The 67,354-nt window shown below is 38.9% G+C and overlaps 5 protein-coding genes and 1 pseudogene across 6 annotated transcripts; all 6 read right to left on the bottom strand.

Moving 5' to 3' along the window:
• Positions 1–652: 652 nt before the first annotated feature.
• LOC131324235 (transmembrane emp24 domain-containing protein p24beta3) lies at positions 653–8,003 on the bottom strand. The gene is made up of 4 exons (XM_058356122.1): positions 7,593–8,003; positions 2,606–2,792; positions 2,266–2,373; positions 653–955 (listed from the first exon to the last, which is right to left on the bottom strand). The coding sequence occupies exons 1-4, from the start codon at positions 7,812–7,814 to the stop codon at positions 822–824; spliced, it is 651 nt and encodes a 216-aa protein (XP_058212105.1). The 5' UTR covers positions 7,815–8,003; the 3' UTR covers positions 653–821.
• Positions 8,004–17,498: 9,495 nt separating this feature from the next.
• LOC131324236 (dammarenediol II synthase-like) lies at positions 17,499–24,751 on the bottom strand. 2 transcript variants are annotated; one of them, XM_058356124.1, is made up of 19 exons: positions 24,677–24,751; positions 24,319–24,548; positions 23,007–23,195; positions 22,074–22,163; positions 21,653–21,850; positions 21,390–21,474; positions 21,037–21,203; positions 20,740–20,928; positions 19,809–19,922; positions 19,572–19,691; positions 19,346–19,468; positions 19,149–19,247; positions 18,974–19,033; positions 18,790–18,836; positions 18,548–18,691; positions 18,306–18,483; positions 18,094–18,174; positions 17,904–17,987; positions 17,499–17,779 (listed from the first exon to the last, which is right to left on the bottom strand). In XM_058356124.1, the coding sequence occupies exons 2-19, from the start codon at positions 24,529–24,531 to the stop codon at positions 17,657–17,659; spliced, it is 2,304 nt and encodes a 767-aa protein (XP_058212107.1). In that variant the 5' UTR covers positions 24,532–24,548; positions 24,677–24,751; the 3' UTR covers positions 17,499–17,656. The 2 variants fall into 2 exon arrangements, with proteins under 2 accessions (XP_058212107.1, XP_058212106.1); XM_058356123.1 differs by having other exon boundaries at positions 24,690–24,736.
• Positions 24,752–32,262: 7,511 nt separating this feature from the next.
• Positions 32,263–40,101, bottom strand: LOC131324000 (dammarenediol II synthase-like; annotated as a pseudogene).
• Positions 40,102–42,880: 2,779 nt separating this feature from the next.
• LOC131324001 (uncharacterized) lies at positions 42,881–44,172 on the bottom strand. The gene is made up of 4 exons (XM_058355832.1): positions 43,966–44,172; positions 43,768–43,857; positions 43,166–43,639; positions 42,881–43,054 (listed from the first exon to the last, which is right to left on the bottom strand). The coding sequence occupies exons 1-4, from the start codon at positions 44,170–44,172 to the stop codon at positions 42,881–42,883; spliced, it is 945 nt and encodes a 314-aa protein (XP_058211815.1).
• A 5,958-nt stretch (positions 44,173–50,130) lies between these two features.
• LOC131324237 (dammarenediol II synthase-like) lies at positions 50,131–58,062 on the bottom strand. The gene is made up of 18 exons (XM_058356125.1): positions 57,820–58,062; positions 55,048–55,236; positions 54,452–54,541; positions 54,103–54,300; positions 53,887–53,971; positions 53,608–53,778; positions 53,319–53,503; positions 52,391–52,504; positions 52,154–52,273; positions 51,945–52,067; positions 51,749–51,847; positions 51,574–51,633; positions 51,392–51,438; positions 51,150–51,293; positions 50,908–51,085; positions 50,701–50,781; positions 50,511–50,594; positions 50,131–50,387 (listed from the first exon to the last, which is right to left on the bottom strand). Exons 1-18 carry the CDS (start codon positions 58,030–58,032, stop codon positions 50,265–50,267), a joined length of 2,304 nt encoding a protein of 767 aa, XP_058212108.1. The 5' UTR covers positions 58,033–58,062; the 3' UTR covers positions 50,131–50,264.
• Positions 58,063–59,469: 1,407 nt separating this feature from the next.
• LOC131324002 (isomultiflorenol synthase-like) lies at positions 59,470–63,354 on the bottom strand. Its single transcript, XM_058355833.1, has 2 exons — positions 63,142–63,354; positions 59,470–59,622 (listed from the first exon to the last, which is right to left on the bottom strand). The coding sequence occupies exons 1-2, from the start codon at positions 63,352–63,354 to the stop codon at positions 59,470–59,472; spliced, it is 366 nt and encodes a 121-aa protein (XP_058211816.1).
• Positions 63,355–67,354: the final 4,000 nt, after the last annotated feature.

Genomic DNA, 67,354 nt, shown 5'->3' on the forward strand with positions numbered 1-67,354 from the left:
GAATCTGTAAGGCCACCAATGGCTGTAGAAGGACTCTCAACAATATTACCGTACTTTTTTTCCCTGACAGTAGGGGCATCTGGGCTAACGTGTACCTCGACTAAACTATTCCCCCTCCCCAATATTACGTTATTATTCCTAACTTATCACATGCTTGATTCATCCCATATTCACTTTGTGTGAGACGCACACCGGATCTATTTTAATGATCAGACCTGATTCATTTTTAGAGAGATTGATTTTTAAACAATCAGAGCCAAAAATTCGATGAATTGAACATCAAAAGGTGCTTGATCAATATAAGCCTCACACAAAGTGGATGAAGTATGAACACATGCTATGCCAGTAGTTCATGTCATGCAGTCAAATACAGCATAACAATGGTTGACAGTTTTTAACAAGACCAGTAAACCTATTGAATCATTCCCAAGTTTCTGTCAAAACAAGGGCAACCAAATTCTATTCCAGTGGACAAAAGTTTCTCAATCTTCCACAAAATCTGACCAATTGCAAATTAATCTGTCTGGATATCTCTAGAGATCATATATGCAGGTTTGCTTCAAAAAATTCCAACTTTTTTTCTTTTTACCAACACTGAAGGTGCATTGTTCACATCATTAGAACCAGCAAGTAAGGTCTATGAAACCCATCATCAGTAAACAGGTGTGTTGAAAATTGCAAGAAGAGAAAAACAGTCATCATTGTTTTTCGACACTCTCAGACTGGCAAAACTTTGGTTCAACAAATGACCAGAATTTTTCCATATTGTTCTCTGGACTATGAAATAAAAACAGCAAGAAACGTAATTTTGATGTCATGCCTCAGACCCTGTTGTATCCGACTGACTTGCTGAACAAGCGGCGTATATACACGACTTGAAGTGCACTTGCAATAGCTAGCAAAATGTACTCTCCCAGTGTGTAAAATATAACACGCTTCCGAGTGCTCTCATTTGCTGCAGCATAAAAAGACAAGGAAAATAAGGAACCGATACAAGACTATTTGTCCAACAACCATCACCACATCACAACATGAAAAAAGATGAGTATAACAGGCAATTTTGGACACATCAGCACTCCAATACATTGCCTACCTCGAAACAAACTAATAAATGAAGACCAAATCAACGAAGGAAGAAGAAAGTCAATGATGTAGAGCATTTGAATGAGGACATGGAAAAATCTAGATTTCACATGGGACACTCTCCAGGTACCGTTGTTATTTGCTCTTGATTGAGCTTTCTTTACTACCAAGTACCAAGGATTTCCCGTTCAGCTTCAAGGTTTTAGCTCTCTATTTGCCAGAGGTTAAATTGTCAAGACTTCTGCTAAAGGATACAATGTCTCACTGAAGGTGGGAAATGGCTGGTGGTATGAACGTAAAGTTGTTTAATTCAACAAGATTTAACATTGACAAAAAAAATAAAAATTCAACAAGATTAACTCTCTATAGATCCTTTCATACGTTGGCTTGCTGACACATATGGGCATATCAGTGAGACATTGTTGCTACAAAAAGTGGGGACATTTTTTTTGGAAGCATCGGTTAAAAGTATTTCCCGAAAGCCATGTACTGTAGCAAAAAAATTAGAAGTAATTTTCAGCACAATAGCAGAGCAAGCTTGTGCACACTGAACATATTCTTTGAACTCGGCTATGAAGGAGATGCACTTCAAAACATGTTTGAATAATGAAAAAGCTCCGGAAGAGTTCATGAGAAGTCAAACCCAAGCTGCTCATGTGCCAATTGAGTTGGTGCACAAAACTACCTCTGTGACTAAAATTACAGAGTTTAGGATCAATGCGAGTAATTTTTTCCCCCTATTTGTTAACATTAGGATGCAAGGGGGCGTTTTTCATTACATTTCATTCGTTCATGAGTTTATGGAGTCGACGGTATTTCAAAAAATCTACAAATTGCTGGACATATGATGCAGAGGTCTCTCAGGGGCTATGTGGGACAAATTACTGGTCAAGTATTTTAATTCACATCGCATGTCAAGTCTTTGTTAAGTCTAGAGTAGTTTAGTAGGTCAATGATTCCTAGTTGCTGAGGTTTCAATCAGTCCTGCTAAAGTTAGCAGAAGGGACAAGTAATAAAAATCTACATTCTTGGGAATTCAAATATTTGTAACATTGCTGCGGTTGACATTGCCTAATCATAAGGTAACACCGCAACAAAACAGCTTTACTGAGAGTAGTTAACCTCTGATATATTGTTATGCAATACACCACTTTTATTCTCAAATAAAAGAAAACAGCTTACTACGACGATGACGAGCATCACGAGCTTTCAAGTACTTCTGTTCCGCTGTAACAGATTCCAATGCCTCCCTCAGCTCAGCAATTTTAACATTAATGGGGTCCAAATGCTCTGTAACAAGCCACAATGTAAAGATCACAAAAGGAACTGCAAAAGTAATCTTCGTCTATATCGGCCTCAAGCATGTTTTCTTGAATAAAAAGGTTCAAATAGAACCAGACTTTCATAACCAAGGTGTATTACTATTTGTACAGCAATCAATCACTAGGCCCTGTGAAATAGACAAATACACAAGACATTACTACTGGAGTAACACTAACAATTAGATATGAATCGGACAAACCATCTTTGGCGAGGTCATGTTCATTGGGGATGTGGCCGATATGTATGTAGAAGGAGACAGTCTCTGGTGTTGAGTGAGGATTATGGAAACAAAATTTGTACATTCCGCTACTTGGGGCCCTAAACTCAAACTTGTCACCGGATGTCCCCTTCACCGAGTGCACCACGTTACCTGCAGGAGACGACACCTGCACAAAAACCAAAAATTAAAGATAATTACACAATTCAGCTGATATTACACATGAACCAAGAAATACTTGCTATGGCACTGCTGTTCCGCTAATATAAAGTTTGTTCATACTCCGCATTAGTCGCCAGTAAACAGGTTAACAAAGAATACCTCATGGGCTCAGTGACAAGAAATAAAATATGGGTACCTGAGGTTTAAGAAACCATGGTTCTAGTAAAAAAAGTGTAGGGAGTTGAAATAATGTTGTTCGCTTTGTTTCCTGTAAACAATCAAAGGTTATTCGCCGTCGTCGTCAAGTCGTCCACATTTATAGAAACTCTGTGAACTTGCCCAATTTGTACAACTCAATCACTAAATCCATGTCCCAACAATCTAATTTCACCACATGAACTTCTGTGAATTATATTTACCATTCTTCCCTATCCAAAACCACAGGCTCATCGAGTCCTCAATATCTCTAGGCACATAGTTTTTCAGTTCTACCACCCTAGGACACAGTGGTGGTATTTGAATATCAGTAATCAACTTGCTCACTCGGAGCTAGGTTTGAATCTCCTTGCGCGATCGTTCTAACCCGCTCGCTGCTCTAGTGCTCAGTGTCGGTCATGTATCCTGTGTGGGCTCAGAGTTCCCCCTCCTTTTTGGGGGGAGATGCAAGAAAAGAAGGATGTTGATCATTGAGCCTGTTGCGGATAAAAAGAAGATCATTGAGCCTGTTCTCACTGATGCCCAGGTGACGATTGACAAGATAAAGTACCTACACCTACACCTACAATTGTCAATAGTTATGGGTCAGGTTTCAACGACCAGGCAAGCTCATTGCCGAGTTAGAGCGGAAGATCCAGGATGACATCAAGCGGTGAAATAGCAGACTAAGCCACTGTGACTACCTGCTTGTACTGTTTGGGCTGAGATGATTGATAGGTTGGTCCATGTAGCATCTAACTTGAGGCAATCATGTACAACAACAACAAAACCCATGTAGTCCCCAATCATTGGGGGTATGGGCGGGGGAAGATTGGAGACAAATCTAACCTTTTGGCAATATGCCTTGGAATCATGTACCTGGGAATAAACCTTTCTTGGGGTAACCAATATGTTGGAACAGATACCGAAACACCACTATAGTAAGATTTGACTCGATGAAAGAGCGGTCAGAGAAGTGGAAGCAGGAGTCAAGGTAGCATCGGAGGCGAAGGCAGGAGAAGGAGTTATATATGATGAAGTTCAGGTTCGTCCAGTTCTGGATCCATCTGACTAAGTTCCAGCGGGTGCAGATTCACCAGCAGCATTTGAGTTAGCGCCCTGCCTATTAGTTTAGACTTTTTCCTTGGTTGAAAAAGCAGACATGCTCTTTCTGTGAGGTCCTTTTTGGTGAGGTCCCATTAATGTCAACGGCTATGGGCCCAGATAACTAAGGCGCTGGCTACTCACTCAGACAATGCTCTGAACAAGAACTTTCTTAAAGGGGATACGGAATTTAAAAAGCTCAAGCAAGAAAAATAGAAGGGAAAAAGAAAAAGAGACGACACAAGAAATATAGCAGTTTTTTATTCAAAATTCGCAAAAGTACGGTGTAGAAATCTTAATCAATCAACAATTTAGAAGAGAGGAATGAAACTAACCTTTGCACTTTGACTCTATTAAGTTTGAAAGACGAATCGCTAAATAAAGTTTAGAATCTGAGCTTTTTTTCCCAAAGGTATCGAACTGTCGAAGCCCCATTTGGCCCAATTTCCCATTGTCTCAAATGGTTTTTTCAAAAGTTATTTTTTGGGGGTGGGTGGGTAGTTGGGGTGTAAAGCCCACTTTTTGCTGAGAGATTTAAAGCCAAATCTATTGGGTCAAAAGCTAAAAGAGCCTAACTTACTCGGTCAAAACATAAATGACAGCCCAATTTAATAGTAAGTGGAGTTTGGGCCTAGTGAGGGTGCCAATATCACAAATACTTGATGCATTACGTAAATATCTACATTATATATGCACTGTTATTAGCCAAAACAGGGGGTGCCCGCCACAAACCGTTATGACCGCCCTTGCTTGGACATACCCTCAATACAAACCATATTACTCAATGTTAATAATACATCATTGTTTATTACAGCCTACAGGGACCAAAATTTTCAAATTGGATCCCTAATCCCAATAAATTCATAACATTTGACAATTCAAGGGAGCAGTTAATATCATCACAGCGGAGCATAAAAGCCAGAGCAAAAGATTGGATGAATATCCCAAGCTATTTTGTTCACATAAAGGAAATAAGTATCATTGAGTAGATCAAAACCAAAACCCTTTTTCTATCCTCCCACAGTAGCGGGAGCCTGCAAGAAGTTCAACTATATTAGACATAATCAATCATGCTTTCATCCTTCTAAACTGAATTATGAGCTCTCAAGGTCTTGTTGCATGCTAACTTCATCCCACAATTGCTTATTACCATAGCAAGCAAGTTCAAGATCCTGTGCACCGAAGCACCTAAATGCTTGATGAGTCTTCCTACTTGAATCTACAATATATTTGCTTGAACTACTGCCAAATCATTTTACGTATGTATTGGGATTCCTCAATGCCTTCGTAAAGCAATTCCACGCTTCTTTTTCATACTTCTCACTGGTAACTTTGAGCTTTGATTCGTTGACCACTTTGATCAAAACTCGAACATGACTTTTGTACACAAACTCGTACCAACCATGAATGTGGGACACATTATTGTGTTGTCCATATTGCACTCATGGTTGGGTACGAGAAAATGATAGCATGATCAGTAATCATTAATGCTAAGAAAGCAACAAATAGAACGATGTTACGTTTTTATTAGCGTCTATAGTGAAAGAAATCATAGGATACAACATGTTTTTTGAAATATTTTTGGTTCTATTGTTGCAGCCAAAAAAAAATGCTATAGTTGAGAGACGTGTAAATGTTACTTCTAGTACATTTCACATGGACATTTTAGCGAACACACCTGATTATTTGAAGCCACGGTCCTAAAACCTATCCCACTTTCACCACAAACAATCATAGGAGCACAATATACATGAACACAATTTAATCACAAGAATACATTAAGAGCATAATAGGAGTACGAATGAACAATGCCTATCACACTTCCTCTCAAACATTCCTGGAACTCACTACAAAGATGTGTTCGGATTGGGTTGAGAAAGAACACAATAGCAAGTTAAAAAAAACAAGTTCTATTGAGCACACAAGAGCGTTGGAAAATTACCATATGCAAAGGGAGTCAGATTATTCTGTCATTGTAATGGCCGTGACGCCAGCCTTTTGGCCAATATACACAAGTTACGTGTTATTGGTTGTTCTATTTCTGTCCTCAGTTTTTGTATTTTGTGGTAAGTTCAAATAAGCCATAGAACTTCAATTCCCAACTCATAGTGAAAAAAGATAACTAAAACTGAACCAATCTTCTTCAACTTCATCATTCTCGCTTGGAAATTTAGTCGAACGCCTTACCTATGCCTAGATTATTTGGAACCACAAAACTAACATCTATAAGAATACCATCCGAAACGTTCACTGAAGCGAGCCAAAGTAAGCAATGAAATAGTTAGAACTTTCATCTCAAAACTAAAGGTTGCCACAACTTCATCTCTAACTTTCACACCTAACGTTGATAGAGTAAAAGAAGGAACATGTTCAAGCTAATCAGGGAAACCTAAGAGTAAAATTCAGATTATTAAGAAGGGTCCTTCCTACCTATCCGATCTGCAGACGCGATATGCATATAGATGGTTGAGGATATTTGCATCTATATCGCTAATATCAAAGTGAGTTTAACTCAAATCATGAGAGACTCAAAGTGAATTTTACTCATATCATGAGAGACTCAAATCCTTAAATTTTAGAAGGCTATTTTGTGCCTCTGAAATTTACTTTTGCGCCATTAGTGAAACTTTTACACGAATTTATGCTTAAATATGGGTTTGTCCATAGGAGTGCTTCATGTCAAATGAAGCTTTTACTCAAATTTGAGTAAAAGAAGTAAAGGTTAGAGATGCTGTACCATGCGTACTTATGCTTAGTTTTAAGGAGTATTGTGCACTGAAAATAACTACAAAGATACCCATAGCTTTACCCAACAGCCAAATGTGCGACAAAGATACTCCAATAGAAGCATCCATGTTACACAGCTATACATAAGCTGTACGGATGGCAAAATGCATAAAAATTTGACACTATCAATCAAGTGGTGTTCGACAAAATCAGCAACCTAGAAAACCCAGAAAATCTACAACAAATTTCCAACTCCCCCGTACACTTAGTTTTGGGCCCCACATGAACGTCCGGTGAGAGAGAGACATGGGGCACCATGTGGCGGCACCCAGAGCACTGTATTATTTTCCCCAACCAATCCACCCACTTTGTATTTACCCCATATTTACCTTAAACACCCAGCAAATCTACAGCAGATTTCCATTCTCCACCAAATCAATTTCAAAAATACCATCAAATGAGTTTGACCCCAAAACTCTAGAAAAAATATGGGCGCAGAAAGTAACGAAACCCAAAACTCTAATGTATTTTTGTATTTTTTTGGTCATTACTCATACTAATATATAAAAATTCCTGAAGCGAGTAGAGTTAAAGCTAATTATTGAACACCCTAACCCTTTACAATCGAAAAACAAACAAATTCAATCAATCACAACGACAAAGTCGCCTTACGATCGAATCAATCACAGAACATAAAGCAAACAAATCATGGATACGCGTATACGCATATATCGAGAGAGAGAGAGAGAGAGAGAGAGAGAGAGAGAGAGAGAGAGATTACGATGAAGTCGATGCCGGGGTGGTCGGAGCTCCAGAAGATGTCGTGATCGACGACGACGAAGTTTCCGGAGACGGAGTCGCCCTCATAGAACACGAACTCGGAGACGCATTCGACGTCGTTTACGGTCACGGAGAGAGCCGAGACGTCGCCCGCGAAGAAGCTCAGCAGTAGAAGCCCTACCATTACCCAAGCGTGCGTCTTCTTTCTCCCTCCTCTCTCCATTCTTCGATTAAGACTTCAATTTCGATTACGATTCAGGTTTCCAAGCACTGGGTAAAGAGAGAGAGAGAGAGAGAGAGAGAGAAATCTGTTCTAGTATTTTTTTTCCGACTGCTGGGCTGCTGGCCGCTGGGAGTCTGAGATGACTTCCATACAAATCTACAGCATTTGTGAGGAGAAATCTATCGGTCAGCTTTCGCACAGGCTCCTGACATTGATAAATAAGTTAATTGACTTATTTTTTTTGTATAAATTAATTTTATATTAATTTTTTTTTATAAATTATTGTTTCGTTATAATAAAAGAAATCTAAAAAGTATATATTTTTATGATCGAAATCCAAATTATTTTGAATAAAAATGAAAAAAATAATTTATTGACTTTTTTTTAACAAAAAAATAAAATTTTAATTGTAATTTTTTACTTTTTAGATTTTTCTTGATAAAAAGAATCAATAATCCACATAAAGTTGATGAAAAATTAAAAAATGCAAAAAAAATTTGAATAAAAATAAAAAAATAAGTCATTTGACTTATTTAGCCGAATAAGTAATTTAACTTGCGCACAGCACAAAACTAATTTTTTATAAGAGCCCATGGGTGGCCTTTGGGGAGACTTGAACCTGGGGTTGCAAATCCCAAGCCACCTGAACCAAAACCAAACCCTTGCGTTTAGTTATTTTTTAAGTATTTTAACCTCCCAAGTAGAGGAGTCAAATAAGGTGAGCTAACAAGGGCACGACATGATACAAATATGGTTTTAGACGAATTGGGTGCGGGCACAGCGGTTCAGGCATGACACGAGAGGGGGCCGAAAACGGCACGACATGATCCTAGACATGCATGAAAGGGCACGGTGCATGACACAACGAATACCAAGTTGTTAGTTACACCAAATGTTTTTCCCAAAGGAACTCGGTTGTAGATAGACTGACACACACTACACGGCGTGACATGATTAAAAAAGGTAAGGCAAGACACAAAACATGATTGGTACGAAAGCTAAATGGATCGGGCCGACATCCCATGACCTGTTTGACATTTCTACTCAAGTCTCAACTTCTGAGAAATTATTTACCATCAGCTTAGTATCCTAGTAAATCTTTAGTGTGTTCCCCCCCCCCCCCCCCCGCGCGCGCGCGCGCATCCAAAAAAATGGGTACAGTAATTCTTTAGTACTTTTATATTTTAGTTGACTTGTTTATGTTGCTAATAGAATTTTTTTTAGTTCATCATCAAAATATGCCAAAAGAAAAAAAATTTGGACAGAACTTAAAAATATGTCAAAAAATTCTATCTGTATTGATTCTCTTTAGTGATTTTTATCATATATTTAATTTTATTCTTTGAGGCGAATCACAAATTAAAATTCTTGGCCGGAAAATTTGAAGAAATTGAGAAAGAGACCACATCAATTCGATTTTAATAGAAGACACCAAACAAGTGCTTTTAGACACACACACACAAACAAGTTCTTTCGATTCTCTTTACATGTGTTATCTTGATAAATAAACAACAAAAACTTTGACAAAATAATTCATGTTCGAGTGTGGATAATGAGTATTGTTTGTTATCACAAACCATTTTGTTTTTCAATTAGCTTGATACTAGCGTCAAACCCGTGCTATGCACACATAGAAAAGGTAAACTAAAAGTGAGAAACACTATAACAAAGGTTTCAAACATTAAAGATGTGTACCCCTGTCAATTTCACCTAAATCATTACAGAGCACCTGAAGGCATAGCAATAAGCAGAGAATACATTAGATCACCAAAACTCCAATGATACAAAAATGATAAAGTGGTGAATGTTAGTATAGATGAATTCCCTTCATTTTTTTTTATTTTTATTTTTTGGAAAAGATCACAAGATGTACAAAAGCTCATATCATATCTCTAACTAAAACGGTATCTAAATCGGGCGGAATACAACCCGTTTGAAATAAAACTTTCCTTTGCAAACAGCTCGAGCCAATCTAGTGAGCAGCTAAGTTGTTCTTCCTGTTAGACCAAACAAAACTCCACTGCTTTGAACATACATGCCCAACTTCTAATATCATCCACCAAAGCAGCAATCTCCCAACCCAACAGAGGAAAGCATTGAGAGTGCCTAGAAAGGAACACAAGAAGAATTGCATTAATCAGTAATCTCAATAGAAAAGAACAATTCATTGCTCCTGCGTGTAGCTTTGACAGTGGTTTGCAGGCTGCAGCTCCTTCTAAACTAACATCTCGTATACCTAAAACATAAAGTCAAAACATTATTATAAGTTTCATTTCTTGAATTAAACAGCGGCACTATTGGTATAAAAGTTGTTATAAATTCTCGACGCAACGATACCAAAATTCAGGGCCACTCAATTAAATTCCGAAAAATTGAGCCAACAAAATAGCATCAGATGCGCATATCATCATCGAGAGAAGATGTAGAATCCAACCAAATCTATTGATTTTTTTTCATACGTGAAGAAAGTTACACACATTGTTATAAAATGAAAATTTGCACCAAAAAATGAAAAAAAAAATGATGCATAGATGCGCGATTGGAAACATTAAAAAAGAAAATCATTATAAAATGTCGATGCCTACTTCTAAAATATTTGGAACCGCCCCAAATTAGCCCCTCAAGAGTTCAACTCTTGGTTCTGTCCTTGCACGTCAAGGAAAGAGTATGGAATTTATTTAGAGTGAAAAGACAAAATTACCCCCCTACAAAGCGAACACGCACATCACATATATGTTCTACGTTGAGAACTTTAACTGTAAAGAACCGAATAGACTATCATGCTCCCGGTAGTAGTAAAGTTATTCACCCTAAAAATTAACGTACTGATAAACCCTTTTCGAAAGTTTTACAAAATTTAACCTATATTTTTCATTTTCAAACATCTTCTTAATTTAGTTTCCTCCCATCAAAACAGGATCTCTCTTATTTAACATGTATTGAGTAGGGGTGCGCACGGTCTGAATTGGTCTGGTTTTCTAGAAAACCAGTAACCGGACCATTTCAAATGGTTCTGGAAAATTGAGAACCAAAACCTAATCAACGTATGCGTGGAACCTAACCAGAACCAAACCGCAAGATCAGTCCGGTTTTGATTCGGTTCCGGTTCTATCCAAATGAAATTTCCTAACAAGTGAATCCTTAATTGTTTGGGTTCCTAACATTAAAACCTTTCCTAACAAATGAAATTTTCATATCTAAATAAGTTGATTTTAACAAGAAAAAGAATAACCTACCAAATCCATAGTAACATACAGTATTTAATTACACAAACACACACACACACACACAGATATATATCAATATGTAAGAGTTCTAAATGGTTCGATTCGGTTCTAACCACGGTTCTTCAATTGAAAATCAGTAACCGAACCAAAATGAACGGTTCTTATTTTTTTGGAACTATAACATGACCGTAAAATCGGACCAAGTAGGACAGTTCGGTCTGGATTGGACCGGTTTCGTGGTTCAGGCGGTTTTCTTGAGCACTCCTAGTGCTGAGCATATCTTTTCTTTATGTGTGTGTGTATGTTGTAAAGAAAAATAAAATTTGGAGAGATACTCTTTCAAAACAAGTAGAAATAAAATATAGGACATCACCATCAAAATTCCAAATAGAGTGCTTTGGTTATGCATAAAACTTGTAAAGTTTGTTCACCAAACAACTAAAATGTTCTGTCAAATTGTGATAGTCTACGACATAATTCTGTGAGCTTTCAAACGAGGAAAATTGTTATTAGGCTCGTATAAATGCTTTATTTTTTTAACACAAAAGCCAACAAAAGAGGACATCACGTGAACAACTTCATCAAGACAAATTATAGTATGTTACAACATACACAAGCGGCCGGCCGATAAACAAGGGACTACAAACATGACATCGTTGGAGTTATAATATATACTCCCAAAAGCATCGTACTCAAGTAGCTAAGTTAATTACCTTGATTTTCGAAGGAGATCCCCTGTCCGACTCCCATCCGGACAGGGATCTGTTTGACTCTTCTCGGCCGTTGATCTCGCAAATCAACGGCTGAGATGAGCCGAACACTTTTTGTGCCAAAATGAGACTCAAGTAACTAAGTTAATTATCTTGATTTTCGAAGGAGATCCCCTATCTGACTCTTCTCGGCCGTTGATCTTGCAAATCAACGGCTGAGATGAGCCGAACGTGCCTCTGTCCGGATGAGAGTCAGACAGGGGATCCGATCTCCTTGATTTTGGCCTAACACGTTGTACTTCAACTTTGGAGATGGCATCCCACACCTTTGCTTGGAATGTCGAAGTATGACCATCACCGGCAGCAGCAGAAGTGTCTTTGGCATCAAAGGTTATATAGTACATATAGCCGGTTACTACCTCATAGTTTGCCTTCACGACCTTCACAAACTGCAGATTTAAAACTTACAGGGGTTACTTGGGAATACAGTTTATATATTTTTTGTCTAATTCAAAAAGATTAATTAAAGAAACCAAAGCAACACAAAGTGTGTGTATATCAATCAATACACTTGTAATAAAAGAACCTAGCATGGTAAGCCAGGGCATGGTGTGAAATTATATTATTGCCCTTCAAATTTTTTTCTTTTCATTTTGCCCTTTCAAGTGTTGGTGTTTGGGTAGTTTTGGTATGTGACATTATCAATCATTACACTTGTAATTAAAGAATGTAGGATGGCAAGCCATGCCACTAGGTGAAATGACCGATTTGCCTTTGTAGTTTGTTCGGAGAGTGGCTACACCAAGCATAGCCATAATGTGATTTGACATAAATGCCCTCCTTTATTTATGATGAAAGAGGTATTTTTGTAGTTTGGTATTTTGTTGGAAGGCAAAATAGGGAATTGTGTTTGGTATAGCCACATCATGAAAAGATGAATTTGCCCTTGTAGTTTTTAAGGGATTGTATTGGACTTTTGAGGGTATTTTGGACTTATCCTGTTGAAGAAAATTGAGTGGCTATCCTTATTTTGTGTTTTTTTCCCTTAATTTATGGCTTACTTTTGACTTTTGAAATACTTTTTTCACTTTTTCCCCCCTTAATTTATGACAAATGTTGCTTTGTCAAGAAGAAAATGAGGTACATTGTGAAAAAGATGAATTTACCCTTTTGATGAATTTACCCTTTTAATTTGGCAATGATGGATTTAAGAGGTTGAGGTATTTTATGTAACTTGATATTGAGTTTAAAGGCAAAAGGGAGAAGAGTGGCAAGCATAGCCATTTCATGAATATATGAAATTACTCTTGTAGTTTGGCAATAGTAGATTTAATAGGTGGGGTATTTTAGGTTTTTTTTTTTCCTTTGCTTAGTCAAGAAGAAAATGCTTTTCGGGGGTATTTTAGGTATTTTAAGTCCTCCTTTTCTCAGTCAAGAAGAAAAGGTTTTTCAGGGATATTTTAGGTATTTTAAGTCCTCATTTTCTTAGTCAAGAAGAAAAGACTTTTCGGGGGTATTTTAGGTATTTTAAGTCATTTTCTTAATCAAGAAGAAAAGGCTTTTTCGTAATTTAAGGGTATTGAATCTATATAAAAACCTCTCTCCTTCTCTCTCTCTCTCTCTCTCTCTCGGCTGTAAATTCGTCTTCATCACTGTTCAGAAGGTCCTGATCTCTTTCTTAATTCATATGTTGTTTAATTTAGTATTGCATAAATTTATTGGCATGAAATTGCTATATCCATATTGTTGAATGTATACATGCGCTTGGAGTTGCATGAGGATTGGAAGTTATTGCAATCATAAAAGCAATCAACACTAGCTGGCTGCGTCCAACCATTAACCAATGTGTACTGCTCCGAAAGCCCATTCCTCTAATTATGCTAAAATTTTCTCAGTTATTCAATTTTATGATGCACTTCATGTTCTTATGGTTCTCTAATTTTGCAGAACTTAGAGTCTGATATCATAGTTGACACTATTTCAAACGTGAAGAGCATGAAGTCCATGTTGGTACGTATTTTAGTCCCTCTTACTGAAAATTATGAAACTACAGAAGCATAATGCTTAATCAATACATGTTGTTTATTGGTTAAAAACCAAGGACTTTTAAGTGCCTTTGTTACATGTTTTTGCTTTGTTGGCAATGAAGATAATATATCTCTCGCAACCTATATAATAATCAAATATTTGAACATTTTGTTATCCAAATTCCTCATATTCCAACATTGCTTTGTGAATAAATAATATTTCAACATTCACTAATCAAATTTGCCTATTTCATGCAGGTAGCTCTAACTCATTTGGCTTTGGTGGGCATAATGTGGTGATTGTTTTCGCTCCATTCAAGCCCTAGATGAGGTAAATCGAAGTAGCTCGACCTTTTTCCTTTTGGAAAAATTTGATTTTGGTATCATTTTGATTATCTAAAGCATAACTACAAAATATTCGAGTATATCATGGTTTCGTCATTTTATGATATTTGAGTGATGGTTGTTGAAATTGAACCGCTGAACTTACTCGAAAAGTATACAGTTAATGGTATGAATAAAAATAATATATGTATATTAACTTCCTGACTATCATTAAATTAATGAGTACGCAGAAACGTGCAAAGCACGAGCATTACACTAGTATATATATACACACACACAAAACTTCTAATAAGGGCATCCTTCCCGTATTACGGTGAGAACATCTCTTTCTCGACCAATTTGCGATTATCCAAGCTGCTCAATGTGTTCAGAACGTGATTTTAACGGTACCCGCGAGAAATTAGCAAAAAAAAAGACCGAAAAGAGCTTGATCCGAGCAGTTTTTGTTTATATTTTATCGAACGGTTCAAATAAAAACTGCTCAAATTAAGCCATTTCCGGTCATTTTTTTTGCTGATTTTTCGCGGGTACCCTTAAAATCACGTTCTGAACACATTGAGCGGTTCGGATCATCAAAATTTGGTCGGGAAAGAGGAGAAAAGGGAAAGCCCTCACCATAATACGGTAAGAGCGCCGTTAGTAGAAGCTTCCTATATATATTGGGAAAAAGGGAAGAAGAACACCTTCCACCTAGGCTTGTCAATGGACCGGATCCGATCCGAAAAATCCGATCCGATCTAGATCCGATAACATCGATCCGATAATCCGATAATTCGGTAATTCAATACGGATCCGGATCGGATCGGATTAAATCCGTTATCAATCCGAATCCTATCTTTATTTTTTTTTAAAATTTTAATTTTTTTTTAAAAAATAGTAAAATTTTTATTTTGAAAAAAAAATGTTTAAGAAGTTGTATTTTTATTTTTATTTTCTATTTTAAATTTTTTAAATTTTTTTCGGAAAATAATTTTTTTTTGAAAAAAAAATTGTATTTTTTTGAAAAAAATATTTTTTTTTTGCTAAAATTTTTGAAGTAAAAAAAGTTTCCGGATCGGATTCAGATTTTCGGATCGGATCCGGATTTTTCGGATTCGGATCCGAATTACCACTATCGGATTTGAGTCTTATCGGATCCGGATCCAGATTTCGGATCGGATCCGGCCCATTGACAGGCCTACTTCCACCCATTCCTATCGTACTCCCTAATTGCTAATTCCGAGAAATTCCTGAGCTTGTGGGCAACTTCTTTTCTGTCTAAGACCGCCGGCTTGAGCTTCCTTATTTTGTAGCCGTTTATGGAGGGCGTGGCATCATACTCCACCAGTTCTGTACGGGTCAATGTTTGCCGGCGTGATTCCAAACAGGCTAGCAATTTTCTTTCTTTGTCAAGTTGGGCTACGAATCCATTTCCACTCAATAGATGATGAGAAAGTCACAGCTAAACCTAGATCAATAAAAATAAAAGAAGAGAGTCCCGCTATGGGTACACCATTTGATCTATACATCTTGGGATTCTACTCACATTCCATACAAATGATCTGAGCTGCTCAATGTGTTTAAATGTTGTTTAAGGATCCCCGTAAACAAAATATAGCATGACTTGGATATCGATCGGTAAGGGCTTGGTCGATTCCTCGCTTAATTTCCCGCCAGCAAATTGAGCAAAGAATCGATGAATCCGTTACTGATGTTCCAATAAGCTAATTTATTACAAGGATCCTTAAAATAAAGTTTTAAACACATTAAGCAGCTCGGAATTCTGGGATGGGTTTCAGGTTTCAAATTGTGTACCCATAGATTTATTGGATGGAAAAAGAAAGGGAAGAAATGGCATACGTACCAGTACCTGGCGATGGTGGCATCGGGCGAGCCTGTTCCAGCGATGGTGGCAACGGGCGAGCACTTGGCTGCGGTACGTGTCCTGAAGAACGGGCTAACACCTGGTTGGCGGTGTCCTATATATAGAACGGGCAAACACCTGGCGGCGGTGTCCTCAAGAACGGGCGAGCCTGTTTATAGTCCATCTCCTATCCTATAATGGGAAAAGGCACAGCCAAACATATTCAACACAAGATCCAACAAACAAGAACAAAAGAAGAGAGAGAGAGTCCCAAAAACACCCCCTATAGACTTGGTTTTCCGAACCCGAGCACTCGATTCTGAAACCCTATAGACTTTTGGCCTAACAAATTCTACTTCAGCACTGGAGATCGCATCGTACAGCTTTGCTTGCAATGTCGAAGTACGATCATCACCAGCAGAAGTGTCTTTGGCATCAAATGTAAAGTAAAATTGAAATCTCGAGCCGTTAAAGATTATGGTTTTGTCCTTTTTTATTCATGGTTTTTGTGAGTTTTGATCACGGCCTGGAACTGTGGTGGTTACATGCGGACTTTTGATTACGGCTGGGTAGATCATGGCTTTGAAACCAAGATTAAAAGTGAAAGATCATACCAAATTCTGCGATCTTTTATCTATTTTTGTATTAGTGGGTTATTTCAAGTTCCAAAGATCTTCTTTGTATCCATCCAGAGGATATTTCAACCACTTCGGACATTTCTGCTAAGTTCCAGCACCAGGCAACCAGTCACCTTCCCCATGGTCAAATTTTGTAAGTAAACAAGTAGTCTTAAAAAGCCCCAATTTCGGTCCACCCAAATTTACGTTGGACCATATGTGTGAAAGCCCGCCAGAGAAAGAAGAGAGAAACTCAACATGAGGTGTGTATGGTACATACTTATTAAGGGGTGTGTAGCATAGGTCTACTGTTTAAATGATATAGGAATACGTACTGCACGCGCAATTTGACTTTTCACAACAGACAAAGGCCTCGTTTGCCAACTTATTTAGCATTCCTTAATAAAAAGTTGTTGAAGGGTGTTTGCTATCAATTATGAATAATCACTTATTTATCTTTTCTAGCTTATTTGACCCAAAAAAGCTAGATTATTTTAAGCTCCAATTTGAATCTTTTTTTCTTATTTTTAGTAGTTAAAACACATTTTAACAAAATAATTTATAAATTATTCTTACATAAGTTCTTAGGGCAATCTAGACACTTTAGTTTATTATAAAAAGCTATTTGACAGCTTATTCAAGCAAACAATATTAGTTTTTTTTTACAACATATAAAAACCCGTACCCAACAGTTTTACAACTTATTTTAATTTGCTTAAGCTAATAATAAAAAAGTTATAATCTAATACATTAAATCATAAGCGATAGCAGATGGGGGCAAAGTACAATTACATGTTCAATTAACCTTACCTACTCCGTCCGCGAAGGGGTCTTTTAAGAATGTAAAATGAGTTGAACATAGACACGAATTTTAAGCAAAGATACAAGGGGAAAAAAAACAGAAAAGAAAAGAAAGGAAGGGACTTTCTTATTTTAAAACATTGTAAGTATGTAGATTATAACATTGTGGCATATAACACTTTTTTGATGTGATCGCCAAAACAAGCTATTGAATCTTCTAATAGATCGATGTGGAAACCGTTGAAGAATGCTTCGAAATCGGAAGCCGAAACTCAAACTTTCTGGGGCTCTGGCCAAACACGGTTCCGATACTCTCCCAGCGCCCACAACGGGAAAACGTTCTTGTAGTGTGCATAATGGATCATCAAGTTCCTCAAGGACACTCCGGTGATTTCCTGTTTTCGCAGTCACGGGAAAAACATAAATCGCGTACGTAAGTTGTTCAAGCGTTGCTTTCGCAAATCTTTACGGCATGCAAAAGCGCACAAGCGCGGCATGATACTGGGTTACGAAAATCACCTGTTGGGGAAAGTCACCGTCGTCCTGCTGCGCGTTGATTAAGACCTTTGCGGCTTTGTGCAACGGGGCTGGATCTCTTTCAGCCTAGTTTGAAACGAAAGAAATACTTTAGGGTAATAATTTGCAGGACAATAAGATTTGCCTTAGCTACTTTGAGTAACGAATTCAACGAAAATGTGCTAATAATAACCTGTCCAGAAAAAAGAAGTCCCAACAGACCCCATGATGTTTGCGCGAAGTTCGTTTGATTTCCTTCTAGCGGTTGATATTTCTGTTTCATCGAAACATTGAAAGAGAAGCAACAACTGGAGAGTAAGGACTAGTTCTGTAAGAACACCGTTCTAAGAAACCTTCTTGAAGAAAAAAAAAAAAAAACCATATTGGGACGCTATATATATGTACCACAGATGGGCAAGATTCAAGGCTTTCTCCCCAGCCACCCTCTTTATTTTGTGTCGAAAGCAAGAACCGAACACCTCGACGGACAGCTTCGCTGTTGTTGTACGTCTTTCCAACTGAAGCCAGTCCTCTGAGTACGAAAAATGTGCCGTAGACGAAGCAAACTCCCCAATAGCCATACCTGTTAAAACAAGGATTAACCACCCTCCGAAAATTAACTTTAGAAAAAAAGTGAATCAACCCACCAAGAACCATCAGGCTGTTGTCTCTGCTCCAGAAAATATGTTGCTCTTGCCACTGCAATTTCTATTTCCTCTGCCCGATATGACGGATGTGAACTTTTGAATGTTACGAGACTTTGGATGATGGATCCAGTGCATTCGACGTGCCTAAGACATTGGATACACAAATTCAATAATGACTGACCATTGTATGAAACAGTCTTCTAAATATAACGCTGTGATCAAAAGAAAAGGCGAGCTCTTACTCTATCTCGATCACAATGTCAGCGAAACATTCTGAAGGGTTCAGCGCCTAATAACAAGGGCAAGAAATTCGATTTTTCAGAATTTACAAGCTGCATAGATATTGAAGATATCGCATGGTTGATTGGAATTTCAGGTACGAGAAGGTGTAAAAGTAGACATGGCATTACATTTGAAAATAGTTACCTGCATATACGGTTGAGGAATCGGTGGCTCCCAGATAGCAAAACCTCCACTTATAGGGCTCTGAACAAAGCAAAAAATGAAAATTTTGAAGATCTCAATGGGTACAGTGGTAACACAAGCTGTAATGAAAAACTGTGAGTTAGTTCTTCAATACAGTAAGTCATGAATATCTTACTTGTACGGAAAGTAAAAAATTCACAGCAGCATATAGAAGCTCCTCGTCAACTTTTTCTCCGACAATTTCTGGTGGCATTTGCGAAAGCAACAGTAGGCACTGTATGAAAGGAATACATATTCGGTTATGAGAACTAATTCTCTTTGTTTCTTTAGATCATCTTACGAGTAGTTGTGTTGTCGCAAGGCTTAACTTACTTTCAATGCCTCTGCTGTGCAGTCGGAAACTGCCCAACCGTTATCTCGATCGGATAAGCACCATGCTCCTTTGCTCATGTTTCGATACATACTCTTGAAATCTCCGTTTGGATTTTCTTTTACCTTCAACCAGTTGTAACAAAGGAGTGTCAAATTGGCGGCAAAATTCGTACACAAATAGTACTTGTTATCTGTGTTTTTATTTTTTAGCTAGGAAGAATTGAACCTGTGATTCTCTAATATAAAAATGTGCTTTCTTTAGGGAAGGAAGACATTCGTCAATCATACGGCTGGAAAGAAGTGCCTGAGTTGCGAAAGTACAATCCCAAAGCGGACTACCCAGACTCTGCAATACAAGTTGCAAGTGCAAAGTAAATTTGTATGGCAATGCATTAACGATCTCGAATGAGTCCCGAATCAATCAAAATTTTAGAGTATCGATTGTTTTTAGCAGAATTTTTACCTGCATTTTCATCCCGTCTTCTGCAAGCCATAACCAGTCAGGAACTCTGGCAAGATGGTTTTTAAACTCATCACTATTTGGTTCCTCTGCCCACCAACACATCATTTGTAGGCTCTGCAATAAGAAAAATGTCTTAGATGCTTTTGATCATAACTCTGTCAAAGAGCTTGTAGCCCAATGGTAATTTCTAGTCCTTCCTTGTGGGAGGTCGGGGTTCGACCCCCTTCATGAACTTTTGGCGTTTAGGGCTATAGATAGCCTTTGAACTCTTGTGGACTAACCTACTAACTCTTCCTAATCCCCTTTGATGTATACCGGCTTTGGCAAAAAAGAAAAGAAAAGATCAAGGGCATCAAGTTAACTTCAATCAAGGGCATCAAATTAGCCCCAAGGGGTTGGCTTGATGGTGAAGGTTACAGACTTTTAGAGATGTGCTCACTCACAGGCAATGTTTTAAAAGTCAACCCAGACTAGCCGCTTCAGCCAGTTGAACTGTCAACTAGTCCATGTTCCGGTCTGGTGAACCCCCAAAACCATTATATGCAGAGAACTGGACAAACACAGTAGTTAAACCGTGGATTTATATTTTAATGTTTGGATACTTAGACCTTTTCTATTTATTGATATTTTATAAAAATCATATGTATCACGTGATAAACACATCACGGTTCTACCCAATTGACCGGCGGTTGAACCGGTGACCAATCCACCCGGTCTCATTCTGGTTCTCTCACCAGTTTGGTTTTTAAAACATTGCTCCTAGATCTCAGGCTTGAAATCTGCTAGCTACTATCAATCTTGTGGGCCTAGTGCATACAGAACTTTGTCTCGACTTTAATTCGGCGCTGTGATAATGGTCAGTGGGAATGGTCCCCCAGCCAATCCAGAACCACTACTAAGTTAAAACCAAATTCTTCTCTTTCTCACTTGCCTTTTCCGCAGCTCCTGTGGTAATGTATCTGCTGTTCTCCGCTGAATATTGCATATGCTTCAGTGCTTTTTCTAAAGCTCTCTTTCTGATCTTGTTAAGGGGCCAGCAGTTCATGAGTGGCTCACCCAAGTAATGAAGACAATCCCAGAGTACATCTTGTATGAAGACATGAGGGTAGTGAAGATCTGCCTGGATCATCATTCACACGAACTTGATTTATATATGTAACTAGTGTTGAGAAATTCATACGAACGAAGGAACTCTACGATAGATTTTACCAAGTCGATCGCCACCAACCTTACAACAGTCATGGCGTGCTTTGTTCCAATCTATTTCCTCATAGGGCGTAGTATGAATTTCCCGCCTCAACGACTTAACCAGGTCGGTGATAGGCCCATGATATTTCCGCCCATATAAGTACGACATAGGCATGTAAGCTGTGCGACAATAGCACCACATTTTTGCTGTATAGCATACTTATAAGTTGATTAGAACACTATCTATAATGTATCATTAAAAGGTACAGCGAAAGAGAGGGAGTCAGGAATCAAAAGCAGAACAATAAATTTCATCGATTTTTTCTTGCATATACCTTGATGAAGGACAAAAAGTTTGTTAAAGATTAACAAAAAAAGAACACTTTTGGCTACCTGGATGATATGGCAAAAAAGAAGGGAGAAGCCAAAATTCAGGAGGTAACGGATTGCAGCCCGACCATTCATAAACTCCTAACACCTTCAAAGGAGAGAATACACAAATTGTTCGGAGAAGTTCAGCATTTTGAATAACCTTGTTCGGATTCTAGAGTGTTAAGATAATCTAGTATGACATCGAAAGGCAATTTTTACTGTGTTTCCAAAAGTAAGAGAACTTGATCTTACTGACAAATAAAGTTAAGAGAACTTGATCTTACTGACAAATAAAGTTTCCCCCAAGATGGGATCCCAGTTGCACCACCATTGCTGATTATCCACTCCCGGGCTCTGGTCATCGCTTTGTTTTCCCCATCGTCAGGCCCTTCTCCAAGCAGACGTAATGCAACGTAATTTAGCGCCGTACCAATCATGGTGCTGTGGCCCTCTAGATGGAATCCCCACCCACCATCGTCGTTCTGCAAGACGCTTTCATAGATTAGACTTTTTAAAAGTAAGAGTAAGCCTTACCGTCGTCTGTATGTAATGAAGATTTCTATAGAAAAAGCTAATTACCAAGGCAAGAAAACCTCGAAGATGTTGCCCAGGAGCTAATTGAGAACAGCAGGTAAACAGAACTGACAGAGCAAAAAAAAACTAGCTTTACATTATCATTCATGGGAATTCGATCAATGTACATACTTGATGAAGATAGCTGAATCGAATTAGCTCCTTTCTGTGCATTTCCGTTAGGAAGGTACTTATTGTTCCACTAATATACAGCATGATGATCTGGAGCAAAAAAAATTCTACACTAATTAGTTCATTATCAAGAAAAAAAAATAATATGAAGAACTAAATGCCCATTGTGGGTCACCCGTTGCGGTGTGACCCACAATTAATGGTGCTTCTCTTTCTGTTGCTGCTCATCGTTGGGCCCATTGCAGTGCACTTGGTTTTCGAGTTGCCACTCGGTTAGAAGTTAGAACCCATAAAGCAACAAATGGTTGGCGTGTATTTTAATTAGGTGTGGAGTGTGATCGGATCTTAATAATGTTTTCGAAGTCAATCTCATGGTGGACTGATCGATAACGCGACGGTGACATAGTTGGATTGGATCACACTAGAGTTTTGAAATGTTGAAAATATATAATAGAGTTATCCCCCTAGCTTAAACTTAATTGATGGTTTTAACTATTTAATATTGTATCAGAGCAGAAAATAGATCATGTGTTAGAATTTTACCGCATGTTAAAATATTTACACGTGAGGGACGTGTTGAAGATATAAATAATAAAGTTATCTCTCTTCTAATCGCTTAAGCTTCTACATGAGTTGAAAGTTAACAATCTAATACGTACTATGAAAAAAGACTGAAACATATATGCCTAGAAAATTGACAGGGAATTGACGCAAGGAAATGGAGTAACCTCATGTTGATGTTGCGAGCATAAGGTATATATGCACCATTGCGACTATTTGGTAAAATGTTACGCCAATGCATTTTACACCTCTCAGTGGTAAATATTATATCTCTTAGTGGTAAATGTTACGGGTGTATATCGTAGCACCGTAAACGTTATCGTGTTTGCATACAAGATAATAGTAATATACACATGTACACACGAAACTTACCAGGGCAGGTGTGATAAACATCGGGCCAGAATGTTCAGCTGGCCAGTGCCCATCACTTGCTTGGATGGCGCAATGTAATCGCACAGCTTTCCTTAAAGCAGTCGTCAGTCCTTCATAATTCACTTCTTCGTCTGGCCTAAATCTCACCGGGGGTAAGCTTAGATCAATATGCTTGTTTTCCTTTTTGAGCTGCATCAAATAAAATAAAATTAACAAAATCATGGAATTAATTTAACGGTGTTTTCTATTGGCTGACAATAGGCGCACGAAAAGACAAGAAAAATACGTATTTCTATGTTTTTTTTACACATTTTAATATACTTTCACACACTTGTTATTGTCAGTCAATTTGACTGATTTTAAAATTTTCTTTAATTTAATGGTCTAGAAGTCTCCAAAAAAGTTGATGACGTATCCACGATGCATGTCCCTTTTTGTCCCTTGCGCAGGGTAATGAAGAACTCCTATGTAGTGTCACTTTGTATAAAACCTAGGAGCGGAATCAAGATTTTGGTTTTGGTATCTTTATTTTATTAAAAAACATATGGTAATAGTAAGGGCAAAATAGTAATTTAGCACACAATAAGGAAAAGTATATCCCGTATACGTTTTGATACAAAAAGCCTATATAGTAGTAGTACTTATTTTTGGTCATGTGGTGGGTGAAACATTACTAGAAAATTTTAAGGCACAACTTAATTAAATTATTAAGTTGAAATATTTTCTACTTGTTACTTGATTAATTAAATTATATCGCTTGTTACTCTTCTTCTTTTTTACCCTTCTTGTTGGTATATATTGTTACTTTTTTTTAAAATTATACTTCAATGTGTGTTCAAATGTTTGTACCAAGGTTTTGAATACCGTTATGTACCCATAAATTAAACTCGCATACCTTACCTCTCTAGTTATGCTCTTGTTCAAGTATCGGCCGATACCAAAAAATACAGGCTGGTGGAGGTCGGTACCGGGTGAGTATCGGACGGTATAAGCCATATTGTATATTTTTTCTACTTTGTTTTTGTTTTTTAGGAGCTCATTCCATAATAAAGTCTTTTGTACCTAAAGAAATTCTAATTTTCTTTATTTCGTAATATATGATATAATCATCACTCCAACTTTCTTTAGTATTTATTTTCATAATCAAATATATTTTTGAGCTCTTTAAGTATATTAAGATGTGTCATAATGCACGCAAAATTTGAAACAGTACACGAAATCACGCATGTACTGTTACTATGCCGTATCAGTAATTAACAAAAACAGTACCGTTACCATTACCAGCTGTATGGTATTCATGGTTTGTACTTGCCTGCATTCGCGTAAGAAGATCACCACTAGGCCAAGGCCGACTGGTTGGACCTCTTCTGCTGTTTTTCTTGTAGTACTCTCGAGCTTGTTCCACTTCCGTTTGCTCTTCCGGTGTCCCAGCATCAGGATCGAACTCCCAAAATTGTCTACCAACAAAATTGTTGGTGCTAAAGAGGTGCGGCCCATCACCTTCAGCAATCTTGAGCCTCCACATTCTCTCTTTTTTTGTTCCTATATGACTCAAAGGTTTAGACTTTTATTTCTTTGTGAGTGTGACTGTATGAGTGCGAGTGAGCTTGAATGTGAGAGAGAGAGAGAGAGAGAGAGAGAGAGAGAGAGAGAGATTATCGAAGATGTACTGTAGAACTTTACCGGGATGTGGCTGTGAAAGATGAGAGCTGATCAAGATAGCAAGAAAGTTGGAGGGAATTCAAATGGTATTTATAATGCAAGAACAAGACCATTTTATTTATACCAAACAATGAAAAGAGATAAAAGGTACACTATTCATACGGAACAAGGATTTCATTTGGGGTGTCGAAAACTTAAAACCTAACGCAAAAGGTTTGATCAAGTGGTTGTGAAAAAGTAATAAGTATTCATCCTTTAGGTCACAGGTTCTATTCTCACGGTGGCCAAACATTCCAAATGGTAGGGCCATTGGGGTTATTCCAAGCCATTGGGGTGTCAAACTTTTTTTTTGATAACCGGATGTCCGGGTCAGTTTGTGCACACCTCTAATTTTGATGCCCTAAAGGTAATGACCGGGCATAACCCCCAGTGGCCCAAGGTTTGAAATGTTAAGTTTTCGTGGGAATGGAACATGCGATCTCATGAAGGAGCACTTATTGCTTTCTCATAACCACTTGGACTCTTTAGAATTGTGGGGTGTGAAACTTATGTTTGGGTTCCAAACCTTAAGTTAAATGATGGTTATTGTTTTAAGGGTGATGTAAAACTGATTCAAGAAAAGGTTAATATATACTTCATTCGTCCCATTTTCATTGTCTATTATTCTGTTTGTCTCTCTTATATCTTCTGCCTATATCTTTTAGCGTGGATCTTGAAAAATATGCAATATAGATCTTGTTTGATAGATTTCGATTAGTTCTATAATACAAAATTTTCAAAATAATCTCTTCTATCAATTGACAAAAAAAGGTAAAATCATATGGGCATGTTAATTTTGAATTGAGTATATAATTTTTTTCATAACGTTTGTTAATGCAATTACTAATATTGCGAGTTTGCTACGGTTCAGGTAGGAACTGAACTCCGTACTGTTTGGTTATGGAGCACTAAAAGTCATACCCGTCAGATATTGGTTTGGATTTGGTCATAGATAAGTACTTTGGGTTATGGTATGGTAATCGCAAAATCCGGACTAACCTATTTATTTCTTTTACGACTTTCTATCAGTGGACCGGGTATGGTTAACTTGTTAGGAAATTCAGCCGCATTCTTAATTAAACAATTAATTAATTATCCAATGAGGGGCCTTTAATTGTGAAAATGGCTATGGAATGCAGGTTTGGCCTTACTGATTAATATGATGGCTATGGTAAAACTTAGCCCTCCTTTGCTATTTATCAGGCATGTATTTAGTCGACTTTTTTCAATTAATTTTCATTAACTGCGAATGTACTGTCGTTTCCTTTCCCCTTCTTTCTATTCTTTTTTTAGGGTATTCCGGACTAATCCCTACAGCCGCTCCCACAGCTATTTCACACGCTCACGGGTGGGATGAGGTGGCCCCTAAAGTTGTTGGAAAGAAAAATCGGACTTGAGTTGACCTTGGAATGTACCAAACATCGGCAAGAAACCCGAGACAAAGTGTGCAAGCCCCACCCTAATATTCGGTGAAAAAATAATACTAAAGACAACACATGAGAGGTATCTCAGAGGTACTGATTAATATCTCTCCTCCTTATACATGGATTGGCAGAGAGAAATAAAAGTCAAAGGTGTATGGCTCACCAATTTCCCAATTTCTGCTTGTGACCAATATATATATATATATATTTTACACTAAATATGTTTTTAAATTACATTGATATATAGGTATGCAAAATGCAGTTCGACATAGCTTTTGATTATACGGTTAATATTCTAATAAACGAATTTTTAGAAATACTAGTAAACGAGTATAAGGGTCTAATACCAATAGTAGTGTGGGGAGAGGGACCTTCTAATGCTTGTGCCTGGACCAGCACGCACAGCACGCACATTAATTTGATTTCTGTAAATGGCAAAAGCAGAATCAAATTAACTTTTAAACACAACTTCGGACACAGTTGCGTTCACAACCTTTCGATGCACGTGCATCAGATGGTTCCGACCACTGTTGTCGTATCTTGAGTTATGTGCTTAGAGGGATCCAGGATGTTACAAAGCAGCTCCCTGTAGAGCGCTGCAGGGCGCATTCGTACCGTTTTAAAGTGTTTTCAGCAGTCCAGATTAAAAGAGTTTGTTTTCAATCCGGACTATTGATTACTGAGATGGATGGTCCGGATGTGTCCTGCAAGGCGCTCTACAGAGAGCTGCTTTGCAGCATCCTCAAGTCCGTGCTTAGAGTTTTTGTTTGTTTAGAAGACCTTTGAAAACTTGAAGTACAACAACAACCTTTAAAAATTCGAAACAAAATGTACCCAAAAAATCAAAATTAAAAAAAGGATTAAATAACATTCCCTAGTTCAAATGTACCCAAAAAAAATTGAAAGAAAAAAAAAGGGATTAAATAACATTCCCTAGTTCGACTTAATTTTTTGGCTAAATTTTATTTTTTTCTTAAAAAGACCCTTATCTTATTACTTTCCTAAATTTGCTCACCGAGAGAAATCGAAAATATAAAATGTTTCATCCAGTTTTTTTAAAAAACCAAACACCTAACTATTAATACGAAAGAATTAGAAATAAAGTAAGTTTGTTTTTTTTTTTTGGAAAACGGTTCTGTCTTGTTATTCAACCTAGCGAGGACATTGGGTAGATTTGGTTGGGCCTAAACTGCGGCCCAACTTAATCGAGCCCTAAGGCTCAACTACAGGCCCTGTTATAACCCTGGATGGCCCAAATGTAGCCCCTCCTCTATCTCAATCAGATCCTCCTTTGCACTGCGGCTTCTTGGGCTTTTTGGGCTCAATCAGATCCTCTCCTTGTCTTGTTATTGTAACGTTGGACGGCCCAAAAAACTGAGGATTTTTTGGCGAGGAACTTTTTGGCCGGTTCTGTTTGGATGAATAATAGCCTACTAGGTCCTGCCTAAAGAGCCTATAGCCCAGTAAGTTTTCTTCATTATTTTGTTGACAAAAATACCCTTCTTAAAAAAAAAGCGATTGGAGAGAGACGATCCAGCCGCCACCACCACCACCGCTGCCATGCCGCCGCCACCACCGCTGCACTCCATCGTCGCCATCGCCACCACCACCACTACCACATCGACACCGCCGTCACCACCACGACACCACCGCCGCCACCATGCCACCAACACCACCCCCGCCGCCACCACCGCCACTACCACCATCACCGCCACCACCACAATTAACAGTGTTAATTTTAGTATAAATTAACGGTCGACCCATACAACCTCCTACACTACCACCACCATAACGCCGCCACTGCCGCCACTACCACCACCACAACCACTCCACGATCACCAACACAATCACCCCACGCCTCCGCCACCACCACCGCCACCGCCACCACAATGACTAAAACCACGTCGCCGCCGCCGTCATAATTAACAGTGTTAATTTTCATATAAATTAACACCACAATTAACAATTAACAGTGTTAATTAACAGTTGGATCATATAACCACCGCCACCAGCACCGCCACGACCGCCGCCACCACCACAATTAACAGTGTTAATTTTTTTTTAAAATTAACAGTCGACCCATAAAACCTCCTACACCACCACCACCACAACGCCACCACCACCGCCACCACCACCACCATCGCCATGATTAACAGTGGTAAATTTTGTCTAAAATTATAATTAACAGTGTTAAATTCTATTTAAATTAACATTTTTAATTTTCATTTAAATTCACACCACAATTAACAGTATTAATCTAAAAACACATGCTCAATACACAAAAAAACACAATTACCCATATTAATACTCCTAGATCTGAACCAAAAAAAGAAGAATAACAACTCATGGGTGTTTGGTAGACAAAGGTGGTTGGGTTAGAGAGAGAGCCATGTGAGTATTAATAATTTATGCTATGTTCTCTTTACTACTCAAAATAAAAAATTTAAAAAAATTTCCCCTAAATTTCTCTTATTTTTAACATTTCTCTCTCTATCTTTCTCTACTTAAATTACCCCTACTATTTTTCAAATAAAATTTTAAAATCCAATCCAAACATTATACTTTTGGACATGGAAAGTTTACGCACAAAGGAAAAAGAAAAACATGGACAGATGGACTTTGTTTGTTGCAATTGACCAAGTGTAACACGTCACCCAAGTGGGATTTATATACGAGTAATATTTTAAATCTTGCACTTCATTTAGCATCAGAATATGGAATTCCTTCCAACAGCTGGAGAAAACCTTCGACGCCGGCGACGACAAAACCATAGTGGAGTGCTCAAACCCCAATCACGCTCCCCATCATCGCCAAAACCGCTGCCCTGCCGCCATCGCTCCACAACAACCCCTCTCCCCATTCGCCTCTCTCTCTCCTTCGTCGTCTCCGTCTTGCTCCCAATCCCCCTCCCCGACGCCCTTCCTCCTCCGCCCCCAGCCGCCCAGCCGATACGGTCTCCGGCCCCGACAGGACAAGAAGAAGGCCTCCGCGAGTCTTGCCGCGGGCAGGATACGGACACTGTCGGATCTAAATAATTGGGCGGGTAGGGATGGGTCCGGTAGTGAACCACCACGTCGCCGCCGTGAACGGACTGCAGCCGACGTCATCCATGGCTAGAGAGAGAGAGAGAGAGATGGGAGATTTGAAACCAGATGGGCGACGAAATGAACCAGCAGCCATACAAAACCTATTTAAGGGAGGGTAAATAAGTAAAATTATACTCAAGGCACTTGGAGGGAATTGCACTTTTGACACAAAGGGCCTAGGCCAAAATTAGGACTGGCCAGGCATTTATTCTTTTTTGGCTTCATCTTAGATATTTTAAAAAATATTTGGGTAAAAGTCATAATTTTTCATTTTTTGATTTCTCTTGACGAGATGAAACAATAATCCACAAACGTTTCATGCATAACCCTAAGCAAAACAATAATCCACAAACAATAATCCACAAATGTAAAAAAGTTTTGAATAAAAGCAAAACTCAAAAAGCCCGATAAGTTAAAAAGATGAACAAAACACTCTAAGCAAAATTAAGAAAACAAAAAGTTAGAGAGAATGGTAACTTAATACACCGCAGTTCTTTTCTCCGCCCCATAAGTTAGACCATTATTCCATTTTTTTATCATCCCACAATTCATAACCCTTTACGGAATTCAATGTCCAATACTCTATTGACTACTTAGCACCCAAGCAAAACTCACGACCAAGTAATAAAGGAGTAACGAAAAGGGCAATTTTGGAAAGTAAATAATTTGTACACGTAATCATTCGCCAGGAATTCTGTGATTTCCCTCAACATGGCAAACGGAAATAAACTTGAAAATAAATAATTTGTACACGTACACGCTTTAAAAATCTGAAGACAAAAATTTAAAAATTATTTTTGTAAATCCATTATTTTTAAGCTTGAAAATATGTCATTATTTTTTAAGTATTTATTTGAGAAAACAAAATGGTACGGGGGCCCTGTTCCGCATTCTAAAATAAGTACTTAAAAAAAAATGACATATTTTGTTATATTTGATAGTTTACTTAAAATGGGGCTTATGGGGAATATATTTGACAAGGGATGGGCTTGGATGGGCAGGGGAAGGCAAAACTGAAAATTACGGGCCGGTTCACTTATGTGGACCAACTAGTGGATGCCCGTGCCTGAAGGCACGGCGCAACGCATTCTAAACAAAGTCTAAAGGCACGGCGCAACACATTCTAAACAAAGACTAAAGGCATGGCGCGATACTTTTTTTGAAACAACTAAAGTAAATTGATCATTGCCCGCCACACACACACACACACCCCCCCCCCCCCCCCCCCCCCCCCCCTTATGGAAACATGTTTCTTTTTGGATTTTTTTTATTTATCAAATACCATTGGATATTAATTTTCTTTTCCCTTCCCAGCAATGGTTATCTTTTTCTTTCCCTTATCTGCTAGACTACTACCGTTCCCTTTTGTCTTTCCTTAGCCATTGCTTCAGCCTTCCAGACAAAAAAGAGTAAAATCTATATCAAAACTTTTAATGTATAAACCAAGAGGCCATGACATGAAGAACTCGAATTTTTTTGTCAGGATTCAGACATTAAGAACCCATATACCTCCAAGCTATATAAATTGGCTATATACAGGCCATGACATGAAGAACCCATATACTACCAAGCTTGATAATCGTTTTATTGAACTTCAAGAATTAACACATCGATCAATACACCAATCAAAGGCTAAAATTTCTATACACTAACTCATACTTCAATAAACCAATCAAAAGCTGAAACTTCAATACATTAAACTTTTTCATGGATTAAACAACAATTGAAAACACCAAGCCTGGTAATGGTATTTCTTTCGTTCTATTTTTTCTTTGTTTTGAAGATTAAACAACAATTTAGGAAAACCCTAGTCTAGTGTGAAATTAAGGATGGGGGAATTCTTACCAGAGAGAGAAAACCAAATTAATTTTTTCGAGGATATGGAGAAGATGTGTACAGAGATTGAGGCGATCAATCGGCGACAAATTGAGGGGGGCTCCAATCCGAAACGTTGGATGAGTTGGTGGGCGTTGAATGTTTTGTAGTGGGCCGAAGAGTGGGTTATGGGAGGGAGAGATCGATATAAAGACCGCAACAATGGAGGGAGAGAGGTGAGAAGAGAGAGGAAGACAGAAACGGCTGTAACTTATTGAAAACAGGTTGAAACGGGTAGACAGACGTGAGACTTGTTAGCAGGTTGGAATCAATGATTCAATTCAATGATTGTAATCTATTAGAATTTCGATCCGACGGCTAGAGACGTGCTTTTGTTTGTATGGGTAAACAAAAATCGCTCTATTTTATAATATAGAAGGTTGGCGGAAAAAAAAAAGGAAGAAAAGGAAATATAGGAAGAGAAACATTATTGTAGGTTTATAGTGTGAATGAAAAATTAAAAGGCAATCACAGTTTGGAAACCAAATTATCGTGCATATTATCAAAGGAGAAAGATTCTCTTGTATACTATCAAAGGAAAAATAATTGGATGACTAAGATCTTAATTAGAGGCGATCGGATGGCTGTAGAGGTGCTCATGTTTGTATGGATAGATAAAAATCGTTCTGTTTTATAATATAGATACACGCCCAAATCTAGAACAATTTAAAAAAGCACCGTTAAGGATTTCCATCAGGTTTATGCCATTAATCATCCTCAATTTTAACGAGACCTACTCCTTCTACGAGCTACTCGTCGGCTTCGACTCCCAGCGCTCCGACGAGACCTACTCCTTCTACGCCCCCGCCGATCCACCACCCCTGTTCAACGGCGCCAAGATTACCCCCGAGTACGAGGAGATCGCCATGGAACACTCCGTTAACAACTGCGACGCGTTCGTGTTCGCGTCGGATCCGAGTCCTGACCCGTTCGCTTCCTTGATTCCTATCTCTAACGTCAACAGCAAGGCGTAAGACCTCGGGGCGGACGGCAACGGGATCTTCGCCGACCATGGCCCGTACTGCGAATTTTCTTCTTCTTCTAGATCTGGTTTTTGAGTAAGTACGGTATTGATGACCATATTGGTTTAATACTCTCACTGTATCTATCTATCTATCTATCTAGTGGTAGTAGATTAGCACAAGCACAATAATCACCTCCAATTCACCGTCATCCATCGTCTGTCGAGGTTTCTTTCTTTTGGAAAGAGAGAGAGAGAGAGTCCAATCCAGTCCAGTAGTAGTTGGCTATGAGTACGAAAAATGTGCCGTAGATGAAGCAAACTCCCCAATAGCCATACCTGCAAAAACAAGGATTAACCACCCTCCGAAAATTAACTTTAGAAAAAAAGTGAATCAACCCACCAAGAACCATCAGGCTGTTGTCTCTGCTCCAGAAAATATGTTGCTCTTGCCACTGCAATTTCTATTTCTTTTGCCCGATATGACAGATGTAAACTCTTGAATGTTACGAGACTTTGGACGATGCATCCAGTGCATTCGACGTGCCTAAGACATTGGATACACAAATTCAATAATGACTGACCATTGTATGAAAGAGTCTTCTAAATATAACGCTGTGATCAATATAAGGCGAGCTCTTACTCTATCTCGATCACAATGTCAGCGAAACATTCTGAAGGGTTCAGCGCCTAATAACAAGGGCAAGAAATTCGATTTCAGAATTTACAAGCTGCATAGATATTGAAGATATCGCATCGTTGATTGGAATTTCAGGTACGAGAAGTTGTAAAAGTAGACATGGCATTACGTTTGAAAATAGTTACCTGCAGATACGGTTGAGGAATCGGTGGCTCCCAGATAGCAAAACCTCCGCTTATAGGGCTCTGAACAAAGGAAAAAAAAAATGAAAATTTTGAAGATCTCAATGGGTACAGTGGTAACAATTTCTGGTGGCATTTGCGAAAACAACAGTAGGCACTGTATGGAAGGAATACATATTCGGTTATGAGAACTAATTCTCTTTGTTTGTTTAGATCATCTTACGAGTAGTTGTGTTGTCGCAAGACTTACTCACTCTCAATGCCTCTGCTGTGCAGTCGGAAACTGCCCAACCGTTATCTTGATCGGATAAGCCCCATGCTCCTTTGCTCACGTGTCGATACATACTCTTGAAATCTCCGTTTGGATTTTCTTTTATCTTCAATCAATTGTAACAAAGGAGTGTCAAATTGAATTGAACCTGTGATTCTTTAATATAAAAATGTGATTCTTTAAGAAAGAATTGAACCTGTGATTCTTTCATATAAAAATGTGGTTTCTTTAAGGAAAGAAGACATTCGTCAATCAAACGACTGGAAAGAATTGCCTAAGTTGCGAAAGCACAATCCCAAAGTGGACTACCCAGACTCTACAATACAAGTAGCAAGTACAAAGTAAATTTGTATAGCAATAAATTAACGATCTCGAATGAGTCCTGAATCAATCGAAATTTTAGAGTATCGATTGTTATTAGCAGAATTTTTTCCTGCATTTTCATCCCGTCTTCTGCAAGCCATGACCAGTTAGGAACTCTGGCAAGATGCACTACAAGAAAAATTAGATTGGTTGACGAACGAAAATCGTCATAAATTGCATGTTTTTCGTCACAAATAATAAAGGTGACGAAAAAAAATTTGTCAACTAAAGGTTGTCGAGAGGATTCCTATCTGGTGACGAAATCTATTTTTTGTCACCTATAGTGTCTTTTAATAATGAAATATTTTGTCACCAAAAAGTGAATAATTGGTGACGAAATTTTTTTTCTCACTTATTGTGCTTTTTGGCGACGAAAAAATTCGTCATCAATGGGCCACATCGGTAACGAAAATTTTCATCACTAATATAAGAAATCGGTGATGAATTTTTTCGTTGCAAAAAAACGTTTTCATATGGAAAAAAATCCTTTTTTCTTGCTCTTGCTGGGTTTCGAACCCTAGTCCCTTGAGTTTTTTGCCCAAACTCCGACCAACCGCACCACACACACTTTCCAGTAAATATTTGAAATATCTACTCCCTCCGTCCCTTATTTAGAGTCCAGTATTCTATTTTGGGCTGTCCCTTAATAAGTGTCCATTTTGTAAAGTTAGTTGGTAAAAGTTGATGCATTGTTTATTTTGTCCCTAAAAGTAGATTCCATTTTGAAAAGTTAGTGAGTAAAAGTGTAATGATGATGGGTAAGTAGGGAAAGTGGAGAAAAAAGTTGATGTGAAAGATATAATGATGATGTCTTTTTAATAAGTTGAAGTTACGATACTGGATATTTAAAAAGGGACGGAGAGAGCAATACATAACATATACTTTTAACATAAAAATATATTTCGAATGTAATTTTGAACCTTTAAACATTAAAATTAGCAATTTTGATAAACATGAAAGTTGTAGACAATTGAGTTATTGTTTAAACCCAATTTGAATTATCTCAATCAGAGTTTTTAATAAAGAGTTATGTCCGAAATACATTTAGTGACAAAGCGTAATTCATAAATTTCATCACGAAAGTTACTCATTTGACGACGAAATATATTTTTTGTTGTTGAAAGCATTAAAATGGTGATGAAATTATTTTTCGTCACAAAAGTTGAGCATTTGGTGACGAAAAGGTATTTCGTTACTAAATTAGTCTCATTTGGAGACGAAATATATTTTTTGTCACCAAATGCTTAACTTTGGCGACGAAAAATAATTTCGTCAGTTTTTTTAAGCTTTCAGCGACGAAAAATGTATTTCGTCGCCAAAATAGGTACCTTTGGTGACGAAAATATTTTTTTCGTCACTAAACAGCTATTATTGGTGACAAAATTATTTTGTCACGGAAGTTGTCAAAACAGTGACGAATTTATTTTTCCGTCGCCAAATATACTCATTTAGTGACGAAATTAAATTTCGTTGCCACTTTTTTGTCACCAATTTTCAATTTTCTTGTAGTGATGTTTCTTAAACTCATCACCATTTGGATCCTCTGCCCACAAAGACATCATTTGTAGGCTCTGCAATAAGAAAAATGTCTAAAATTCTTCTCTTTCTCACTTGCCTTTTCCGCACCTCCTGTGGTAATGTATTTGCTGTTCTCCCCTGAATATTGCATATGCTTCGGTGCTTTTTCCATGGCTCTCTTTCTGATCTTGTTAAAGCGCCAGCAGCTCATGAGTGGCTCACCCAAGTAATGAAGACAATCCCAGAGTACATCTTGTATGAAGACATGAGGGTAGTAAAGATCTGCCTGGATCATCATTCACACGAACTTGATTTATGTAACTAGTGTTGAGAAATTCATACGAACGAACTCTACGATAGATTTTACCAAGTCAATCACCACCAACCTTACAACAGTCATGGCGTGCTTTGTTCCAATCTATTTCCTCATAGGGCGTAGTATGAATTTCGCGCTTAACCAGGTCGGTGATAGGCCCGTGATATTTCCGCCCATATAAGTACGACATAGGCATGTAAGCTGTACGACAATAGCACCACATTTTTCCTGTATAGCATACGTATAAGTTGATTAGAACACAATCTATAATGTATTGTTAAAAGGTACCGCGAAAGAGAGGGAGTCAGAAATCTAAAGCAGAACAATAAATTTCATCGATTTTTTCTTGCCTATACCTTGATGAAGGACAAAAAGTTTGATAAAGATTAACAAAAAAAAAAAGAACACTTTTGGCTACCTAGATGATAAGGCAAAAAAGAAGGGAAAAGCCAAAATTCAAGAGGTAACGGATTGCAGCCCGACCATTCATAAACTCCTAACACCTTCAAAGGAGAGAATACATACATTGTTCTGAGAAGTTCAGCATTTTGAATAACCTTGTTCGGATTCAAGAGTGTTAAAATAAGAGAACTTGATCTTACTGAGACAAATAAACTTTCCCCAAGATGGGATCCCAGTTGCACCACCATTGCTGATTATCCACTCCCGGGCTCTGGTCATCGCTCTGTTTTCTCCATCGTCAGGCCCATCTCCAAGCAGACGTAATGCAACGTAATTTATTGCTGTACCAATCATGGTGCTGTGGCCCTCTAGATGGAATCCCCACCCACCATCGTCGTTCTGCAAGAGGCCTTCATAGATTAGACTTTTTAAAAGTTAGAGTAAGCCTTACCGTCGTCTCTATGTATTGAAAAATTCTGTAGAAAAAGCTATTACCAAGGCAAGAAAACCTCGAAGATGTTGCCCAGGAGCTAATTAAGAACAGCAGGTAAACAGAACTAGCAGAGCAAAAAAAAACTAACTTAACATTATCATTCATGGGAATTCGATCAATGTACATACCTGATGAAGATAGCCGAATCGAATTAGCTCCTTTCTGTGCGCTTCCGTTAGGAAGGTACTTATTGTTCCACTAATATACAGCATTATGATCTGGAGAAAAAAAAAATTCCACACTAATTAGTTCATTATCAAGAAAACAAATAATATGAAGAACTAAATGCCCATTGTGGGTCACCCATTGTGGGTCACCCATTGCGGTGTGACCCATAATGGCGCTTCTCTTTATTTTGCCGCGCAACATTGTGCCCATTGCAATGCACTTGGTTTTCGAGTTGCCACTCGGTTAGAAGTTAGAACCCATAAAGCAACCAATGGTTGGCTTGTATTTTAATTAGGTGTGCAGTGTGTTTCCCACTTTTCCGCCGGGTAGGCATGAGTGGAAAATCCAGTGGCGCGTGTGCGGTGTGAGTGCGGGCGTTCCAGGACTTGTCATCGTCCAACGTATGGAAGGCGTGAGTGCGCCTCGATCTGACTTCGTATGTAATGCGACTGCGTGTGACCCAAAGGGTGAGGCCACAAAGAGGTTCGTGGTTTTGCCACAACGATAGCGGACTTATAATTTCCCAACCGTGTGAGAAAAAGTAGAGAACATCGTAGAATTACTGTATTATATCATAATAATAAAGTTGGGTATACAAGAGAGATATGAATAACTTTATTATGTAGTAATAATAAAGTTGGGGTACAAGAGAGATAGAAATGGGAGAGAAATGAGATAATTGCTTCGCTGGGAACGCTTTGGTTTAAGCGTTGAGCTTGATTGGTGTGTAGACCCTTTTTTCTTCTTGTCTTCTAGTATTTATAGGCAAGATGCTTCACGGATTTTTGCATGTGAATATCTCCAGCCTTGCTCTTGTGGTGCCAAGTGTCCCATGAACTTCTATCATGTGTGAGTGGGTAGTTAACGGCAGTTACAAGAGGAAATGCTTGAAGTAGTGGGTTTCCTCCACTACTTGTTTTCGTGGGGACTAAGGAGACATGGGCCATTTGACTTGTCAAGTAGCCTTTTGTAAATAACTGATACAGTTATTTTAATGAACATTCTGGAATTTCTCCTTCTTAGCCGTGGATCATGGAATTCCCTTACCGAACTCAAATAATGAGGCCCAAGTAAATTAAACCCATTACTGAGTTGCATTAAAATTAATCAGACCCAATTGAACATAACCTTGGCCCATTAATTTTAAACCCAATTAACTCCATTTCTAGGTCCAATTTAATTGAAGTTCAATTAAATGGCCGCGCAACGCTAGTTTAGGACTGAGTGCCAAAAACGGTTGTAAACACAGTGTGATCGGATCTTAATAATGTTTTCGACTTTTTCACTCAAAGTCAATTGATTTTGAATTGGATATAGAGTTTCTACAATAAGCAGTGGTTTATAAAACAAATAGTTGATTTAAAGCTAAAAGCAGGATCAGGGTCTTTATGATAGTATCATGCACATTGAAAACAGAGTAAAAGATCAATCTCATAGTGGACTGAGTGATCACTCATTCCACACCTAAGGAATGTGGGACTCTATTTCCTTAACATCCCCCCTCACGTGCAGCCGCGTTTGAGATCTGTCACGTGTGGCCACTTTTGGGTCCTATCATCGTGCAGTCTTTTTGCTGGTTTGTCATCGTAGGGTGTGGATTGTTAATTTTTAAAATGTGGGGTGGAATAGGCACCGCTCTGATATTATGTGGAAACTTTATATCCATCTCAAAACCAATTGGCAATGAGTGGAGAGGTCCCAAATGTTATTAAGTGATCACCCATTTCACACCTAAGCAATGTGGGACTCTATTATTTCCTTAACACATTGAAAACAGAGTAAAAGATCATTCTCATGGTGGACTGATAACGCGACCGTGACAGAGTTGGATTGGATCACACTAGAGTTTTGAAATGTTGAAAATTATGTATAATAGAGTTATCCCCCTTAGCTTAAACTTAATTGATGGTTTTAACTACTATTTAATATGGTATCGAAGCTGACAATAGATCGATCATGTGTTAGAATTTCACCGCATGTTAAAATATTTACACGTGAGGGACGTGTTGAAGATATAAATAATAAAGTTATCCCCTTTCTAATCGCTTAAGCTTCTACATGAGTTCGAGGTTAACAATCTAATACTATGAAAAAAGATTGAAACATATATACCTAGAAAATGGACAGGGAATTGACGTGAAGAAATGGAGTAACCTCATGTTGATGTTGCGAGCATAAGGTATGCACCATTGCGACTATTTGGTAAAATGTTACGCCAATGCATTTTACACCTCTCGGTGGTAAATGTTATATCTCGTAGTGGTAAATGTCACGGGTGCATATCGTAGCACCGTAAACGTTATCGTGTTTGTATACAATATAGTAGTAATATACACATGTACGCACGAAACTTACCAGAGCAGGTGTGATAAACATCGGGCCAGAATGTTCAGCTGGCCAGTGCCCATCACTTGCTTGGACAATCGCACAGCTTTCCTTAAAGTAGTCGTCAGTCTTTCATAATTCACATCTTCCTCTGGCCCAAATCTCACCGGGGGTAAGCTTAGATCAATATGCTTGTTTTCCTTTTTGAGCTGCATCAAATAAAACAGAATTAACAAAATCATGGAATTAATTTAACGGTATTTTCTATTGGCTGACAATAGACACACAAAAAGACAAGAAAAAAACGTATTTCTATGTATTTTTTAATACACATTCACAAACTTGTTATTGTCAGTCCATTAGGCTGATTTTAGAATTTTCTTTAATTTAATGGTCTAGAAGTCCCAAAAAAGTTGATGAAATATCCATGACGTATGTCCTTTTTTGTCCCTTGCCTAGGGTAATGAAGAACTCCCATGTAGTGTCACTTTGTATATACCTAGGAGTGGAATCAAGATTTTGGTTTTGGTTTCTTTATTTTATTAAAAAACATATGGTACCAGTAAGGGCAAAATAGTAATTTAGCACACAATAAGGAAAGCTATATCCCGTATATGTTTTGACTCGAAAAGCCCATATAGTAGTAGTACTTATTTTTGGTCATGTGGTGGGTGAAAAATTACTAGAAAATTTTAAGGCACAACTTAATTAAATTATTAAGTTGAAATATTTTCTACTTGTTACTCGATTAATTAAAATTTATCGCTAGTTACTCGATTAATTAAATTTTATCACTAGTTACTCTTCTTCTTTTCCCCCCTTCTTGGTTGTTGCTTTTTTTTAAAAATTATACTACAATGTGTGTTCAAACGTTTGTACCAAGGTTTTGAATATCATTACGTACCCATAAAACTCGCATACCCGAAATTACGCACGCAAAATTTGAAACAGTACCTGAAATTACGCAAAATTTAAAATATAATTACGCAAAATTTTAAATATATTTTTGAGCTCTTTAAGTATATTAAGATATGATATAATGCACGCAAGATTTGAAACAGTACCCGAAATTACGCATGTGTTGGTACTATGCCGTATTAGTAATTAACTAAAACAGTACCATTACCAGCTGTACGGTATTCATGGTTTGTACTTGCCTGCATCCGCGTAAGAAGATCGCTACTAGACCAAGGCCGACCAGTTGGACTTCTTCTGTTGTTTTTCTTGTAGTACTCTCGAGCTTGTTCCACTTCCGCTTGCTCTTCCGGAGTCCCAACGTCGGGATCGAACTCCCAAAATTGTCTACCGACGAAATTGTTGGTGCTAAATAGGTGCGGCCCATCACCTTCCGCAATCTTGAGCCTCCACATGGTAGCTTAATACACCGTAGTTCTTTCGCCCCATAAGTTAGACCATTATTCCATTTTTTTATCATCCCACAATTCATATCCCTTTACGGAATTCAATGTCCAATACTCTATTTACTACTTAGCACCCAAGCAAAACTCATGACCAAGTAATAAAGGAATAACAAAAAGGGCAATTTCGGAAAGTAAATAATTTGTACACATAATCATTCGCCAGGAATTTTTTTTTCTTTAATCACCCCTCCAATAAGGGCCTTTAATTGTTTTGAAAATGGCGATGGAATGCAGGTTTGGCCTTACTGATTAATGTGATGGCTATGGCAAAACTTAGCCCTCCTTTGCTATTTATCAGGCATATATGTAGTCTACTATTTTCGATTACTTTCCATTAACTGTGAATGTATTTGTCGTTTCCTTTTCCCCTTTTTTTTTTCCTTTTCAAGGTGTCCTGGACCAGTTTGCGTGCACTTCGGACTAATTGCTATAGCCATTTCATATGCTTACATGTGGTATGCTTACATGTGGGGGTGAGGTGGCCCCAAGAGTTATTGAAAAGAAGAATCGGACCTGAGACCTTAGGATGTACCAAACATCGGCAAGAAACCCAAGACAAAGTGTGCAAGCCCCAAGAGTTGTTTTCTTAGTTTTAAATAAACTAAGGGGCGATTCTATTTTGAAGATAACCGCTATCATGTGGAGATGTTTATAGCCATGGGAATATCCACGATCTTAGTTTATGAATTGAAATTAAGAAAAGAAGATATTTGTATGGCAATGCACCGTTTGGGAGGTGTCTACAGTAATTACATGTGGTTTGTGCATATCACAAGTAATCACTTAACCATTGTATTTATTATTGTGCATATCGATGCTCTGGATTATCAATGAAAGAAGCATGATAATATGCACATAAATTAAATTGGGTCTTTAGGGTTGTCCTCTCTAATGCCATTTGGCACATTTCAACTGTTGGAATGTATATGGAATGAGGTACATCAATATGTGGGAACTCTAAAGTTTTGATGGATCACTGGTTGAAGACATCCTTCTAATTCCAAGATTTTCTTCTTTTGTAATGGAGAGAGTATTTGTTGGACATTAGCCTTCTTTTTCTTGTGGAGCTTGGGTCAATAGCTTATTTGTGGTATGTAGACAACTTTCAAGGCTCATTCTTTGAGTATTAATTAATTTGTATAACATTTCATTTTCATGACACATTTGCAAGTTAATCTACTACCACCCTTTTTTGAATTCAGTTGGCACTGCTGCGGCCAACCAAGCAAGTGAATCTGCATGGGCATTCTGCCTAGAACTTATTTGCTCAATGTACACTTTCTCAAAAGTGTCGAGCAGATCCTTGGCGGCCTCCAAGTAGGCTGCCATTTTTTCATTCCAGGCTTTGTATTCACCGGACAATTGGTTCACCACGAGTTGTGAATCACAGTACACTCGTATTCTTTTTACCTTTAGGGTTTTCTCACTTCGTAGCCCTGCCAAGAGTGCCTCGTGCTCTGCCACATTGTTGGAAGCACTAAATCCCAGTCGAAGGGACAATTCCATCATTACTCTTTCCGGGCGGGGGGGGGGGGGAGGAGGGGTGGAAGCACAATCCCAATTCCTGATCCAGTATTTGATGCGGAACCATCAACGAATAGTTTTCATTCTAAGGGATCCTGTTTGGTAGGTGCCTCACCCTTTTTGGTTGATGGCTTAACTGCCTGCTCTTTTCTCGTAGGAGGCTGTGGAGCCATTGCAGGTGAAAACTTTGCCACAAAGTCTGCCAATACTTGTTCCTTTATTGCAGTGCACGGCTTATAGTCAATATCATACTAACTCAATTCTACCGACCAAGTTGATATACGTCTCGAGAAATCTGCCTTTCGCAGTAAAGATTTCAACGAAAATTCTGTGTAAACCACAATTTTATGACTCTGGAAATAATGGGGCAACTTTCCTGCTGCTGTCCTCAATGCCAGGACTAGTTTTTCTAGAGGCAGATATCTCATTTCTGCATCTAACATTATCTTACTCACATAGTATATGGGGATTTGCTCGGACCCCTTGTGCCTCAATAATACTGCACTTATAGCATGCTCAGAAACTGCTAAATACAAAGTTAAAGACTCATCTGGTTCAGGAGTAGACAAGAGTGAGGCCACTGCCAAGTACTTCTTTAGGTATTGGAACGCCTGTTTGCATTCTGCTCCCCATTCGTATCCTTTTCTCCTTTTCAGCAACTAAAAGGAGGGCCTATACTTATCGCTGGATCGGCTGATGAATCTATTAAGGGCTGCTGCCATTCTAGTCAATCTTTGGACCTCCTTCGTGGTCCTCGGACTTTGGAGCCTCTGCAAAACTGTTATTTGGTCGGGATTTGCCTCTATCCCTCTTATGTTATGGTCACAAGGTGACCCAAGAACTTCCCTGAGCTTACTCCAAACGCATACTTCGAGGCGTTGAGTTTCAGCTTGTACTCTCTCAGAATCTCAAAGGCTTCCTTTAAGTCTACTATGTGGTCCTGCCTCTCTTTGCTCTTGACCACCATATCTTCTATGTACACTTCTATAGTTTTACCGAGCAACTTCTTTAGCATAATCGTTGCCAACCTTTGGTATGTTGCACCAGCATTCCCCAAACCAAAAGGCACGACATTGTAACAGTACAACCCTCTTGGTGTGATAAAGGAAGTCTTCTCTTGATCGGGCCCGTATATAGCAATTTGATGATATCCTCGATATACGTCAAGGAAACTCATCCTCCCATACCCTGCTATTGAATCCACCTATTGGTCTATCCTTGGGAGAGGGAAGCTGTCCTTTGGACACGCCTTGTTCAAGTCGGTGAAGTCGACACAGACACACCACTTCCCATTCTTCTTTTTTACTACCACAGTGTTAGACAACCACTCAGGGTAGTAGACCTCTCGTATGGCCTTTGCTTCTAGCAAACGGTCAACCTCCTCAATAACAGCATTTACGTGCTATACGGCTGATCTTTTCTTTTTTTGCATCACAGGCTTATGTTGTGGATCCACATTCAAGTGGTGGCAAATCACATCTGCATCCACCCCAGGCATCTCTTCGGGTACCCAAGCAAACACATCAACGTGCTCCTTGAGGGACCCGACCAACTCTTTCTCTTCTTCCTTGTTCAGGTTTTCCCTAGTCAGGAAATACCTTTCTGGATCAGTCTCGTTGATCTGAATCTTTTTCAAACCTTCCACCACTTTCTCGGCGGGGTTCCCTTTAACATCCTCGATGGTCGGCTGGTCTGGAACCTCGATGGCTTGGACCAATTTTGCTTTGGGTGCCTTCTTGATTATAGAAACCAAACACTGCTGGGCAACCTTTTGGTTCCCTCTAATTCTTTCAATACCATTGGACCCAGGAAACTTCAACATCTGCTGGTAAGTGGAGGAAACCGCCCTCATCTTGTGCAACCATGTTCTTCCTATAATCCCGTTATAGGAAGATGACACATCTACGACTAGAAAGTCGGTTCGCAGTACCACTGTTCCTACCTGAACAGGAAGAGTTCGTACCTGAACAGGAAAAGTAACCTTGTCCAATGGCTAGACTGCTCCTGCACTGAATCTAACCAAAGGAGTTATTGACTACACCAGGTTTGCCTGTGTCAGTCTAACTTCTTAAATGCATCATAGTATAGTACCTCCGTGCAACTTCCCGAATCCACCAAGATTCTCTCCATGTCATACTCTTCAATTCGTAGGGTTATAACCAAAGCATCACTATCGGGCACCTGGACTCCTCACAGGTCCTCATCCGTGAAGACTATGCCCTCGTTGCATAGTTCTTCGTCACGTCCTCTTTTTTTCCCCAACTGCATCACATGTTGGTCGTGCTTTACTTGCCTCTGGAGCAACCTCACCTCATTTCTTGTATAAGGTGTGACCAATCCATGTATCATATGGATTACGCCTCTCAGATTTTGCTTGTAATCCAACTCCATTTCTTTCTCTGCGCCTTTGTGCTCCTTCTGAATAAACTCTTTCAGATAACCATGAGAGACTAAGTCATCAAGGTGTTGCTTAAACATCTCACAGTCTTCCGTCATGTGACCCCAGTCTTTGTGATAACTGCAATGCTGACTCGTAGCCCTCTTTGCATCTTTGTCCCCTTCCAAACTCGGGGGTCACTTGAAATATGGGCGGTTCTTTATTTGATAAAAAAATGGACTCATGTTCAATGACTCACGCACCTCCCCCCGAACAGGCAACCTGGTCTTGAATGTAGCGATTGCATACTCCTCACCGCAACTTTCAATCTCATTGAAAATTTCTCAGTACTTTTTCGCATAGTCCCTGATCGGCTCGTTCTCCCCTTGTTTCATAAGGGAGAGGCTCTCAAACATCTTTTAAGCTCTTTTGCTTTTCAAGAATCGAGCAGTGAATTCTTCGGTCAACTGCCTCCATCCTCAGATGGAGCACGAACCCAACTTATGGAACCAAGACAAAGCTACCTTACCCAAACTCGATGGGAACATCTTGCACATAATTGCATCATCCCCCTCATGCATAAACATTGCTTGTTGGTAGTGCTGTATATGTGCCACGGGATCTGCATTCGTCTCGTAAAGGATAAACATTTCGTGCTTCACCCTGCTCAGTAGTCTTGCTTCCTGTAACTTTCTTTCAAAAGGGGAGGATGCAATATTGCTAAGTGCCTTTTGTGTTGCTTCTCGTGCAGTCATGGTCTCGTCTTCTAGTCCCTTTGTCTTGTTGGATCTATTCTTTTCCCAATCGGAATCAGGTCTCTCGTACCTATCCCTATGGTGTTTTCTAGTCCCTTCCTCCTCAAGGGTGGGACTTCGGATTTTGCTCCTCCTTTTTCTAAAAGAGCCCTTCACTGCTCTGGTGTACGGCTTTTATTTTCGCTCAACCTTTTTCGTTGAGAAGCTTTATGTCGCCTTGGGATGGGGCTCCTGCTCCTTCTTCCTCGTGAAAGAGCCTTTTTGTGTTTCACCATAGCATACCTGTCTTCCCTAGAATTTCTTCGTGAAAGTCTAGAGTCCTCTGGGTGTCTTCGTACCCGTTCCAACTCTTGGATCTCGTACTCTCGTCTCTTAATCAGATGAGTGTACTCCTCAATCTCCTGTCTTTTCTTGTCCAGGATATCTTCATTGTTGTGCACACTTCTCGAGTGTGTGACCAGCTCTCTCCCACGATGGGACTTACTCCTTCTCGTGGATTCCGTGGCTGCCCTGTCCTGCCTATTCTTGGAGTCATCATGGACAGTCAGGTGGTGGCCCTTGCTCGTGGTCCTCTTGGTATGCCCGCCATCGAGTTTCCTCGGAGCCTCTGGTGGGGATTTATCTCCTCCCCCACCTAGCTGGCCCTTTGGATCAAGCGGCGTCGTTGGATTTTCTTCCACTATGGTCGTTTTTCAAAGAGAACTTTTTCATTTCTCATAGATGGCGCCAATTGTAAGTGGAGAAAAATGAAAGAGGCTTTGAACAACACAAGAGTGTAACGGCTTCACGTGCCTCTTCACCGAAACCCTGGTTCATCGTCAAAAACCTAATTTGCAAAACAGAGAAGGGGTGAGCGCACCTTTGCCTCTCGTGGCAAAGGCCCTCCGATGCCTAAGTTAGTATCATGTACTAGCAATAAACCCTAATTATCAGTAGGAAACTCGTATAATGTAAAGTGCTGCATATTGCGTACCTTTTACCTCTTGGTTTACCTCGCATTTATAGATTCATAGATGCTTGTTGCCCAAGCATATCCCTGTTGCCCTAGGATTCCTATCTCGTATAGGAAACCCAGGATATTTTGGATTCTCGTTTCCTTATCAGTTCATTACCTTAGTCCTTTTAGGACTCTTTTCCATAACTGGTCGAACATCCCATTCCCGTTGTGTATCTTTCCTAGATCCTATATTCTCGGAATCCTATTCCTTTACGGAACACCACTGTCCTGGAACCTCCCAGAGCATTCCCTCTGCTTCAGCACTTGATTAGAATTCTTTCCTTGTTCTGCTATCTCATTGCCGAACAGACTGCTTGGACCAGTCATTTCACATGTAATTGGTCATTGATCAACTACTTGGACCAATGTCTTCTCAAGAGCTCTCCTCCTGTTCGGCCCTTTTGCCGAACAAACTACCTGGACCAGTGACTTCACATGTCACTATTCCTTTATTAGTCTCTTGGTCCAATAACGTCTCATATTCACGGGACCAAGACCCCGTACAACCTTTCTGGACCAATGACTTCTCGTGTCATCGGTCCACATTGCTGACCATCGTCTTGCTCAGCGACTGTCCCTATCGTACTTATACCATGGTCCCACGTACCACGTGTTCGGGCCTTATTTCTGCTTGTTCGAGAATACTTCCCTACATCATGGCTTTGAAACCAAGATTAAAAGTGAAAGATCATACCAAATTCCGCGATCTTTTATCTATTTTTATATTAGTGGGTTATATTTCATGTTTCGAAGATCTTCTTTGTATCCATCCAAATGATATTTCAACCACTTTGGACATTTCTGCCAAGTTCCAGCACCAGGCAACCAGTCACCTTCCCCATGGTCAAATTTTGTAAGTAAACAAGTAGTCTTAAAAAGCCCCAATTTCGGTCCACCCAAATTTATGTTCGACCATATGTGTGAAAGCCCACCAGAGAAAGAAGAGAGAAACTCAACATGAGAGTAATGAATGGTTAAGATTATATTACCTTAAATTCAAGAGAATATACATGAGGTGTGTATGGTACATACTTATTAAGAGGTGTGTTACATAGGTCTACTCTTTAAATGATATAGCAATATGTACTGCATGAGCAATTTGACTTTTCACAACGGTCAAAGGCCCCGTTTGCCAACTTATTTAGCATTGCTTAATAAAAAGTTGTTGAAGGGTGTTTGCTATCAATTATGAATAATCACTTATTTATCTTTTCTAGCTTATTTGAACCAAAAAAGCTAGATTATTTTAAGCTCCAATTTGAATCTTTTTTTTGCTTATTTTTAGTAGTTAAAACACAAATTAACAAAATAATTTCTAAGTTATTCTTACATAAGTTTTTAGGGCAATCTAGACACTTTAGTTTATAAAAAGCTATTTGACAGCTTATTCAAGAAAATAAGATAAGCTTTTTTTACAACTTATAAAAATCCGTACCCAACAGTTTTACAACTTATTTTAATTTGCTTATGCTAATAATAAAAAAAGTTATAATCTAATAAGTAAATCATAAGTGATAGCAGACGGGGGCAAACTGAAGTAGAGAAAATTACCCGTGGTTCTAGAAAATCTAGACTTAATTTTCACTAAGGATGAAGTCAATTTTTATTTAACTTTAACGACAATCTTATATTCCCTCCGTCCCATTTTTAATGTCTAGTATTCCATTTTGGGCTGTCCCTTAATAAGTGTCCATTTTGTAAAGTTAGTGGGTAAAAGTAGATATATTTCTCATTTTGCCCCTAAAAGTAGATTTTTTTTGAAAAGTTAGTGAGTAAAAATATAATGATGATGTCTCCATAAAGGGTAAGTAGGGAAAGTTGAGGTAAAAGTTGATGTGAGAGATGTAATGATGATGTTTTTTTAATAAGTTGGAGTTACGAAGCGGGACACTTAAATAGGGACGGAGGGAGTATAAACATTACCCTTTTACCCTTCATTAAATGCAACCACCCCCTCCCACCTCCATTGCACAATCACTTCCAACCGGCAAACACCTCTGGCCGACAACTTTTTCGGCGACCACCTCCGGCCGGTGACTTTTTCTGGCGACCACCTCCGGCTGGCGACTACAAATTCGCAGTGCTTTTTCCGGCGAGTTTCATAAATTCGCAGTACTTTTTTCGGTGACTTTAACAAATTCGCAGTGCTTTTTCTGGAAATTTGCAGTGCTTTTCTATCTCACCAAAGTAAAACACAAATTCGCAGTGTGAAATTTGCAGTCAAACACAAAATTTGCAGTGTGAAATTCGCAGTCTAACACAAAATTTGCAGTGTGAAATACCGCTTAATCCTCCAATTCGCAGTGTGAACTCCTTTGCCTCTGCTGAATCCTCCAACTCGTCCCTGTAATACCGCTTCCCAGCGATCATTCTGATGATGATGTTAAGCGTTAGCCCAGAGAGCTTCGACTTCAATTCGACCTTGGCGAATCGGTCGACGATTTCTTGTACAGTTGGCAAAGTAAGTGCTCGACTTCGTCGTGACATGCAGGATGGATAGGAAGGCGTTGAGGCGGCCGGTGGAGAAGATTTCCTGGGACATGAGGTGGCCCAGGTTGCGCCAGTGGTCGTCCTTGGGGGCGTTGACGACGGTGGTGTAGTCGTACCTGAAGTATTTCCCGGCCATGTACTTGGGACGGTTGGCTAGGACGATGTCGTTCTTGGTGAAGCATTCTTCGGCCAAGGATGGCGAGCAAATGACCACGACGAGTTGGGACCCCAACCGGAGGGGAGAAGATGGGGCCGAGGGTTTGGGACAGTTTGTGGAAGGTCCGGTGGAGAGGTTGTTTGAGGAGGTGGAGGTGGCCGATGACTGGAAGGGAGCGGGGACTGGGAGGGAGGTTGCCGCGGCGTTGAGATGAAGATAGATATGTTTTTTAAATTCAGGGAGGAGGGGCAATTTTGGGACAAAAAAATAGAAATCCTTACCCGTACTTTTTTCTAATAGGGCTTGTACTGCAAGGGAATTCGACGAAAATGTGTTAAGGGTGATTTACGGGCCGGTCCACTTTTGTGGACCAATACATGCCCAAATCTAGCACATTTAAAAAAGCACCGTTAAAGATTCCCATCAAGTTTATGCCACTAATACTCCTCATCCTCAATTTTAACGAGACCTACTCCTTCTACGCCGAGCGCTCCTACAAGACCTACTCCTTCTCGGCTTCGACTCCCAGCGCTATAATGAGACCTACTCCTTCTACGCCCCTACCGTCACCCATCGCCGCCGATCCACCACCCCCGTTCAACGGCGCCGAGTTTACCCCTGTGTACGAGGAGATCGCCGTGGAACACTCTGTTAACAGCTGCGGCGCGTTTGTATTCGCGTCACAAACGCGTCGGATCCGAGTCCCAACCCGTACACCCAGTCCTTGCCGTTCGCTTCCTCGATTCCCATCTCCAACGTCAATGGCAAGGCGTACGACATCGGGGCAGACGGCAACAGGATCTTCGCCGACGACGGACGACGGCCCATGCTGTGAATTTTGTGAAAGGCAATCCCCTATTCGCGGAGGTCCACTGGGCTCGTTCTGCCACTTGATCCGGCGCCGCCGGCCTCCTCATCTCCTTCCCCTAAGCTGCCCGCTCCGAACAACAGTACTTCTTCGCCAGCAACGTTGGCGGATCCCTCCCTCTCCCACTAGCGAATCCTGCCGTCCCCGAATCTGGAGACGAAGACGCGGTCACCGAAGTCATTGACGGTTGACGGCCTCCTTAACGGTGAAATTTTGCTCACATCGACTAAATTATCATCCTCACATTCTTCAGCTTGTATTATGCCAATAACTTTTTGCGACATCCGTAGGAATGAGTGGCACAGGATTGAAAACGTCGGCCAGTTTCCTCCAACTATATTCAAAACTAGTTATCAGCAGGCCAGGGTCTGCATTTCCTATCATCTAGAGATTATTCTTGGCTCTATGTTTTGTGGATTTGTTCTGAAATGCTATTTTGTTGGGTATTGCTTTGCGAATTTCACACTACGAATTTTGTGTTTAATTAACTGCGAATTTAACACTGTGAATTTTGTGTTTGGCCGACCGGAGGTGGGTTGTGCAATGGAGGTGGGAGGGGGTGGTTGTATTTAATGAAGGGTAAAAGGGTAATCTTAGATTGTCCTCAGAGGTAAATAAAAATTGAGTTCATACTCAGTGGAAATTAAGTCTTGATTTTTTTAGACCCACGGGTATTTTAGTGAAAGTACAATTACATGTTCAAGTAACCTTACCCACTCCGTCCACGAAGGGGTAAATGAGTTTAACATAGACACGAATTTTAAGCAGAGATATAGGGGGAAAAAAGAAACGAAAAGAAGGGACTTTCTTATTTTAACATGGTTAGTATGTAGATATAACATTGTGGCATATAACACTTTTCGATGTGATCGCCAAAACAAGCTATTGAATCTTGTGTAGATGTGGAAACCGTTGAAGAATGCTTCGAAATCGAAAGCCGAAACTCAAACTTTCTGGGGCTGTGGCCAAACACGGTTCCGATACTCTCCCAACGCCCACAACGGGAAAACGTTCTTGTATTGTGCATAATGGATCATCAAGTTCCTCAAGGACACTCCGGTGATTTCCTGTTTTCACGGTCACGGGAGAAACAAAAATTGCGTAAGTCGTTCAAGCATTCCTTTCACAGATCTTGCAGCATGGCATACAAAAGTGAATAAGCGTATGTAATACTGGGTTACGAAAATCACCTGTTGGGGAAAGTCACCGTCATCCTGCTGCGCATTGATTAAGACCTTTGCGGCTTTGTGCAACGGGGCTGGATCTCTTTCAGCCTAGTTTGAAATGAAAGAAAGACTTTAGGGTAATAATTTGCAGGACAATAAGATTTGCCTTAACTACTTTGAGTAACAAATTCGACGAAAATGTGCTAATAATAACCTGTCCAGAAAAAAGAAGTCCCAACAGACCCCATGATGTTTGCACGATGTTCGTTTGATTTCCTTCTAGCGGTTGATATTTCTGTTTCATCAAAACGTTAAAGAAAAGCAACAACTGGAGAGTAAGGACTAATTCGGTAAGAACACCATTCTGAAGAAACTTTCTTGAAGCAAAAAAGAAAAAAACATATTGCCAAGTTATATATACCACAGATGGGCAAGATTCAAGGCTTTCTCCCCAGCCACCCTCTTTATTTTGCGTCGAAAGCAAGAACCGAACGCCTCGACAAACAGCTTCGCTGTTGTTGTATGTCTTTCCAACTGAATCCAGTCCTCTGAGTACGAAAAATGTACCGTAGACGAAGCAAACTCCCCAATAGCCATACCTGCCAAAACAAGGATTAACCACCCTCTGAAAAATAATTTTAGAAAAAAAGTGAATCAACCCACCAAGAACCATCAGGCTGTTGTTTCTGCTCCAGAAAATATGTAGCTCTTGCCAGTGCAATTTCTATTTCTTCTGCCCGATATGATGGATGTAAACTTTTGAATGTTACGAGACTTTGGATGATGGATCCAGTGCATTCGACGTGCCTAAGACATTGGATACACAAATTCAATAATGACTGACCATTGTATGAAACAGTTTTCTAAATATAACGCTGTGATCAAAAGAAAAGGCGAGCTCTTACTCTATCTCGATCATAATGTCAGCAAAACATTCTGAAGGGTTCAACGCCTAATAACAAGGGCAAGAAATTCGATTTCAGAATTTACAAGCTGCATAGATATTGAAGATATCGCATCCTTGATTGGAATTTCAGGTACGAGAAGGTGTAAAAGTAGACATGGCATTGCATTTGAAAATAGTTACCTGCATATATAGTTGAGGAATCGGTGGCTCCCAGATAGCAAAACCTCCGCTTATAGGGCTCTGAACAAAGGAAAAAATGAAAATTTTGAAGATCTCAATGGGTACAGTGGTAACACAGGCCGCAATGAAAAACTGTGAGTTAGTTCTTCAATACAGTAAGTCATGAATATCTTACTTGTACGTAAAGTAGAAAATTCACAGCAGCATATAGACGCTCCTCATCAACTTTTTCTCCGACAATTTCTCGTGGCATTTGCGAAAACAACAATAGGCACTGTAAGAAAGGAATACATATTCGGTTATGAGAACTATTTCTCTTTGTTTGTTTAGATCATCTTACGAGTAGTTGTGTTGTCGCAAGGCTAACTTACTCTCAATGCCTCTGCTGTGCAGTCAGAAACTGCCCAACCGTTATCTTGATCGGATAAGCACCATGCTCCTTTGCTCATGTGTCGATACATACTCTTGAAATCTCCGTTTGGATTTTCTTTTACCTTCGATCAGTTGTAACAAAGGAGTGTCAAATTGGTGGCAAAATTTGTACACTGGGTTTTTATTTTTTAGCTAGGAAGAATTGAACCTGTGATTCTCTCATATAAAAATGTGCTTTCTTTAAGGAAGGAAGACATTCGTCAATCATACGACTGGAAAGAAGTGCTTGAGTTGCGAAAGCACAATCCCAAAGCGGACTACCCAGATTCTGCAATACAAGTAGTAAGTGTAAAGTAAATTTGTATAGCAATGAATTAACGATCTTGAATGAGTCCTGAATCAATCTAAATTTTAGAGTATCGATCGTTATTAGCAGAATTTTTACCTGCATTTTCATCCCGTCTTCTGCAAGCCATAACAAGTCAGGAACTCTGGCAAGATGGTTCTTAAACTCATCACCATTTGGATCCTCTGCCCACCAACACATCATTTGTAGGCTCTGCAATAAGAAAAATGTCTTAGATGCTATTGATCATAACTCTGCCAAAGAGCTTGTAGCCCAATGGTAATTTCTAGTATTTCCTAGTGGGAGGTCAGGGTTCGAGCCCCTTCATGGACTTTTGGGGTTCAGGCTATAGATACCCTTTGAACTCTTGTGAACTAACCTACTAACTCTTTCTAATCCCCTCTGATGTATACCGGCTTTGGCAAAAAAGAAAAGAAAAGATCAAGGGCATCAAGTTAATTTCAATCAAGGGCATCTAATTAGCACCAAGGGGTTGGCTTGATGGTGAAGGCTAGAGACTTTTAGAGATTTGCTCACTCACAGGCAATGTTTTAAAAGTCAACCCGGACAAGCCGCTTCAGCCCGTTGAACTGTCAACTAGTCCATGTTCCGGTCTGGTGAACCCCCAAAACCGTTATATGTAGGGAACTGGACAAGCCCAGCGGTTAAACCATGGATTTGTATTTTAATTTTTGGATACTTAGACCTTTTCTATTTATTGATATTTTAGAAAAATCATATGTATCACGTGATAAACATCACGGTTCTACCCAATTGACCAGCAGTTGAACCGGTGACCGATGCACCCGGTCTCCTAATGGTTCGCTCACCAGTTTGGTTTTTAAAACATTGCTCCTAGATCTCAGGTTTGAAATTTGCTAGCTACTATCAATCTTGTGGGCCTAGTGCATATAGAACTTTGTCTCCACTTTAATTCGGTGCTCTGATAATGGGCAGTGGTAATGGTCCCCCTGCCAATCCAGAACCGTTACGAAGTTAAAACCAAATTCTTCTCTTTCTCACTTGCCTTTTCCGCAGCTCCTGTGGTAATGTATCTGCTGTTCTCCCCTGAATATTGCATATGCTTCAGTGCTTTTTCCAAAGCTCTCTTTCTGATCTTGTTAAAGGGCCAGCAGTTCATGAGCGGCTCACCCAAGTAATGAAGACAATCCCAGAGTACATCTTGTATAAAGACATGAGGGAAGTAAAGATCTGCCTGGATCATCATTCACACAAACTTGATTTATGTAACTAGTGTTGAGAAATTCATACGAACGAACGAACTCTACGATAGATTTTACCAAGTCAATCGCCACCAATCTTACAACAGTCATGGCGTGCTTTGTTCCAATCTATTTCCTCATAGGGCGTAGTATAAATTTCGTGCCTCAATGACTTAACTAGGTCGGTGATAGGCCCGTGATATTTCCGCCCATACAAGTACGACATAGGCATGTAAGGTGTGCGGCAATAGCACCACATTTTTCCTGTATAGCATACGTATAAGTCGATTGGAACACGATCTATAATGCATATACCTTGATGAAGGACAAAAAGTTTGACAAAGATTAAAAAAAAAGAACACTTTTGGCTACCTGGATGATAAGGCAAAAAAGAAGGGAAAAGCCAAAATTCAGGAGGTAACGGATTGCAGCCCGACCATTCATAAACTCCTAACACCTTCAAAGGAGAGAATACACAAATTGTTCTAAGAATAACCTTGTTCGGATTCTAGAGTGTTAAAATAATCTAGTATGACATCGAAAGGCAATTTTTACTGCATTTCTGAAAGTAAGAGAACTTGATCTTACTGACAAATAAAGTTTCCCCCAAGATGGGATCCCAGTTGCACCACCATTGCCAATTATCCACTCCCGGGCTCTGGTCATCGCTCTGTTTTCTCCATCGTCAGGCCCTTCTCCAAGCAGACGTAATGCAACGTAATTTACCGCCGTACCAATCATGGTGCTGTTGCCCTCTAGATAGAATCCCCACCCACCATCGTCGTTCTGCAAGACGCCTTCATAGATTAGACTTTTTAAAAGTAATTGTACGCCTTACCGTCTATCTGTAATGAAAAATTCTATAGAAAAAGCTATTACTAAGGCAAGAAAACTTGCTTTACATTATCATTCATGGGAATTCGATCAATGTACATACCTGATGAAGATAGCCGAATCGAATTAGTTCCTTTCTGTGCGCTTCTGTTAGGAAGGTACTTATTGTTCCACTAATATACATCATGATGATCTGGAGCAAAAAAAATTCTACACTAATTAGTTCATTATCAAGAAAACAAATAATAAAAAGAACTAAATGCCCATTGTGTGTCACCCATTGTGTGTCACCCGTTGCGGTGTGACCCACAATGTCGCTTCTCTTTCTTTTGCCGCATTGTTGGGCCCATTCTAGTGCACTTGGTTTTCGAGTTGCCACTCAAAGTCGATTGATTTTGAATTGGATATAGAGTTTCTACAATAAGTACTGGTTTATAAAACTAATAGGTGATTTAAAGCCTAGAAAATGGATAGGGAATTGATGCGAGGAAATGGAGTAACCTCATGTTGACGTTGTGAGCATAAGGTATGCACCATTGCGACTATTTGGTAAAATGTTATGCCAACACATTTTACACCTCTCAGTGGTAAATGTTATATCTCTTAGTGGTAAATGTTATGGGTGCATATCGTAGCACCGTAAACGTTATCGTATACAACATAATAGTAATATACACATGTACTATGCACGAAACTTACTAGGGCAGGTGTGATAAACATCGGGCCAGAATGTTCAGCTGGCCAGTGCCCATCACTTGCTTGGATGGCGCAATGCAATCGCACAGCTTTCCTTAAAGCAGTCGTCAGGCCTTCATAATTCACATCTTCGTCTGGCCCAAATCTCACCGGGGGTAGGCTTAGATCAATATGCTTGTTTTCCTTTTTGAGCTGCATCAAATAAAATAAAATTGACAAAATCATGGAATTAATTTAACAATATTTTCTATTGGCTGACAATAGGCGCACAAAAAGACAAGAAAAATACGTATTTTTATGTATTTTTTTACACTTTTTAATACACATTCACACACTTATTATTGTTGATCCATTGGGATGATTTTAGAATTTTTTTAATTTAATGGCCTAGAAGTCCCAAAAAAGTTGATGAAATATCCACGACGCATGTCCTTTTTTGTCCCTTGCGCAGGGTAATGAAGAATTCCCATGTAGTGTCACTTTGTATATACCTAGGAGCGGAATCGAGATTTTGGTTTTGGTTTCTTTATTTTATTAAAAAACCAGTACAAGAAATTTAGGATCTCCCATCTGTTTTTTTTTGGAGCGGTTGAACAAACTGTCGGTATAGATCGTGTATAGTAACGGTTTGCAAAATGTTACTAGAAATAGGACTATAGCGATGGTTTTCATGTGACCGTTAGTATATTACAACACTATAGTGACGGTTTTCATTAACCGTTACTAAAAACTGGACTATAGCGATGGTTTTCAATAACCGTTACTATAAACTAGACTATAACGACGGTTTTCATTAACCTTTAGTAGAATTTTATACCGCCAAAACCAATTTTCTTTCATGCGATCGGTTTTCCAAACCCGAACTAACGATCGAGACCGTTGATTTTATTTTTTCATGTTGATTAAATGTTCTTGTACAAATTTGGCTCGATCGGGTATAGAAAATTTCTTTATCGATACAAATTTTGCTTTTAATTGCATTTTGTTTTATTTTTTAGACTCATCTCATCAAAACGACTAACTAATCAAAAAATTTAATGTGAACCTAACAAAAATTTAGAAAATGCAAAATTAATATGGAAAAAAAAATAGGAAAACAGTTTTTTTTTTTTTTTGGGTACATGGTGCATGCAATTTATTTGAAGATAAGTGAATAATGGAACTATTTTTCTCATACGAGATATCATTTTTTGTAAATGAATATTACAAAATAATACTCCTATCAAAATTATTATCCTACTCGGCATCAATCTAAACAATTATAATTAAATATAGTGTCATTTATGATTACATGCGTACAGTCTTGTGCATTTATACCAATTTTAAAAGGTAATTATTGAACCTAGCGTTAAATTCTATGTAATATTAATTTCATTCTTCGTACAAATATTGTACTTATTATGTAAAAAATAGACGGTTTCGATCGGGAAAAAATATGATATTAGTAAGTGTTTGTATAGTATAAACCAGATTTAAAAAAAAAAATTAAAAAAAATCCGGTTAGTATAGTATAAATATTAAAAGGTGTATGAATTTACACAAGTTATGGGCTAGCACAATTGGTTCGCGCACACGTGAGATCGGCGCTTTGATTCCCAGGAGGAGCAAAATTATTTCGCGGCCATGTAGGTGACACGTTTGCGCCACACGGGTGCCATGTGGGCGCCACGTTAGCACCACGCAGGCAACATGTGGCTGCCATATCAGTGCCACATGGAGGCTTACGTCACACAGTGGTTGGGTTTTCAAAAAAAGAAATATTGCCTTTAGCAACAATTATAAGAGTCGCTAAAGAAACCGTTACTAAAAAAAATCTGTACCAAGGCTCGTCAAAACCGTCGCTATACCTCTACAGCGACGGATATATTGCAACGGTTTGGCCAACGGTTCTCTAACCGTTGGTATAGCCTAAACGGGTCTCTATCGACGGTTTTTGAGTTTTTTGACGACGCTTTCGACCGTTGCTATAGAACGATTTTCTTGTAGTGAACATATGGTAATAGTAAGGGCAAAATTGTAATTTAGCACACAATAAGGAAAAGTATATCCCGTATATGTTTTGATACGAAAAGCCCATATAGTAGTATAATAGTACTAATTTTTGGTCATGTGGTGGGTGAAACAATACTAGAAAATTTTAAGGCACAGCTTAATTAAATTATTAAGTTCAAATATTTTGTACTTGTTACTCGATTAATTAAATTATATCGCTTGTTACTCTTCTTCTTTTTTCCCCTTCTTGCAGGTATTGTTACTTTTTTTAAAATTATACTTCAATGTGTGACATGGTTTGGTTTGGTGTGTTCAAACGTTTGTACCAATGTTTGAATACTGTTATGTACCCATAAAACTCGCATACCTTATCCCTCTAGTTATGCTCTCATTCAAGTATCAGCCGATACCAAAAAATACTGGCTAGTGGCGGTCGGTACCGGGTGAGTATCGGACGGTAGCAGCCATATTGTATATTTTTTCTACTTTGTTTTTGTTTTTAGGAGCTCATTCCATAATAAAGTCTTTTGTACCTAAAGAAATTCTAATTTTCTTTATTTCGTAATATATGATATAATCATCACTCCAACTTTCTTTAGTATTTAGTTTCATAATCAAATATATTTTTGAGCTCTTTAAGTATATTAAGATATGATATAATGCATGCAAAATTTGAAACAGTACCCGAAATTACGCATGTACTGGTACTATGCCGTATCAGTAATTAACAAAAACAGTACTGTTACCATTACCAGCTGTACGGTATTCATGGTTTGTACTTGCCTGCATTCGCGTAAGAAGATCGCCACTAGGCCAACGCCGATCGGTTGGACCTCTTCTACCATTTTTCTTGTAGTACTCTCGAGCTTGTTCCACTTCTGCTCGCTCTTCTGGCGTCCCAGCATCGGGATCAAACTCCCAAAATTGTCTACCGACGAAATTGTTGGTGCTAAACAGGTGCGGCCCATCACCTTCAGCAATCTTGAGCCTCCACATTCTCTCCTTTTTTGTTCCTATGACTCAAAGGTTTAGGCTTTTATTACAACAAAAATTTAGAACAGGGGATTGTGTGAGAACTGACTTATTGATCCTTGCATTTTTGGGATAATTAAATAATTGTAGAACTGTATGTGTGCGAGTGAGCTTTAATGTGTGTGAGAGAGAGAGATTATCGAAGATGTACTGTAAAACTTTACCTGGATGGGGCTGTGAAAGATGAGAGCTGATCAAGATAGCAAGAAAGTTGGAGGGAATTCAAATGGTATTTATAATGCAAGAGCAAGACCATTGCCAACTATACAGTTTGAGTTTTCTTTTTACAGTGCAAAGATGTGGCAGTCTTCGCATGAAAAATTTGATATTTGGGGTGTAACGGTAAATTTAGGTGGAGAAATTTTATGGGAGATATCGTATGTAGTTTGGTACATTGCCAATTATACAGTTTGAGTTTTCTTTGGGATGTTTCATCTATTTTCTTCCTCTTGTAATATTTTCTCATTATTAATGAAATATTACATTCTTTACTATTCAAAAGATAATTTCATGGCCACGGAATTAGTCAAGGTGCACACAAACTGACCCAAATATTAAGTTATCAAAATAAGAAAAAACTTAAAATTTAAGGGGTTTTTTTTAATTGGGTTTCCTAAAATCAATTTAGAACAAATCCTTAACTTTCAAGCCTTTTACCATAAGGCCAACTCCTTGAGTTAAGTTTTTTTTATTGATTGTTATACCTTTACACCACAGAAGCATGCATCCTTAAAAGTCTCGAACCCCAAATTGTTAGATGATTAGGTAAAACCAACTCGGGTTAGTTTAGTTGGTCAGAACTCTTGCATCTCATTAAGAGATCAGAAGTTCGAGTCTCCTCATTTGCTTGTAGGTGTTCTTCCCTTAAAGAAATTTTCCTTTATTTTTTTATTTCTACCCTATAATGAGCTTACCGATATCAAAATGAGCTGAATTTTTACAGGGCCATCTATTTTACTCATTAAACAAGATCAACGGTTCAGAATAGCATAGTGAGACCCGAAAGGGTGAGATGTCAAAATAGGTGTCAAAATGCAGTTCGACATAGCTTTTGATACGGTTAATTAATATTCTAATAAACGAATTTTAAGAAATAGTAAACGAGTGTCTAAGGGTCCAATACCAATAGTAGTGCGGGGAGAGGGACCTTTTAATGCTTGTGCCGGGACCAGCACGCACATTAATTTGATTCTGTAAATGGCAAAAGCAGAATCAAATTAAACTTTTAAACAAAACTTCGGACATGGTTGCGTTCACAACCGTTCGATGCACGTGCATCAGATGGTTCCGACTACGTTGTTGTATCTTGAGTTAATTATCTGCTTAGAGAGATCCGGGTATGCTACAAAGCAGCTCCCTGTAGAGTGCTACACGGCGCATCTGGATCGTTCTAAAATATTTTCAACAGTCCGGATTAAATGAGTTTGTTTTCAATCCTGACCATTGATTACTGAGATAGACGGTCCGGATATCTCCTGCAAAGCGCTCTACAGAAAGCTGTTTTGTAGCATCCTCAAGTCCGTGCTTAAAGTTATATTTTTGTTTAGAAGACCACTGAAAATTTGAAGTACAACAGAACCCTTTAAAAATTTGAAACAAAATGTACCCAAAAAATCGAAATAAAAAAAAAAGGATTACATAACAATCCCTAGTTCAAATGTACCCAAAAAAAAATTCAAATAAAAAAATATGAATAAATAACATTCCATAGTTTGACTTAAACTTTTGGCTAAATTTTATTTTATTTTCTGAAAAAGACCCTTATCTTGTTGCTCTCTATCCGGGGCCTTGTCAGGCAATTGACATTGCGTGACAAGTTAATGAAGAGGCGGGAAAATGTTGACAGCCGCCTAAAGCTCTTAGCAATGCTTTATTAGGGTCATTATACATGTCTTAATGGTCTAAGTTTTTACAGGGTTGTTCTACTTCTACACCGTTGAGCTCTACAAAATTAACGGTTTTATATCACGTTGCAGGAGTCGGGAAAGTGCCTGTGAGCAGCGTACGTAGTTTACCTTGGGGCATGGTAGCGCCCCTGGTTCCGATTATTTGGAATATCTTCTAAAATCGAAAATCTAGATTCGACTATTCCAACATCTCGATTGTTGCATGTTTCGATGTATTTGTCACTGTTTCTAGGTTAAGAATTATTTAAAAAGTGATTATGAGTGGAATTAAATTTTGATGTTTTTGGACTCTGATAAAAACATCATGGTTTATGTTACGTGTACTTTGCAAAACAAATCAAATACTCAAAAGATGAAGGGATATATGCTTTCCATACTTATTATTGATCAATGCTTCTTGTATAACTATATGTGTATGGACGTAATTGTTTGTTTAAATTGTTTCATACTTGCCAGATGTTACATTTTTAACTATAAGATCTAAGCACTGTGGAATTTTTGCTCTCGGCGGGCGGCCTAAATTTCGTTGCCCTCCGCCGGGCACTCGTAGTAACATGTAGCTGGCTCGCTCATTCGGATTCATCTCAAATCTCTTCTGTCATGGCTTCTCTCGCTTGTGGTTGTTCTGTGGCTCTCATGGTTTTTCTTGCTCTCATGGTTTTTCTTTTCGCTTGGTTTGGCTTGGCGTGACTGCTCCTGGATCTCACTTATGGCTGTCCTTTTTGCTCTAATGGATCTTTTTGTTTGACTTGGCTTGGTTGTTTTTTGGCTTCGGTGCTTTTGATTTCTACTTTTTTTTTTTCCAAATTCAAGTTGGCAAACCTACTTGAGTTTGAGGGGGGATATTAACATAATATTGAGAAATATTATGTTACCATGTTTTGTAGGGTCTATTATTCATGTTTCCTAGTTAGGTTGATTTCTTTATATTGCATGTTTCCTATTTGGTTTAGATTTCTTAGTGACCAAGGGCATTGTAGCCTATATAAAGGCATGTTAGGATTACAGTTTGACACAATCAATAATACATCTTTCGTTTTTCTTAACATGGTATCAGAGCTATAAGATCTAGGCACTATGGATATTCGCTCCTGGCGGGCGGCCTAAGCCTCACAGCTGTCCGCTGGGCACTTAGTTACTTTGTTAATCTCCTCCACTCGCGCTCGTGGCTTTTCAATTCATGGCTTCTTCATTTCTCTTCTTTCAAACTCAAGTTGGTAGACCTACTTGAGTTTGGCTTGGCTTGGCGTGGTGTGGCGGCTCCTGTTTTTCTTCCTAGTTGTTCTCCTGGCTTCTGGCTTTTGGCTCTCCTAGCCATTTTTCTCTCCTTGTTTCTCTTGGCTTTACTTGGCTTGGTTGTCCATGGTTTTCTAGGCTTTTTCAAACTCAAGTTGGTAGACCTACTTGAGTTTGAGGCGGGATGTTAGAATAAATGTATATACAAAATAATATGGCAATCAAATCGTGATCTTGAGATTGTGATTTGATTGTAATTAGGATGATTTTGTTCCATAGTTAATCAATATGATTTTCTTTCCATAGTTAGGCCCTCTCCTCTTGTATAAATAGCGACCTCATTATATGGTTTCAATAATCGAATTCAATATTTCTTCTCTCATATTTAACAATTCTAATCAGTCTTTTATATCTCACGTAATATGGTTCTATTCTACGAAATTGCGTACAAGCATTAAAAAAGAAATGTCCCTTTTGACCAATTTTGGTAAACTAGTTATATTATATATTTGATATGCCTAATCCCTAATTATTTAGACCTCTGCTCGTACTCGAGTCAATATAACATAGTTTATGGTCGATCACATAAGTGAAAGTGATACCCCTGAAACCAAGGGCAGAACACGTGGTAGAGAGGCCCAATCTTGAGATATCTAGTCCAACCATTTTTTCCCCCATAAATTTCATCGTACGAAATCGATTTCTTCTTCTTCTTGGTCTTCTGACGGAACAACAGACACTTTTGGAATACAATGAACCTAGGTCAGATCGACGTAATCGTTCGGAAAGATCTTTCTTTCCCACTTCCAATCTTCGTTCTACGCTTTCGGTCTCAATTATCATTCTTACGAATTTCAAAACTACGCTCCATCCCCGCCCCAAACAGGGATGGAGGGGTTGGGGTGGAGGTGGCATTTATTTTGTTACATTGCATATTGCATTCTACCAAGGATGAGGTAGTTATTTTAAAAAGTATTTTCGTAAGCACATTATTTTTAAGCTTGAAAATTGAAAATAAGTACTTATTTTTTAAGAAGGTGTAATGGAATTGATTCGGAACATCTTTTTGGTGTTTCTTGAAAAGATATAGCATGGTTTGTTCTTTTAAGAGTCAGATTTATGGAAAGAAGACTCTCCAGACATTTGTCTTGGTCGACGGTTTGTGAAACTTATGTTTGGTCTACGTTCAACGATAAGTAAGATGTGAAAACGATGAGCGCTCTTATTTTCAAAGCAGATTGTAAAATATAGCATTTGGTGAAGTACTTATGAAAACAACCAAAAAAAGACCGCCAGTAAGAAGGAAGCGTAGTTTGAAATTTTGCAAGTGTCCAGAACTAGAAGGAAGCGTAGTTTTGAGTTGAGGCAGGTCAGTAAGAAGTGGAATAAAGTATTGCAGCTTTGGATCTTTGTATTTTTTATTTCGGGAATAATGTTTGTTTAGAGGGATACTGATTGAAACTCGTGAAAATTAAGATTTGATTAATTGGTCATTCTCGTGAGTATTCCTTTGAACAAACTGGGATTTGCCTCTCTCTCTCTCTCTCTCTCTCTCTCTCTCTCTCTCTCTTTCGAAGTTTGGTGGCCGGTTCCCTCTTGGCGATCAAAACGGTTGATTGGTGGGTCTATGAATTCTCTGATTCAATGCTGCAACTTGTTCAACAATAAATTCATCCGTGTGGTCTTTTTCTTTCCCTTTTTTTTTTTTTTTTTATTCTCCTTTTCTCCTTATTCGGTTTGGATTTTGAGGAGGGTTTTAAAGTGTACTGAGTAGAGAGGAATAGATAAATAGATAGATAGATAAAATTTATTGAAAACTGTGCGCAAAAATTTTGAGTTCTTTAAACAAACAAGCTCTTGAGAGGTGTCACAATATGTCACTCGTATCGTTACCATTACCAGCTATACGGTATTCATGGTTTGTACTTGCCTGCATTCGCATAAGAAGATCGCTACTGGGCCAAGGCCGACCGGTTGGACCTCTTCTATTGTTTTTCTTGTAGTACTCTTGAGCTTGTTCCACTTCCGCTCGCTCTTCCGGCATCCCAGCGTCGGGCTCGAACTCCCAAAATTGTCTACCGACGAAATTGTTGGTGCTAAACATGTGCGGCCCATCACCTTCTGTAATCTTGAGCCTCCACATTCTCTCTTTTTTTTGTTCCTATGACTCAAAGGTTTAGGCTTTTATTAAACAAAAATTTAGAATAGGGGATTGTGTGAGGATTAACTTTTTGATCCTTGCATTTTTGGGATAATTAAATAACTGTAGATAGTTAATTTTTTCTTCTTGTTTGTCTTTGAAAGAGATAAGAGCTCTTTTTGTTTTGTGGTTTTGCTATATAGGTTGGTCAGGGACTGAGTTTTTGTAGCTTTTTGCGCTTTTTATTTTTTTGGTGAAATAAAATTTTCTTAAAAAAAAAAGACAACTGTTAGAATTCTCGCGAGTACATGACATGGTTTATAAGAGTGGATGTTACATAGGAACAACAAAGTTTATATATTTATTAAAATTTATGTAAGCATCTTTTGGTGTTTGTACAATAAAAAAGAAAAGTCAACAAAATGTTTCGCATTCCGATTTCTTTTGAAAGGTATGTTCTAAGTGCGATGCTTGTTCAACCTCATTTTGAATTTTGATGTACCCCTTTCGAACTTCAATAAAATCTTTTCCTTTGCGGATCAAAAAAAAAAAAACAAGGCAAAATTAATCTTGATAAATCAATAAAACAATTGAAATTATTTGGGTATAAAAACAAGGGAGAAAATCGACTGGAATTAAGAACAAAGGTAATGGTCAGGTTAGAGGGTATATAATTCGTTTGTCTGTTTAATTAGTTATCGATAGCCAAATTGTTGAAGTACTAATGAACAAGCTACCCGCGACATGCATGCATAGCGAAGAAGTTTAAAATTACCGAACGGGACGAGAATAAATTATTTGCTTTGGCGTTCCATGACCAAATCCATGGAAATTGCATTTGCAGCGTACCATGCACAGAATCGAAGGATACTCTTATATTTCTTTGTGAGTGTGACTGAATGAGTGCGAGTGAGCTTTAATGTGCGTGAGAGAGAGAGAGAGCGCTTATCGAAGATGTACTGTACAACTTTACATAGAGAGAGAGCTTATCGAAGATGTACTGTACAACTTTACCGGGGTGTGGCTGTGAAAGATGAGAGCTGATCGAGATAGCAAGAAAGTTGGAGGGAATTCATCAAATGGTATTTATAATGCAAGAGCAAGACCATTGCCAACTATACAGTTTGAGTTTTCTTTTTACAGCACAAAGATGTGGCAGTCTTCGCATGAAAATTTTGATATTTGGGGTGTAACGGTAGATTTAGGCGGAGAAATTTTATGGGAGATATCGTATATAGTTTGGTACAGTGCCAACTATACAGTTTGAGTTTTCTTTGGGATGTTTCATCTTTTTTCTTCTTCTTGCAATATTTTCTCATTATTAATGAAATATTACATTCTTTACTATTCAAAAGATAATTTTATGGCCACGGAATTAGTTAAGGTGCACACAAACTAGCCCAGCTATTAAATTGTCAAAATAAGAAAATACTTAAAATTTAAGGAGTTTTTAATTGGGTTTCCTAATATCAATTTAGAACAAATCCCTAAATTTCAAGCCTTTTACCATAAGGCCAACTCCTTGTGTTAAGTTTTTTTTTATTGATTGTTATACCTTTACACCACATAAGCATGCCTCCTTAAAAGTCTCAAACCCCAAATTGTTAGATAATTAATGGTAAAATCAACTCGGGTTAGTTCAGTTGGTCAGAACTCTTACATCTCATTAGGAGATCAGAAGTTCGAGTCTCCTCACCTGCTTGTAGGTGTTCTTCCCTTAAAGAAATTTTCCTTTATTTCTTTATTTCTATCCTATAATGAGTTTACCGATATCAAAATGAGTTGAATTTTTGGAAGGCCCTCTATTTTACTCATTTAAACAAGATCAACGGTTCAGAATAGCATAGTGAGATCCGAAAGAGTGAGATGTCAAAATAGGTGTCAAAATGGGTGTGAGCGAAACCGCCCCTACATTGATATATATAGGTATGCAAAATGCAGTTCGACATAGCTTTTGATACGGTTAATTAATATTCTAATAAACGAATTTTAAAAAATAGTAAACGAGTGTCTAAGGGTCCAATACCAATAGTAGTGTGGGGTAATGCTTGTGCCTGGACCAGCACGCACATTAATTTGATTCTGTAAATGGCAAAAGCAGAATCAAATTAAACTTTTAAACAAAACTTCGGACACGGTTGCATTCACAACCGTTCGATGCACATGCATCAGATGGTTCCGACCACTGTTGCTATATCTTGAGTTAATTATCTGCTTAGAGGGATCTGGGTATGCTGCAAAGCAGCTCCTTGTAGAGCGCTGCAGGGTGCATCCAGACCGTTCTAAAATATTTTCAGCAGTCCGGATTAAAAGAGTTTGTTTTCAATCCTAACCATTGATTACTAAAATGGACAGTCGGGATGTGTCAGGCAAAGCGCTCTATAGAAAGCTGTTTTGCAACATCCTCAGGTCCGTGCTTAAAGTTTCTTTTTGTTTAGAAAACTGCTGAAAATTTGAAGTACAACAGCACCCTTTAAAAATTCGAAACAAAATGTAACCAAAAAATCGAAATAAAAAGAAGGATTAAATAACAATCCCTAGTTCAAATGTACCCCCAAAAAAAATTGAAATAAAAAAATAGGATTATATAACATTCCATAGTTCAACTTAAATTTTTGGCTAAATTTTATTTTATTTCTAAAAAAGACCCTGATCTTGTTGCTCTCTATCTGGGGCCTTGTCACGCACTTGGCATTGCGTGACAAGTTAATGAAGAGGCTGGAAAATGTTGACAGCCGCCTAAGAGCATGTACACCAGGTTAGCAAAACACCCAATCTTAGCTACTTTACCTATGCAAAGTGAGAAATCCATGGTACAACAGAATAGGTAAAGATCAAGGTAAAATAGCTTTGGCAGTTTGGCTCTGTATTATTATCGAGCTACTATTCATAGCCATTAACTAAAATAACATTTGTTTCTCTCTCTCTCTCTCTCTCTCTCTCTCTCTCTCTCTGTGACTGGTAAAACTCTAAGTTTCCAACGTCCTCCTCCGCCAGGACCATGACGGCACTATATGCGAGTTAGGTCTCACCCCACTTCTTCAGCGCCTCCACGTCGCCCAAAAGTGTGGCGGGTTGTCGTTCGCCGGCTCCCTCCCCCAGCGAGGGCTCCTCTCGATGGGATGCGACGATGCAGTACCACCGGAAACAGCAGTTGCCACCATAGCCGGCGACGGACGAGATCTGCCCAAAGGTGATCTTCGTTTTTGTTGAACGACGGAGAAAGATCGACGATCGATGAAACGAAACCGCGAATATCATTCCCATCGTTTTGCGACTGTATCAAATCAAACCCACAAACTTCTTCAGCGCCTCCACGTCGCCCAAAAGTGTAGCGGGTTGTTCTTCTCCGGCTCCCTCCCCCAGCGACGGCTCCTCTCGATGGGATGCGACGATGCAGTACCACCGGAAACAGCAGTTGCCACTAGAGCTGGGCAACAGACACGAGACACGACAACACGACACGAACCGGACACGAAGTTAGCGGGTTAGGGTTGAACATTTCTGACACGAAACACGAAAATGACACGACTCGAGAACACGAATTCTAAATGGGTCGGGTTAGGGTTGAACACGTGAGACTCGAAATTGACACGACCAACACGGTTACGAATCTGTCACCCATTTTCACGAACATATATACATAATATATGGTATATCTGCAATTCTGTAAAGAGTTAGGCAACAGACACGATAACACGACACGAACCGGACACGAAGTTAACGGGTTAGGGTTGAGCATTTCTGACACGAAACACGAAAATGACACGACTCGAGAAACACGAATTTTAAATGGGTCGGGTTAGGGTTGAGTGATTTGTGACACGAACCCGACTGACACGACACGAACACGACCCGACACGACCTGTTACCCAGGTCTAGTTGCCACCATAGCCAGCGGCGGACGAGATCTGCCCAAAGGTGATCTTCGTTTTTGTTGAACAACGGAGAAAGATCGACGATCGATGAAACGAAATCGCGAATATCATTCCCGTCGTTCTGC

The sequence above is a fragment of the Rhododendron vialii genome, chromosome 4a (genome assembly GCF_030253575.1).
Source record: "Rhododendron vialii isolate Sample 1 chromosome 4a, ASM3025357v1".
Lineage (NCBI taxonomy): Eukaryota > Viridiplantae > Streptophyta > Magnoliopsida > Ericales > Ericaceae > Rhododendron > Rhododendron vialii.

Bases quoted from the DNA above. Each gene is read 5' to 3' on its own strand.
- LOC131324235 (XM_058356122.1), bottom strand. From the start codon at position 7,814: ATGGAGAGAGGAGGGAGAAAGAAGACGCACGCTTGGGTAATGGTAGGG. The intron at 2,793-7,592 runs GTAATCTCTCTC...GTTTTTGTGCAG, and splicing joins ACCCCGGCATCGACTTCATC to GTGTCGTCTCCTGCAGGTAA. The intron at 2,374-2,605 runs GTTTGTCCGATT...GGCTTGTTACAG, and splicing joins ACATGACCTCGCCAAAGATG to AGCATTTGGACCCCATTAAT.
- LOC131324236 (XM_058356124.1), bottom strand. From the start codon at position 24,531: ATGTGGAGGCTCAAGATTGCTGAAGGTGATGGGCCGCACCTCTTTAGC. The intron at 23,196-24,318 runs GCAAGTACAAAC...TATTTGATGCAG, and splicing joins ATCTTCTTACGCGAATGCAG to CTCAAAAAGGAAAACAAGCA. The intron at 19,034-19,148 runs GTAAGATATTCA...TGCTTTGTTCAG, and splicing joins ATTTTTTACTTTCCGTACAA to AGCCCTATAAGTGGAGGTTT.
- LOC131324001 (XM_058355832.1), bottom strand. From the start codon at position 44,172: ATGACGGAAGACTGTGAGATGTTTAAGCAACACCTTGATGACTTAGTC. The intron at 43,640-43,767 runs GTACTATACTAT...TTTCCTGTTCAG, and splicing joins ATTCGGGAAGTTGCACGGAG to GTACGAACTCTTCCTGTTCA. The intron at 43,055-43,165 runs GTGGATGCAGAT...GTTATTGAGGAG, and splicing joins TACCCGAAGAGATGCCTGGG to GTTGACCGTTTGCTAGAAGC.
- LOC131324237 (XM_058356125.1), bottom strand. From the start codon at position 58,032: ATGTGGAGGCTCAAGATTGCTGAAGGTGATGGGCCGCACCTGTTTAGC. The intron at 52,068-52,153 runs GTTCAATTCTTC...AACTGATCGAAG, and splicing joins TTTATATGAGAGAATCACAG to GTAAAAGAAAATCCAAACGG. The intron at 50,388-50,510 runs GTGATTTTCGTA...CCGTGAAAACAG, and splicing joins ACGGTGACTTTCCCCAACAG to GAAATCACCGGAGTGTCCTT.
- LOC131324002 (XM_058355833.1), bottom strand. From the start codon at position 63,354: ATGTGGAGGCTCAAGATTACAGAAGGTGATGGGCCGCACATGTTTAGC. The intron at 59,623-63,141 runs GCAAGTACAAAC...TCAAATTTTCAG, and splicing joins ATCTTCTTATGCGAATGCAG to TGGTCTTCTAAACAAAAATA.